General features: G+C 38.1%; 3 protein-coding genes and 1 long non-coding RNA gene across 8 annotated transcripts; 1 reads left to right on the top strand and 3 right to left on the bottom strand.

Annotated features, from left to right (window-relative positions):
• Nucleotides 1–18229: 18229 nt before the first annotated feature.
• On the bottom strand, nt 18230–30112 carry znf326 (zinc finger protein 326). 3 transcript variants are annotated; one of them, XM_079841818.1, is made up of 13 exons: nt 29943–30070; nt 27484–27530; nt 27276–27348; nt 26688–27051; nt 26436–26601; nt 26284–26300; nt 26169–26214; nt 25995–26076; nt 24780–24927; nt 24598–24697; nt 24329–24459; nt 18896–18991; nt 18230–18804 (listed from the first exon to the last, which is right to left on the bottom strand). In XM_079841818.1, the coding sequence occupies exons 1-13, from the start codon at nt 29945–29947 to the stop codon at nt 18703–18705; spliced, it is 1377 nt and encodes a 458-aa protein (XP_079697944.1). In that variant the 5' UTR covers nt 29948–30070; the 3' UTR covers nt 18230–18702. The 3 variants fall into 3 exon arrangements, with proteins under 3 accessions (XP_079697944.1, XP_079697943.1, XP_079697945.1); XM_079841817.1 differs by lacking the exon at nt 26284–26300 and having other exon boundaries at nt 26169–26230; nt 26432–26601; nt 29943–30112; XM_079841819.1 differs by lacking the exon at nt 26284–26300 and having other exon boundaries at nt 26169–26230; nt 26432–26601; nt 26688–26971; nt 29943–30022.
• Nucleotides 30113–30664: 552 nt separating this feature from the next.
• Nucleotides 30665–31248, top strand: LOC307141530. The gene is made up of 3 exons (XR_013818359.1): nt 30665–30784; nt 30967–31009; nt 31130–31248. It is a non-coding gene; the product is annotated as an uncharacterized lncRNA (long non-coding RNA).
• lrrc8db (leucine rich repeat containing 8 VRAC subunit Db) lies at nt 31027–45817 on the bottom strand. Of its 2 annotated transcripts, none has more exons than XM_079841814.1 (2): nt 45710–45817; nt 31027–36975 (listed from the first exon to the last, which is right to left on the bottom strand). In XM_079841814.1, exon 2 carries the CDS (start codon nt 36971–36973, stop codon nt 34457–34459), a length of 2517 nt encoding a protein of 838 aa, XP_079697940.1. In that variant the 5' UTR covers nt 36974–36975; nt 45710–45817; the 3' UTR covers nt 31027–34456. The 2 variants fall into 2 exon arrangements, with proteins under 2 accessions (XP_079697940.1, XP_079697939.1); XM_079841813.1 differs by lacking the exon at nt 45710–45817 and adding an exon at nt 45133–45163.
• Nucleotides 45818–50665: 4848 nt separating this feature from the next.
• On the bottom strand, nt 50666–71505 carry lrrc8c (leucine rich repeat containing 8 VRAC subunit C). Of its 2 annotated transcripts, none has more exons than XM_079841815.1 (3): nt 71417–71505; nt 65882–66023; nt 50666–54723 (listed from the first exon to the last, which is right to left on the bottom strand). In XM_079841815.1, the coding sequence occupies exons 2-3, from the start codon at nt 66017–66019 to the stop codon at nt 52483–52485; spliced, it is 2379 nt and encodes a 792-aa protein (XP_079697941.1). In that variant the 5' UTR covers nt 66020–66023; nt 71417–71505; the 3' UTR covers nt 50666–52482. The 2 variants fall into 2 exon arrangements, with proteins under 2 accessions (XP_079697941.1, XP_079697942.1); XM_079841816.1 differs by having other exon boundaries at nt 65905–66023; nt 71417–71503.
• Nucleotides 71506–72089: the final 584 nt, after the last annotated feature.

The raw sequence follows: 72089 nt of genomic DNA, 5'->3' as shown, positions 1-72089 counted from the left end.
CTTTGGATGGCCATGGGTCTGTTGAAAGCGTCCATTTACCATACCATTTCACAATACCCCATAGATTAAGGTTAAGGTCAGACGAGTTTGCTGGCCAATTAAGAACAGGGATACCATGGTCCTTAAACCAGATACTGGTTGCTTTGGCACTGTGTGCAGTTGCCAAGTCCTGTTGGAAAATGAAATCTGCATCTCCATAAAGTTGGTCAGCAGCAGGAAGCATGAAGTGCTCTGAAACTTCCTGATATACGGCTGCGTTGACCTTGGACCTCAGAAAACACAGTGGACCAACACCAGCAGATGACATGGCACCTCAAACCATCACTGACTGTGGAAACTTTACATTGGACCTCAAGCAACGTGGATTGTGTGCCTCTCCTCTCTTCCTCCAGACTCTGGGACCCTGATTTCCAAAGGAAATGCAAAATTACTTTCATCAGAGAACATAAATTTTGACCACTCAGCAGCAGTCCAGTCCTTTTTGTCTTTAGCCCAGGCGAGACGCTTCTGATGCTGTCTGTTGTTTAAGAGTGGCTTGACACAAGGAATGCGACAGCTGAAACCTATGTCTTGACCTACTGACAACCTACTGACTCCAGCTGCAGTCCACTCTTTGTGAATCTCCCCCACATTTTTGAATGGGTTTTGTTTCACAATCCTCTCCAGGGTGCGGTTATCACTATTGCTTGTACACTTTTTTCTACAACATCTTTTCCTTCCCATCGCCTCTCTATTAATGTGCTTGGACATAGAGCTCTGTGAACAGCCAGCCTCTTTTGCAATTACCTTTTGTGTCTTGCCCTCCTTGTGCAAGGTGTCAATGGTCGTCTTTTGGACAACTGTCAAGTCAGCAGTCTTCCCCATGATTGTGTAGCCTACAGAACTAGACTGAGAGACCATTTAAAGGCCTTTGCAGGTGTTTTGAGTTAATTAGCTGATTAGAGTGTGGCACCAGGTGTCTTCAATATTGAACCTTTTCAGAAAATTCTAATTTTCTGAGATACTGAATTTGGGATTTTCCCTAGTTGTCAGTTATAATCATCAAAATTAAAAGAAATAAACATTTGAAATATATCAGTCTGTGTGTAATGAATGAATATAATATACAAGTTTCACTTTTTGAATAGAATTAGTGAAATAAATCAACTTTTTGATGATATTCTAATTATATGACCAGCACCTGCAAAATCCCTGTATATCAACTCACATAAGTGTGTGTTGCACCATTCCTGTCGGATCCAATATAGGAGGCACAGCATTGTGTTTTAATCTCAATATGTCTGCAAATCCAGTCTCAATCTGTATCTTGTTTACAATCAATTCTGCGATGAAATGAAGCAAACAAACGCGCAATGTCTTACGTGAGCTGGAACAGGTATGTTTATTGCTCGGAAGCAACCCGTTTAGCTCCATGAATTGGTGGGCGGGCTTGAGGCAGTGCTTCTGCATTCTATGACGTCAATGATCGACATATTCTGAGATCTCTCGTTTTCTGGGCCTGGTGTCAATACAAGCTTTTCTATGACTAACAAGGAAGTTTTCAGCTCCGAAACTTACAGGATATTCTTATATCACGATGAACTTTTATATATCCAAGGCTCAAAGGAAGTTGATTTCTCAATTCATCACCCCTTTAATATTTTTTTTAAAGGTAGTAAAACACTAGGGGCCCTATTTTAACGATCTGAAACGCAAGTGTCAAAGCGCGAAGCGCAAGTAACTTTGTGGGCGGGTCTCGGCGCTGTTGCTATTTTCCCGGCGGGATAAATGGCTCTTGCGCCCGGCGCAAATCTAAAATGGGTTGGTCTGAAGTAGCTTCATTATTCATAGGTGTGGTTTGGGCGTAACGTGAATAAACCAATCCGAGCGTCATCCAACATTCCCTTTAAAAGCAGGTGCGCAAGTTCCATTATGGATTGCTATTATTATGGCGTATTTAGGCGCACGCCAGGAGCGGTTCACAGCCGAGGAGACTGATGTTCTTGTAAGAGCAGTGAAAGACAGAGAAGTGAAGTTGTAATGTTGTACATTATGGTAAAGGTGATTTCACAGTCTTTTTTTTTTATTTCAGTCTTTCAGTTTTTTCAGTTTTTCAGTCGATTTTTTTTCCTGGTTCTTGACGGACAAACCAATTTGTCAGATGTCCTTATATACATATATGTCTTGCCACTATTGGTCAAACAGGTCTTATCCTTAATTATTACAATTAGCCTGAATCATTTGTAAGCTAGATTTATGCCTATTTTTTCACATCTTCGTGGCACACCACAATGATTTCCGTCATCTCATGTGTTAATATTTTTTTAGTGTAACAATTTATGATTTGCAAAAATAACTGTTGCATCTGTGTAGATTACATGAGCAAAGTGTATGCGCGTTGTGCACGCTATACATTATGGTCAAGCATGCGCCCTTAAAATAGCATAATGAACAACGCGCAACGCGCCACTGACTTTAGACTAGGTTTTTTCTGGTCAGTGGCGCAATTGTTTAATGGAACAGCAAAATAGCACCAGGGATTGTTTGCGCTGGAACACGCCTCCTTTTTTGCGCTGAACCGCCCAGGGAGCGCAAGTTCATTCACTAGTTTAGCGACGTGCTTCTGTGGAGGGAAAAGCGCGCTTTGCGCGGGTGCAAAATAGGAATGACACATGCGTCGGTGTACAAAGTCAATTGCGCTGGGTGCAAGATAGGGCCCTAGGTTGTGTTTGTTCGGGATTTGAATCCATGTCAATGACATTGTTGGCCAATGCTCTACCACTCGACTATGAAATAACTTTTTCAAGCAGTTGTAACCAGAAGTTCCTTTTTCCAGCAGTACTCAGTGTGTCCGTGCACACAAGAGAGAAGCTCTCTTCATTCATCTAATTCTGCAATAGTAAAAATAATCAGTATCATTGCACCAATTTTTTTTTTCACTGACTGCGATATATGATGGTTTTGTGGTGTATTTTTTTGTTCATGTGGCATACCCCAGTGGTGGGAAACATGAATCTGTTCAATTAATCCGACTACGCCACCCTGGTGGAGGACCAAGGAAATACTCCAAATAAGGGCACAGGTAAGTTTTACCAATTGAAGGCAAAGGAATATGTTGTGAGATGGGGTATCGTTACAAAGATATATTTTATTATAAAAAACAATAAAACTCTCTCTCGTGAGACATGTCCAACATACAATAATGTTTGCGCGTGGCACGTCTTTTTAAAGATGTCCGCCTGTGCACTTCTGGGTGTGGTCGATCTCTGTCGCTGTCTGATGGGCACAATCACATCCACAAACACTGCTTGAGTGTGCTGTAAGCCCAAAAACATCAAGCAGTATTTGTGGATGTGTCATGTTTTGGAACAAGACCATCTCGATTTTGCGGTCGAGACTCAATGACTCCATAATGAAGGTAGAGTCCCCTCTGCCAAACCCCAATCTATCCTCTCCCCGAGAGGTGATACTTTGGCTGGTGGCCAGGGTGACCTGAGGGTTACGGTGTGGAATAAAGCCCCGACGATCATTCATACGGCCACACCCCCCTCTTGTACACCACTACCCACGTGTGTTCGGACTGAAACAGCGGGACCATCTGCAGACGCCCCGTGTGTTTCGTTTGGCGCTCCAGACGAAGACAAGATGTCGATCGCCACATCTCAAGGTGGGCTGAAGTCCTCTGGGGATGAAGATTCGGCTATGGCACGCAAGCATTGCCCGAGCATATTCTGCATATTCTGGCGAGCCAGCATTGTCCGAGTCTGCCTCGGAATTGACGGCCATGTTATCTCGGGCAGCAGCGAGCCTCGGGCTGGAGTGGAACCCTCCGCCCTGTCCAGAGCGCTCACAGCTGAATGACTGGTTTTTGAGGGTGGTGACAGCTGTCAGGCCCCGCCCCCAAAACCTTTCTTTCCCGAGGTGCACGGGGAGGTCATGTGGTCCTGGAAGTCCCCGTTGTCTTCCTGTGATCGGTCTGCGGCCTCTTCCGCCTTCTCTACCCTCGACGGGTCACGGCTAAGGGGTACACTGGGGTCCCCCAGAGTGCTTACATTTGACACGGTGATCCTAAGCACCCCTCCAAGGACTGTAGGTTCTCGTCTACTTTGGTGGCAAAGTCCTACAGAGCTGCGGGGCAGGCCGCCGCCTCACTGCATGCCATGGCCATCCTTCAGGTCTATCGTCCTTCGGATGAGACGTTAAACCGAGGTCCTGACTCTCTGTGGTCAATAAAAATCCCAGGATGTCCTTCGATAAAGAGTAGGGGTGTAACCCCGGCATCCTGGCCAAATTTGCCCATTGGCCCCTCTCCATCATGGCCTCCTAATCATCCCCATATACAGATTGGCTTCATCACTCTGTCTCCTCTCCACCAATCAGCTGGTGTGTGGTGGGCGTTCTGGCGCAATATGGCTGCCGTCGCATCATCCAGGTGGATGCTGCACATTGGTGGTGGTTGAGGAGATTCCCCCTTTAATATGTAAAGCGCTTTGAGTGCCTAGAAAAGCGCTATATAAATGTAACAAATTATTATTAATTATTACCTGGCCAGGATGCTCAGGAACATGCATAAGGGTGGAGCGATCTAGGGCTCATGGATGAGCTGTGTGCCGCCACCGACCTCGCCCTTCAGGAGACAAAGGTGACCGCACACTCCCTGGGTCAGGTGATGTCCACAACTGTGGTCCAGGAGAGGCTCAACCTGGCCGATATGAGAGAAGCTGAGCGAACCCGGTTCCTCAATGCTCCCATATCCCACGGCAGCATGGTCAAGAACTTCGCCCAACAGTTCTCGGCCGCCCAGAAGCAGACTGAGGCCATTAAACATATACTGCCCTGGCGGCCAGCTGCTGCCTCCACCCAGCCGCCGGCTCAGTCGTGTTGGGATAATTCGGATCAAATAACTGTTTTAGGGAATTGATTCACTATTAAAATAACCGAATCACCTATATGAATAATTCAGAATGAATATTTAACACCTTATCAACTATTCGTCCAGTGATACGTCGATATTAGAGTTATCTTATCAATTCTGGTCAGGATATTACTCCCTGGCCAAAGGTAATAACAAGGCTTTATTCAGCTATTCTAAGACATACAAACTAATCTAACAAAACCACACACACATACCCATTCATACAGTTTGCAGGAAAAGATGATATTTGTTAAAAGAGTTGAGTCCCAACCTTCTAGCATTAGCAGCTATTTCTTAAACCACGACCTGAGAGAATCAGTAATTCAACCTTAGTGTGTCTGCTCGACACGATTTTTACCAGCTCAGCCAGAAATGGAAAGTTGTACCTGCGTTTCTGACTGCTCTTTGAAGCGCGGGCTCTTCTTGTGATGAAGGGGCTGCGGCGCTGATTGGCTGGCGGGCGGTTGTTGCGTTTGCGGGACTGGACAGCTCGGGTTGTTGAGGGTTGGCTATGCCGGGAGGAGCCTTGTGCTCTGTTTCTGGTCGCTTGAGTCAGGCGTCGTCGTTGCTATGCAACGGCTTTCTCTGCGTCTAGGTACGCAGCTGCTGGATGCGCTCACTCTAAGTTCGTCGGCGAGGTTCAAAAGGAGTTGTTGAGTGTGGAAAGAGCTCTTGGTAGCTCTTAGTGCGAGTGAAACGTGCAGGCATGAAGATGACAAGGCCAGCATGAGTGAGCTGTAGCGAGGGTCACTGCAAACAATGGCCAAAAGCACGAAGCAAGAAGCCTTAAGCAAAAAGCAAAGTCAACTGTTGATTCTGAGATTTTAAGCATCTCTCTCTGGTCCGTCCCTGGAGGTGTTCCAGCCAATCAGATATTGTTGTGGGCAGGTCTACCGCCCAGTTATCCTGTTCTCGTTTATCATTAGCGTTTTGCCCAATGTGACAAACGTGAGCAGATTCTCTGGTCTCTGGCAAGCATTTCAAACGCATAATTTTCATATTGCAAATATGGTATATCAGAATACAGATATACAGAACTTTACTCTGCACCAAAATATGGGTCATCATTCATCCGTCTCGTGCATACCAAATAACACATATATTTCCCATATATGGAGGGCATGATAATAAGGATTATGATGTGGTAACTGTCTAGTTGTACAGACACTCCACAGATCCTATAAGACACACAAAATACATTGATACACGTTATCAGGAGATTTCTTAGTGATTTCCCCGGTACTTAAACATATATCTAAAAGAGAACATGCAAATCGGCACCAATAGAAGGTTTGACCCTGAAAAACGTCATAGTCCCTCATACATATAATTAATCCAAATCCCAATTTTGGATTAGTTCATGCTATTGATTCAGAGTTTAGTTGTAGTCCTTGTGTTTGTTACAGCGAAGTCTTTGTGTTGGGTACAGAGAGCTTTTAGAATGTGTGGTCGAGAAAGGAGGTGTGTTACTGTCCCCCCCTGTCTTTGGGATCTCATGAATGTTCCTAATGGGCCATTTAGGAAGCGTTTAGCACTCTATTGGGTCCTGGTAATCTCGTTAATTTATGCGGGGATCATAAATTCTGCTGACCACAAGTCTGGTTCTCTCCTGGGTTAAATCAAAAAGGGATCATTGTTTGTGGAACAAAGGAATGTCTGTCTGTTGTTCTTTGTAAATTGGGTTTGAGATGAGCTGGGCAAATGGACGCCCGGACGTGTGTGGACCAGTGTTAATTTTGACAGCAAATTTTGATTTAGTTTTAGTCATAGTCTTTTGACTAAAATGCCATTTAGTTTTAGTCATATTTTAGTCACCTGAATTGTTTTTAGCTTTAGTCGATTAAATATCATAAGATTTTAGTCGACTAAATCTACAGTAGATTTAGCCTCCAAAAATCTAATGAGTTTAGTTAAATTGTAATACATTAAAGGGTTAGTTCACCCAAAACTGAAAATTCGGTCATGAATTACTTACCCTCATGTCGTTCGACACCCGTAAAACCTCTGTTCATCTTCGGAACACAAATGAAGATATTTTAGTTGAAATCCGATGGCTCAGAAAGGCCTCCATTGGCACAATGCACTTTACACTCTCAAGACCCATAAAAAGGTACTAAAGACGTTGTTACAAAGTCCATCTCAATACAGTTGTTCTACAATAACTTTATGAAGCGACGAGAATAGTTTTTGCGCGCAAAAAAAACCTAAATAACGACTTATATAGTGATGACGATTTCAAAAAACTACATCATGAAGCTTCGAAGCGTTATGAATCAGCGAGTCGAATCATGATTCGGATCGCGTGTCAAACCGCCAAACTGCTGAAATCACATGACTTTGGCGATCCAAACCACTGAATTGACTCACTGATTCATAACGCTTCGAAGCTTCATGATGCAGTTTTTTTAAATCGGTCATATATTCTCTTATGTGGCGTTCACACCAGACGCGAATGACGCAAATAAATCGTGCTATTCGCATTTTGAGTTTACTCACTTCATTCGCACGTGAAATTCGCTTCATTCGCGAGTGACATTCACTGCACAACAGAAGCGAATTTCGCGTCATGGGAGGGGCTTCTGCCAGCCGGCTCATCTCGTTGAGAAATGGCTGACATGGGCTGTGTTTACACCGTTTTGTTAAAATCTACTGTTAATGTGTGACAAAACGTACTTTTAAGACTTTTTCAGGCGATAATGTAGTTGTTTAAAGCTCAAATCTGTGGATTATTTATAAAAATAGTGCCTATTTGAACATTTTATCCGGCGTTTTCAGAGTTGTGAGCTCCAGTGGATCAGCGGCGCTCCGCGCTTGTTTACTCCGGCGAGAGTAGCCTTTCCTCGGCTAGTCCTTCTGCCGTCTGCCGCTGGCTCTGATATCTCTGTGGTGTCTCAAGCTATAATTCGTCTTGTGTATATGTAACAGGCGATCTTTGGTCTCATGGATCTATAATTTGTTCCCTGGCAAATCGTTTAGGCTGAGGGCAAAGTGAAGTTTCATTACTTTTTTATTTTTAGGCTATAACTGTACGTTACAGTTGTAGCCGACTAGCACTGACTTTGAATGTTTGACGGAATTGTTTGCTTTATTTCATGTATAGCTTATTATAGCTTTTATTTATACTTTTGTATTATTGATCATACATAAATTTGCATTTAACAAAAAGAGACTGGGTTGTGTTTCATGTCATTTAATGTTATCACAGTGATAATCATATTGTCTGAACCAAATATTAATATACAGATTTTCAGTCCACTCCAGCCCCACAGCCTGCCAAACGGCAGACGAAGCAGCGTTTCTGACGCGGACAACTCAGAGATGGATTCCAGTTCTTTCCAGGAGGTGGTAGCGGGGCCACTCCTTCCCCCGGTGGAGGGCTAGGGGAGAATCTTTTTTTCCGCTGCTGGCAGCAGCACCCTAATGTGGTTAAAGAAAGAAGTCAGAAGTCAACAAATTTGTATTTTTGGGTGAACTAACCTTTAAGAAATATTAACAATTAAAATAAAAATACAATAAAAAGTAAAAAAATCCACTGACCAAATTTTATTTTTGGGTAAACTACTATTTAAATATTATATATGCATTAAAAAAAAGTTAAAATACATTTGATTTTCCATTCAGGCAGATAAACTTGTTAACTTCAAAGTGTTTGAGAATGTGTACGTCCAATGGGAATTAATCAGCTACAGCATTCAGTAATGGACACAGAATTCAGGCTGCTGTCCTACAGCTCGAAATCAGGAGTCATTCAAGGCTTAATGAAGCAAGAGCTTTATACTTCACACACGACCATCAGTCATTCAGAGATAACACTAACCAAAACAGTCCTTCTTTCTTTCTCTTGCTACTCTTCAACTCTTTGCTCTATCTCTCTCTCTCTCTCTCTCATGTTCTGTCTGGCTCTCAATCTTTTCACATCAGCAACACTTAGCTTCCAGGCCTCGCTAAAGCATGAGACTCCTCGTATACTTTACTGATAATAAATTTATGAACCAAACCTTGGAGGGAGGAGTATTAAACGAGCGAACGAATCGCCGCAGTTCACTTTGCCAAGCCGGCATATCCTTTTCATCAACAAAAATAACTCTTCAAAGGCAGTAAAAGCATGCTTAGAAAGTAAAGGGCCATTTGAGCGAGTATAGACAGAATTGTAGAGGTGGGGGTGGGACAGATATGATCCAGTATGAAACACCCCCACTCTCATCTAAAAGCTAAACCCAGCCTTTGAAAAACATACAGGGCCTTTAATAATTCAGTCTTTGGAGAGATTGAGTAGCTTCTTTAGCGTAAAAATCTGCAATCTCCTGACATAAGATCAGTCCCCACAGGGGCTTCTTGCTGAGTCTCATGCAGTCTCCTTGAGTTCTCACATCATAACTGGGCACTGCGTTCCAAGACACAATTCTGCACTTACAGCATTCCCAATATCCCAAGATATTAACTTCCAGATCAATAATTATTGTTTTAAAAATTGACACATTTCACAAATAGGTGAGACAATAAATTAAGTGTAAAAGTTTAATTTATTGACAATTATTGAAGTTGACTGCCGACTTAATTGCTGTGCCCCACCAATACTAGGCTGTAAATATTTTACAAATTTGCACCCTAAACACATTCATATTTTATCAGGTTTTTCAAGCAATTTATTCTCAAAGCAAAGAGTTGGACTGCATAATTATTTCAGTTTAGCATGTTTTTTCTGACCTATTACTTACATAAATACAAGAATTTGAGTTATTGCTCCTTAGAGGGCTAATTTGAGCTAAGGCATGCATTAATTAATACAACCTAGATGGAAAAAGGATATGCCCAAATAAGCTCTTGGTGAACATTCAGGATGATTGCCTTCTTCAAAGGAAATTGGGACAATTATTGCACAGAAAGGTGGTTCATATTTTATGCTCTCAGAATCGCTCCCTTCAAATTGGTAGGTAGCCTGCCTTCACATGAATCTCAGGAGAACATGTTTCACATCTATCAGTAACCACAAATAATTAAATTTCATTGGTGAAAAAGAAGGTCAGAAGATGCATGCAAAACACAGAGGGCCACATTAAGTCAGATATCAATTCAAGGGCACACTACAACCACCCCATGTGTTATTGAAAAAGTCAAACATATGCTGATTAGGACACAAATACATTTGCAAATGAGATACATGAAATCTTAAATACTAACATCGAAATATTCAGTCATTATTTTTAACCCTTTCTTTCCCAGTCTTACATATTTTAGTGCCAACTGCCAGTGAAAGGTTTTCTGCCAGACCTTGTTTTCTCTTTCTTTCTGTTTCTCTTTCTTTCTGTAACAAATGCATTGTCTGCTCATACTAACCCAATCCATCACTCCTATTCTGGCCATGAAAAAAGCACTTTCCTGGGGTGTGTTTTTTATTTTTGCCAGCACTGCTATTCCTACAACACTCGAGAGACCACACTGATGGACACTCTGGTCAACGTAGGCAAGGTGCTGAGGGATGGAGGAATACACTGCCTACGTGCGTCTCCTCCAAACCCCCACACCAACACTCCTACCCCAGCCAACAGTTCTCTCTGTAGACCACTTCCATGTCCCTTGTGTCTCAGTAGATTGACTCATCCTTATGATAACCTGTGCACTATTAAATCCCCCAAAGGACCACAAGTCTGTCAATGTGCTGCTATAACAAACAAGAGGGATGCTTTCAAGAGAACAGAGGTGTTGAGATGTTCATGAGTGAGCAATCAAGAAACGATCAAAAAACACACTCTAACTGACCAGAATTTACAATGACAGCTCAGAATATAACTAAGGTCAATCACGTAAGTGTCCACAATCAAGAAAAAAAATATTGTTCACATGTGTAAGTGCATGTAAATCCCAACAAGGTATTCCTCATGTGATCTTAAAGCTGCACTATGTAACTTTTCCGTCCACTAGAGGTCGCCTATTCAAAAAAAAGGCGTAGTTTGATGACGCCATGTTTGAGCTCAGAATCTTGGGACGTGGTCCTCACCTCACAGCCGGTGGAAAAGAATCGGGATAGGACTCGGACAGAAATCATGTTCATGGACACGATTATTAACGTTACTGTAGTATGAAGCAGAGCAGGATCGAGTGTTGTGGGAGCTGAGCAAGGCCGCTGGAGCGATTGTTAATAAGAAAAGTGGAACACACGCCTCGTGAGTAGTGGGACTGTTGTTATGGCATAGTCGCCTGTGGGACTTTTATAATGCCACAGTCGCTGGTGCCACTTCCTCTTTTACGGTCATGAGTATGAGGTAACGTACCTCTGTTTATCATATCAGATACATCTGAGTGTGTTGTGTATGTTATGTTATGTATGTTACTCTGTGCGTTCGCTTGGTGGCTGCTATGACACTTGTTGCACACTGCAGTAAGAGTAAAGCGTTTCTGCAAAATAAAACCAGAAACCGAGGGTAACGCAGATATGACGCAATTCACAAGCAACTTCCTCACACGTCCCGGTTCCTTGGTTAAAATATAATAATTTTCTCACGATTTACAAATAGTTGGAAATATTTTGGGTATTGTAAGTACTCAACTGAAGAAAATATATAACACTGGCCTAGTGGTTTTTGGATATTTTACTAAACATTTTTTACATAGTGCACCTTTAATGGTTATTTAAAAAAATAATTAAATTATTATTATTTTTAATTAATAATAAATATTAACTTTTTGGGGGAGTCACACCACCTTACATTTTACAATCTGATTCTGAACAAACCTTAAAGGGTAACTAAACCCTAAACCAACTTTTTTTAGTTAATGATCTGTAATACTGGGGCTTTATTAATGCTGTTCATTGATTCGAGTAAATGTTTTGACATTTGAGTATAAAGTGTTTTAATTCTATAAAATATGGTGTAAAACCGCCAAAGTGCTGCCCTCTTAAGGTTGAACGGTGGCTACTGCAGTTGAATTTTCCTATTGGACGTTGTGGTTCATCGTGACGTAGGATGGTACTTCCAACGGCTCACTATCCGCGCCCCTGGCACGAGCTCACCACGCCCTCAGAAATGTTTCCCCCAATCACATGATGAGAACGGCTTCACTCCAGTATGAACTGTCATGTTACATGAAGTAGAAACATATGAATGAAACTCACTTGACACTTGCTTTAACATTGTAATGAAGAAAATACGGTTAAATAATGCAGTTGTCAGTACACGTCAGGCTTTTCTTGCGATATTATTGCCGCCCGTCATGTGTACAGATAATTTTCATACATGAGACGCGCTTTCAAACCCTGACACGCAAGTGGTTGCCTTGGTAACGAACAACAATACCGTTACGTGCTGGCGTATATAGTCTAACTTATTTGAGGAAATCCGTTTATAATAGGCTTTTAGGTCTGAACTTATTGATTCAGTTAATTTGAATGAAAATACATTGTATGTATATCAGATATAGACTATTTTTAGTGGCATTCAGTGTAAGGATTTGACTGTTCATAGATTAGGTCAGTTCTCTTGTGCTGCTGCTTCACTAGCATCGTCTGCATCGGGAGTTAACGCAGTTTGAGCCAGCGGCTCGCATTGATAAGGCTCCGGGTTTGTGTCTACAGACCTTTCACCCTCCTCCACTTTAGGTGAAGGTAGGAGAATGACCGCTCTGTTGCAAAGCTGGCGTAATTCCAGTCATTCTCCATCTTTGCGACTTGCGAGTCAGACAGCTGTCAATCAACCCGTCACTGCGGGTCTCAGGTGCACGCCCTCCGCTCAGCCCCACCCTCGGTTCGTCCCCTCTGTCTCCGCTGGGCTCTGCCCACTTTTCCAGCATTTTTCAAAAATTGCCAGTGGGTGGAGTTAAGCTCTGAGCAGGGGTTTAGTTACCCTTTAACTTGTAATAAGATGGTCAAATTATCTGATATCTTAAGAGACCTTTTTTCCGTGTTAGACCACGACTATGCTTTGTAAGCAGTGAAGTTGTTTCTGTAAAATATTGTTTTTCCAAATAATATTAATGAAAAACTAACGTTATTAATTAATACCGTTTTTTTTCCAGATTAATGACCCCTCCCCCTTCATTATCATATCATTGGTGTGACACTCGCATTCTAATTAAAATACTCAATTGTATTAGTCACTGTATATATAAATTGCATTTTGCATAGTCATATCATTCAATGACCGCTTGGAATATGACTAGATTAAATGGAGGCGTGATCATAGGAGTCTACAAATCAATTCTATGATTTCTTCACATTTATAAATTATTGCTCATAATTTTACAAAACACTAATCCATTGGTATTGTTTTATACATATGTCATTTAGACGTTTTAAAGTTTGCTTTTGTGTAAGCTTTCAGTGATGTGGAGAGATGTGTGACTATGTATTTGCAGCAATTATGCTCAATTAAATCTATTCAAATTAGAGTCTGTTCCAGGTTCCCCCTGACAAAGTGAAATTTGATTTCTAAAACGTTCTCTCATCTTTGCTGCACAAAGATGCCGTTGGGGATAGAGGGAGTGATCGCTGGAGAGGGAAGTGGGCTGCAAGGCAAATCTAGGTGATGTGTATGTTCTTAGAGTGCCCCTGGGTCTATCTTGGGTAGGCAGGATCTGACAAAAAGATCTGTAAGGAGGAAAAAAATCCTCCACTCTGCTCAAGCATGGGAAATTAAGCCCAGATAAAGATTCTAACTTAAAAAGCACCCTTAACTCTTTCTCTCCTCTCTTTTTCTACATCTTTTCTCCCAACAGTCGCAAGAGAAATTACCAATTGTTTCATTAGATAAACTCCCAGAAGTACCTGCCGTTAAGACCTGTAGGTTCTGGCACTGTCCCAGGCTGGTCTCCCTCGGGTATTTGTTCAAAGGGAAACTCCATTGAGCCTCCCGGGGATGTTTAACTGATTGCAACAATGAGTATTTAGAGTATTAACTTCTGTGGGAATTCAACAAGTTTGGTTCTGTCAGAAGCTGAATTTAACTGTCAGGTAGCTTTACTTTCAAAGGGTCCTGACAGGAAGTAATGACTATTGGCAGGTGTTTTTTTTTCTTCTTCTTCTAACAAACATGCAATTGCCATTGGTGCAGTGAGACACAGAATTTTAAGTCAGGAATTCTCAGTTTATCTCAATAAGTTTAGATGATAAAGCATTGATTGTCAAGCAATGAAAATTGAATGCCTTGTTTGACTCTTCATATCAAAACCTAGATTGGAAGAAGGATTTTTTTAAGAGATGGAGGATGAATTATTAAATGTTTAAAGGTGTGAAATATTAAGTTGAAGTATAATATCATTTAGGGTTTCACATACAGATGCAATTTGCATTGTTTAGGTTCAGCATCTTTAAAAATGGCAATTTAAAATGAAATTGAATTGAATAAAAACAAACATTGTGCTAGTTTGATGATTAGATTTAGTAATTATGTGGGGAAATGGATATAATTCCCTCCTGCAATGAAATTGACACATGATGGACTATAACAAGAGCTTTACAAAAGAGAATAGTTATATGTCAGTTGACATCAAATGACAAAAAACCTGACTAACACTGAAATAAATCTTTGAATATGTTCAAAAAACTCTTCTGCTGAATACTGCAAAGCTATACTATAGCGCCCTCTGTCTTTTGCAACTAGTACACAATATTTATCTAATAGAGACCCAAGTATATTACAAGTCACATTTTGAGACCAATAAAAATATTCTCTTTATAGCTAGCTTTATAGCTATCTTTCTGACCTCACACAATCATCAAAGGATAGCAAACTCACCACTTTGTATCCTTGAGAGTTGAGCACTGCATGCATGAAAACTGTTATTAGTTTGGAAGTTCCATAACTCAATAAGTTTACATTTTGAATAATTCATGATGAAAAATGTAAAAGTTTAAGAAGCCATACTGCACAAATAAAAGTTATTGCTGGGGGGAAAAGGCATGTCTGCATGGTGCCCTGCTGGTGTGTAATTTGTGGTGAGCTGTTCTGGCCTTTTCCAGCCCTGTTTGGGCCAATGATTTTCTCTTGTCTCTGTGCAGCGCTGACCTTCTGAAAGGCAGCTGTGTGGTTAAAGCAGTCAATTTTCAAGGCCCTTGTAGCTTGAATCAAAACTCCATTATAGATTTTACCTCCGGGGGAACCGGAGGCCTTGCAAGGTTTTTCACAATTTTACCTGTGGAAAAAACCTAAAAGGACGGGCCACTCTCCAGAGGGCTGCTTAGGGTTGATGGGGGATTGTGAGGGACTGAGAGTGCCAGGTGTGTACCCCAGGACACCAGCCTTATCTTCATGTGACAAGAAGGGGAGCAGCGCAGAGCGAAAATGGAGCTTTAAAAACATTCGGATGGCACTGAACCCTTGACATGACAAGGCCAGCACCTGAGGGATCGAACAGAGCTCAGAATCTGAGAGAGAAAGAGAGAGAGGCAAAGAGACGGAAATGAATATACAGCGAAGAATGAGCAAGTAACAGAGGGTGGGAAAGATGGAGGCCTCCGAAGAATACAAGTAACAGTTATTAAAAAAACCAACAGTTCTCTTCCCTTGAACCATGTGTACTAACAAGCCAGGCGGGGGCCAAAGACTCAGCCAGATCCTATCAGGACATCTGTCACTTTGTGGTGACAACCTCCTTTAATAAGTGACAGGGCCTTAGTGCTCGTGGGTGCATGCTGGGGGAGGGTTCCTTCACTCTGAGCAATAGCGAGGCCACTGCATCCATCAAAGTCATGCAGAGGATGCCCTTTTTAAAACAACTTGTCCCAATTACAGCCAATAAGCACCAAATGTACTCGGAACACCCAGGCAGGGGCATCTGACATCAAAGATGCCCAGTGAAAATGCCCGTGTGAGGTTCGTGTGGCAATTAGAGGACGTAAGCTGCATTTCATCACCAAATGTTTTCAAAATAAGTCTTAATTTAGAGGTAGTGAGTAAGAAGAAAGACACTGAGAGAGAGTTAGTAAGGGAGGGAGGGGGAGATGCCCTAAAGAAATCATTAAAGCATAATTACTGCTCATCATCTGTGCAAGTGCTTACAAAGTGCCAGTTCTGGATTTGTGCTCTTTTCCCTTGGGCAACACACACACACACACACACACATAATAAACACACACAGAGACACAAATAAATTCAAGGCCATACCCTAGATAAAAGTTTTACAATCAATCTCTCTCTGGGTTTAATGCCCAATTAAAATTGGAACTTCAGCATCTAGAACAGACTTGCCCTCATCTCAAAAGCAACACTTAACATCTTTATATACCAGAAGTAGTTCTTTTTGGTATTTTCTAATGGAATATCAACATGCATTTATTGCAGTCTGTCTGTATACAGTTAAAGCGTCATGATAGTTATATGATTTTATAGAAGGTTTTTTTCTTCTGTAAAGCAAATGTTTTTCAGACCTCATAATGAGTCATGATGCTTCAGTGTGAATCATTAAAGTAATGAAGTTTTGTCGTTTTTGGGTATTGCCCCCACCTGACATCTCCTTACAGGAAAAGCCAAGATGGTCTCATTAGAGGGAAAGCAATGTCAAAAACAGACACTTTGTGCCTTTTCTATCTCAAGCAGACATACTCCATTTTAAACAGAGTATTGCAGCATGATGCAGAGAAACAAATTATTATTAATTATATTACAGGGCTGTTGGAATGCTTGAATCTGATTGCTTGACGAACGTTCTAAGGTGTGAAATTATTTTCAGGGAAACGCACGGCTAAATTACAGTTCCATATCACCTCGCCAAATGATTTCAGTTATTTCCTATTTCTTTACAGCCTACAACAGCAAAAGAACCAAAACCCACAAAGACACTGAGCAAACAAATAAAATATTCAACAACAGGATAAAACAAAAACAAAAATCACAGAATTACGTTTTATGATGAATGAAAAGCACATATTTGTTCAAGTCATGTCGTAAAAAGATTGTTATTTACGAGTTGAACGCACATGAACGTCACCACGAAGTCGTAAATACCAGTGGGACACTCTGGAAATTAGTTAGGGGCGTGTCAATAAGAAACATGGCGGAAAACCACAATACTTATAGTTTTTTACGATCGCTATGACAATTTTTTCAATACTTCTAAACACACCAACAACACACAACTGGCAAAAAGGTTAATTTCATGCTCAAAATCACACATTGTAAACTAAACTCCAACACTAATTTTCAATACACTGTCTACCAAAACACTGCAAACATGTCTCAAAATCAATAATTATTTTATTTTATTATTCCAAAACACTAACTCATATTCTATTCCAACAATATGAACAGCAGTTGACTTAAGCCTATAAATTAGGTTTAGAACATGATGTTATCTGTTCTGACATACAGTGTGAAAGTAAATGTGGCAGTAAAAATACATTGTTTTGGTCTTGATTGAGTAGTATTGAATTTTTTTTCCATAATGATCGTAAAAAAACTTAAAGGTATTTAGCTGTGATATTGTCATGCTTTTCTATTTACAGCGAAGTAAGCTAATTGCCTGCACAAAATATGATAGCATTATAATATAACAATATAATATGTAACGATAAAGTTTACAGTTGCTTCACAAATTAATGAAAAATATATAAAAAAAAAAACACCTGATGCACATTCCTTGTTAATTTTCTGGAGAAAATTTTAAGAACCTTGCTGCATTTTTTGTGTAATTTATTAAGAGAAATTACTCTGATGAAAGTGACTTGACTTGAATGCACATGACGTCGTAAACACAACTTCCCACCTAGTAAATACGAACTTCCCACACCAATACTCCTTTCCTCCCGATCTCTTTGCTCTCCCAGAGTACAGACACACACTCTCACAGAAAAACGTGTTGTTAGCTCTGCTCTGATGATTTTATCAGCAGAATAGTTTAGCAACTTAAAAGCTACATGACATTTCTCAGTAGCGAGGCAATAACGGCGCTGTTCTTACAGTTTCGTATTAGTAGATGCTGCTGCCGAACTCTGCTGAGCTCAAAAAAGAGCTTGTCTGAGACTAAAATAAACTTTATCTACAAAATGTGGATATTGTTTGCAATATTTTGTGCATTTATGTAGAAAAGTATTATATAGACTATAAGAAAACAAACTTTCAATCAAACTGTATCAACCAGTCTCTCATTGGTCCTATATATCTTCGCCAATTTGATTTCATACCATAACCCAGATTTCTGGTCAAGTTGCTAGAGCTGACATTACTGGTTTCCTCCAGTAGAGGGACCTTTTTTTTTTACAGTCTATAAGCAGTTGTAATGCTCCACTAAATCTAGTATTTGTAGCTGGTGCTAATATTCTTCCTATAGAACGATCATACATACCATTCTAATGGGTAAGTGAATAATTACAGCTGTTAAATATATCTTACAGCAAGCACAGCTGGTGTATAGTGAAACTTTAATGGTCAACAGATCTCATCTCAGAACAAACAGTGAAAAGGCAAATTTCCAATCCCAAATATTATAGGGGAGTAACAAAATGTAAAACCTGCATTCAAATATAATACTGTAAAGTTTAATGGCATTCAGAACAGTGTCAAAATATTTTTACTACAAACATGCACAATAGCCAACTACAGACATAGTACAACTTGACTCAAGTAGACAATCTCAGACTGCGATGTGAAGAGCACAATTTTTTTTTTTAAGGAAAAAATGCCCTCACTTTGAAAGGAAAACTAGCCTACACTTATACATGTGGATCAATGTGGACTGAATTATGAACATTTTATCTCAGGCCTTTTACATTATCAGGTCATCTGCACATGTGAAGTTCTAGAACAAGAAACTACAGTAGAAAGAGCCTTTGCCTCTTTTCTCTTTTTCTCAATTCAATACTCCTTGTTGAATTCTTATCAGTCACTGTTCTCTTCGTCTTCATCCGCCTCATCAGATCTCTCGGGGTCCTGAGAATCAGAACTTGTGTCTTTGGCATCCGTTGCAAATGGGTCTTCTCCCTGTCAAATTAAAAGAGAAATACCTTTAAATATTCTTTAAAAATTTTTAAACCTTATTATGTGTGTCTCAACATGCCACAAATGTTGTTACCTTCATGTACTTCTCATAGCGCACTTTCACATGGTCATTATTTATTATGGCTTTGGCTGTGACCACGCTGTCTCTTTTTAACTGCTCCTTGTAAGCCTTTAAAAGGGAAAAAAATTAAAACATGACATACAAGTGCTTAAAGGTGCAGTAAGTGATTTCTGAGAAACACTGTTGACGATTTTTAGCCAAAAAGCTCACTAAAACCCACCCAATCCAAGAAAAAAACGCCCAAAATTTGAACTGCCAAAATAATGTGATATAACTTTATTGCCGTGTCAATCAAGGTTGATTAGAACAATTGTATCTCCTTAAAACAAAATAATGATGACAAAATAAAATAAATAAACTTCCCAGGAAAACAGATCAAAACATTCAAAATACAGTCATGCAGGACTAAAATGTCCATTTACAACAAGAATATGTTTATCTTTGTGTTGTGCTTTAACTTCAGACAGAACTACTTTCGTGAAGTACATATTTGTAGAACAAAATGCAGAACTTAACACAGTCAAAATGGATTAATCGTTGATTCAAACCTCTTTCAGCAGTTTAACGGTTTAAAAGGTTCAGTTGTCGTGACCAGGCCATTGCGCTCACGATGATGGACAGGAGTCATATATTCGATTTCAATTCAAGTCATTCAACTGTGCTCTTAGTTATATTTATAAAGGGTATTTGAGTCACAGGTTTTGCGAGTTGGTTCCCTCTCCCACTCATTACTGTAGATAACTTAATGTATATTTGTGCCACTTTGGCATAGCGAGCACTTGATATCCAGCTACAATTTCGTGCTGAAAACCTGTCATGAATGAGCGTGTCTCCCTGTTGATCGCTGGTTGGCTGAAAATGCATGCTCGTCAGCGACGTCAACACCAACGCCAGCTGAATCTACACTGAACGCTGGGCCAGTGTGTGTCATGATGACTGATTTTATGGAGTACATGCACACTTGGGTTTGTTATTAACCAATTAGACTATAAAATTGAGATGTTTGAAAACCGCCAAACTGACCCCACACCAGCCCAAATTTTGTCCACCCGCCCAAGCCCGTTTTTACCCGCACAATCAAATTCAAAACCGCCCAATCTCGCAACACTGACTGACTTCAACACTAACTGACTTTAAAATCAACCCAAACAAATACACCCCTCACTTCATTGCTCCACCCCAAAATCCACGAACATGCATTGCAAGAGTAGATGTCTCTTTATCATGGCTGAAGCAAAATAATTATTCCTAAAACAAAGCAAAGATGACAAACCAACGACAAGGAGAACAAAAAAGAACATACAGTACACAAGAGTACATACACAAGCAATAGTTCATTGTTAGCCCCCAATAGCACACCAGCTCCAGACAAAAAATGACACTCAAAACTGCCCTGTTACTAATACTATAGCTAACACTACAACAACAGCATATCTTAGTTCTGTGAAACATAGCAAAAACCAATGTTACTCGTGAATGGAGCAGAAACAATGCAAGCACTGTGTCCGTTTTCAGGCCTTCATGATTAGGTCTCTCAAGCGCTGGAAATCCTTTCTAATATTAACGCTGGCCCTAGAGCGCTTGCCTGATCATAAGCCGGATATTCCTCTGACATTTTCTCTTTTGTAATGTTTCTAAGCCATCTCTCTTTCCACAGTCTTTCTTCAAATCTCCCTCTTGCCCACTCTCTCTCCTCTCCCATCATTAGTGTATACTGCTGATAGGCTACAAGTGTTTTGAGGTGCTCGGTCCAATCCACAAGTAATCGAATAAAAGTTTATGGTTTGGGTATAAACACTGATGTCTACGGTAGCGATCAAAATAGATCACCTTAACTTGTAGAGTAACTTGACACTTCAAATAAAGACGTGTATCAATTACATCATTACACCAGTAGGTGGCGACAAGTGACTGAAAAAAAAAAAAAGTGTGTCATTGAACCATTTATTCAAAAGATTGGTCCAAAAACGCTGACTCATCCAGTAATGAAACAAGTGAAGTTATGAGTGAGTCTTTAGCCGCGTTTCCATTACAGATTTGCGCAAAACTTTTGCGATATTTTCTAAAAGTCGACAAAAAAATATTGCGAAATGACAGCGTTTCCATTAACTGATGTTATGCGACTAAAACATTTTTTTTCCTCTCGTGATAAATCATTCCAAAAATCATGCTACGTATATTGTTAGGTTTATGTATATCCCAGCCACCGCATGCCATTATTATTAATGGAAAGAGACGTGCGTGTTATAGCACTGATGGCAAGGAAAGCACCTTTTTTATGAGTTTAATAAAGAACTCGTCTTCTGTCCAAACATACCATCATCTGTAAAGAATGATCGACTTTTAAATAAGTCAGTTTATTGTGACGCATTGCCACATACAGAGACGAGCGAAAAGTTTGAATCTTCATGGTGGTGGTAACTTATTTTGGCTCGGAATTTCGTTTTTTGGAAATATAAACTGAATTTAGAAATGCTTTTGAAATGAAAAACTTTGCGTTTAATAAACAAAATATATTTTTGAAATGAAGACAGCGTTTGGAGTGGAGTGCAAAATAATCTGTTCCCTGAGTCCACGGCCTTTGCTGTTTTCGTGAGTGTACACAAATAAAAGTAGACAGTTTATAGTTTATAATTATGTCTTGCACTTATCTGTAGTAGGCCCATGGCTAAAAATGACGGAGTATTTTAAGTTTGAATTGTGTTTTCTAGAAAGTCTTTCTTTAAAATTAATTTTGTTTTGTATAAATTGTATTTTAATTTTGATCAATGTTTAATCAACTATTTGGCTGTAGGCTATATTTAATAAATAAGAAGCAAACCAAGATCGTCGGGAATGGATTGACGTAACTGGCCTGTTTCCTCAGTCTTTGAGCAAGGCTGAAACTATAGCGCATTTCTGTTTTAATACATTTCTTGAATATACGTCATAATTACAGTAGGCCTATAGATAGTTATGATATTTGTGGTTGCACCGGGGTCCGTCATTATAAAGTTACGCCACTTTCCTTATTAGGAGAAAATATATGTCCTTTTAACGACATAAGATCTTGTATATACTTGAGTGGAAAAAAATTTATAAGTAGGCCCTATGTGAGAGCAATGCGTGACCGTACCAGCTGACCTGTAAATGCGAAAAAACTGTTTCCATTGCAGTTTTGCAAAAATTTCCTTTTACGAATTGCCTGAAAAACCACCTCATGCGAGCGTAAAAAGTTTTGCGATATATGTGAGTTTTTGCGAAATTGACGCATTTCCATTGGGCGTATTTTCAATTCGCAATTTCAATTTGCGCAATTTGAAGGGTAATGGAAACGCGGCTTTTGAATCACTTATAAAACCATAGTTTGAATGAATGATTCAAATTAAATATATTTTTTACCATTTTGTCAGAACCTCTAGTAAATTACATGTTTTGTTTAGTCGTCTGTTCAGAATTGTGATTTTTTTTTTAACACACACACACAAAAAAAAATATGATTCTTAATTTAACCAGAATCGTGCAGTTCTAAAATAAATAAAATATACATAAATAGAAATAATAATAATATAAATATATAATATACATGCACTCCTGGGCAAAAAAGGGGTCAAGCCAAAAATGGCAAAATATTTAGTGATCTTTTAATGGTCTTAAGCATTTTAATCAGGAAATTAGCAAGAACTGCACAAATACTGTAGATAAAGTAACTTAGCCCAAAATTGCCTTCCCCAACTTGCAGGAAGAGGAGTCAGTGATGTTGTTTAACTCAATGCTAATGGCTTCAAACAGTTCATGAGTAGTTGAAAAATGTCTCCCGGTTCGTTTGAGTTTAATGTGAGACAAAATAATCACAATAGGGTTCAAATCTGGGGCCCGTTCTTCGTACCTCGCTAACTCAGTTAGCTGGATTTGATTGTTGACGATTTGGCATGATCTTGGATTGTTTGGTTCTTCGAAGCTCATCCTGGACTTGCTGTCATAGTAACAGGTCCGTGAGCTTAAACCTGCTCATGAGCGGCTTATTTCATGTAAACAGGATTAGATTGCATATTGAGGTGATACTTAAAATCTGTCCCAGCCACTGCTACTTTAATACGAGTTCATTACTGAACCAGTAATAATAATAGCAATAATAATAATTTTAAAAAATAATATAAAAATTGTATATTGTATATGTATATGTATAATGTTGTGTATAATACTATAGCCAGACACTTGATTGAACGATTTATTTGGGATGGAATAATTACTTTATATAATTTTATTTTTATTGGTTTAGACACATGTTGTGCAGTTAATCTGAGCCGTGCATTAATTTAAGTGATGACTGATATTATGGGAGTGGCTTGATGCAGCGCAAGAGAGGATAATTTGATCTTGACCCATAAGAAACTTGAATACTGTCACGTTACAAATCTGCTTCAAATTGAATTAAGAATTAAATTACAACATTGAAATAAAAATGTAAAGGATGTACAAATACTGTATAAAATCGTGAATATAAATAATTGGTAATCATGTTAAAAAAAAAAACATTTATCATTTATCAATTATAACTTTTATGTTGGTTTGGTCGTTTGGCTGTTTCCTTATAAAGGTTCAGAAATTCGTGGGGGTTTTTTGTGTAATTTGTCAAGTTTTTTTTGCCAGGTGGCTTTTTTAATTAGATGATGTCATTACGTTGCTGTCTTGACGCCAGCCAATCGCTGCATTGCTGATCGTGGTTTCGAGTATCGATGCATCTGCCCTCTTCAGGGAAAACAAGAACGCGCAGTGATCTTAGATCATTTAATCCAGATATTTTAATCCAATCCGCAAATTCGTCTGAAGAACCAAATTAGCCAGAGATCAGTTATCACGATTAAAAGATCTGGGATCTGTCAAATCATCTTAGATGTATTAAGCGAGGTACGAAGAACGGGCCCCTGGAATCTGACCAAGGCCAAAACATGAGCCTGATGGACTTTGCAATTTGAGCTGGAGCTTTGTCTTCTTGAAAAATAACATCTGATCATTCCTCTTTAGATAACAACTTTTCATTTGTGGTAAGCAAGCCATTCTGCAATATTATCCTGTACTCCAAAGGTTTTAATGACTTCACAGTGAAAATAGCTCACCAATAACAGCAGCTAAAAAGGATCCCCACACAATGACACCTCTTGCCCTATGTTTCACTGGAGCATCACCATGCTGTTGTGTTTCATTGTGAGTCATCACTCCACACACAACTTCCCATATTCTGCCAAAAACATAATTCTGTCTTTGATGCTCTTTGATGACAACAATAGCTTTTTAAGTAGTGGGTTTGCTTAAATGTGACTATTTCCTGACCAATAATTAAAAGCTTAGTGTTTAGCCATTTTGGGTTTAGCCCATTTTTTTTTTTGCTCAGGAGTGTGTGAGTATATGAATGAACATAAAGGTTCTGGATATTTAGAAGAGACAGAACAGAGACACCTTTACCATTTTGCTCTTGAGGTGAGTGAGTGAATGAAGATGTTGCTGTACAGAGCTGAAAACCACAGGAATGTGACTGTCACAAGCAGCACAGTAAACCACCTCCATCCTTCTCATGTAATCATCTTCTGTCACCCCTGTAAGATTAAGACGTTTGAATAAAGTGTTAATAATCATCTTTGTAGTTATATAGACTGATAAAGCCCATTTCCATCAAGTGGGGAAAAATCCTTGTATGCTTTACATCAATTTATTTATTGATTTCATATGCGTACCTTCCAATATTTTCGCCCACTCATCTTTGCTTCGTCCACAGGAAAACTTTAGTTTGTGTAGAGTGGAGACTGTTTTATGAAATTTGTGAACCATGCAGTCCTGTGCAATATTAGATCAGGGTAAATGTACATCAACATCTATAATACAAATCCATACAAAAACATCAAACAAACAGTCTTACATGCAAAAAACTGATGACCTTGTCATCAAATTTGGCTTGCCGTCTTATATAGTCAAGAGTCTCTCTGTGATACGTGCTTCCAAAGTGTTTCTCAATGTCTTTGTCTTCAAACGTGTGGAATTTACAAAAAGCACATGTAAAAGCCCACCTAAAAAACAACAAAAAAACATGACACATTGTGAAAACTAAGCTGACATAAATTTGCATTTACCTTGACATATAAATGTTCAAATGTATTTGTATAACGAATGTAAATGTATCATTTGAAATATTTTGTATTAGCAAGTGCATTTAAATTATTTAGCCTTAAATTCTTCAACATTTCATTGCATTTCAAGAAATACAGTAGTTCTACCTCAAATAATATATTTTTACACGCACATGAACTGTAATGACGTCCTATTCTTAATCCGTAGGGTTTAATATGGAGTTAGCCCACCCTTTGCAGCTATAACAGCTTCAACTCTTCTGGGAAGGCTTTCTACAAGGTTTAGGAATGTGTTTATGGGAATTTTTGACTATTCTTCTAGAAGAGCATTTGCATTTGTGAGGTCAGGCACTGACCTGTTGGACGAGAAGGCCTGGCTCACAGTCTCCGCTATAATTCATCCCAAATGTGTGACTCGTCCATTGGATTGCCAGACATAGAAGCGTGATTCCTCACTCCAGAGAACAGCTCTAGAGTTCAGTGGCGCCGTGCTTTACACCACTGCATCCGACGCTTTGCTCTCTCTGCACTGTTCTTGAGCTGAAGGCGAGTTTGGAGGTCTGTAGCTATTGAAAGTTGGCGACTTCTGTGCACTCTGCACCTCACAGAGACCCCGCTCTGATTTTACGTGGTCTACTTCATGGCTGAGTTCCTGTTGTTCCCAATTGCTTCCACTGTGTTATAATACCACTAACAGATGACCATGGAATATTTTGTATTGAGGAAATTTCACGAATTGACTTATCTCGGTACCACGCTTGAATTCACTGAGCTCCTGAGAACGACCCATTCTTTCACAAATGTTTGTAGAAGCAGTCTGCAAGCCTATGTGCTTTATTTTATACACCTGTGGCCATGGAAGTGATTGGAACACCTGAATTCAATGATTTGGAGGGGTGTCCCAATACTTTTGGCCATATAGTGTATTTGAATAATTAATTATTATCCAGCCAATGAATGTAGATGCGGTTTAAAAACACGTGCGATGTTGAAATGTCAGTGTTCACCTGTGTTTATCTCCATATTTTTCATGACTCTTCTCTCGTCGTCTTCTGCGCTTCTCTCTGGCTCTAACTTTTTTACCAAGCTCTGCAATAAAATATTAAACCATACTTGCCTTGAATTAATTTTTTCCCCCCCAATATAATAAACAATAAAAAAATATAAAAGTAGTTACATACCATGCTCTCCATTTGTTTCTTTGCTATTGGAAGATAAGCAACTGTCCTGTGGAAAATAAACACTGTAGTATCACAGGACTGATTCTATAAGGCAGCTTTGATTGTAGATTCTTACCTTTGAAATGTGTGGTCCTAAGAAAAGTAAACAAAGTAAAGCATCATAAGCATCAATGCAAAGCATCATTTTTGAAAATACAGTAAAGAACTTGCAACAATTGAGCCGTAGTATTGCTTTTGTTTGGTCTATCGAAGCAGCACATCACATACCCACAATGCTGCTTGTGCTGGGAGCTGCTTTGACAATCCTCTTTTTTTTAACCAACTTGCAAGGAGGCACTGGTTCCCTCATCTTCCTCTTGGTCCCTCGAAACACTAGAGAAGCTGATGCTGAGTGGCATCTCTCTATGCAAATAGATGGGTTCTGACTTGAGCACTGCAGAATAGAAGAGACTGAGAAAATTCAACACTAAAAAAAAGTTATTGGTTTTGTTCAAAAGATCAAGTAGACACCAGACGTACCCTTACACCTTGTGCTTCGGCCTCAGGTACGACAGCACTTCTTCCCCGGTAGTTTCTGTGCACGTATGAGTGCATGTCTCTGCCCCGTGAGCCAATCGGTGTAGGCCGAGAGTGTGAGGGAGAGTACAGGCTGGAGGAATCAGAGAGATTGGAAGTTGAGTACTGACTCTCTCTGCCGCTGTCTGAAAATGGAGACCTGGACCTCTGGGAAGACATGCCATAGGGCCTCTCCCAGTTTGACAGGTTGTCTGCAGTCAAGGTGGATGAACAGGAGTCACTGTACCCTGCATTAGAATGATCAAAAACACTATCTACATCTTCAGTGCTCAAGGCCCCATGTCCAAAAGATTCATAGGCACCATATCTGAGGACAAAATAAATGGTAGCACTTTACAATAAGTCTCCATATATAAAATAATATTTTAAATAATTTAATACATTTAAAAATGTTTTATTTTATTTTAAATGTTTGTATTGTTTTCAAACCTTATTGTAAATAAAATAAAAATTCAACAGTTTATATAGGAAAGAGATTTCTATTGCCTTCTAAAAAAAAAAGCACAAGGAAGATCTTCGAACAGTTCTTACCTGTCAGAGCCATTGGTCTCAAAGGACTCAGAGGATGCAAACGATCCAAATAATGGCTGACTGTAGCATTTCCCTGGACATTTGACAAGTGAAAGTGATTATTCGGGAGTGCTGTGGGAATTTACCTCATTCATAAACAATAACTACAAGACAGCTACTGTATATATAACATTATGGCAACATAGGAGTGAGAGATTTATGTAATTACCCGAATTTTCAGCTGATGATGGGAACATTTCTTCTTTATTGTAAGTCCTTTAAAACAGATTGTATAATGTAATAATTAAAGCCCTTAATATAGATTACTACCAGTAGAAAAACACACCATAGGTTAGCTGACTGCTAATGTCAATTAATATGGGAGTGTGTTACCTCCAAAAATGTAAGTTTTTCATTCAGTTTCTTTTTTTTTAATGGGCCACACATAATGATTGAGCAGGGTAAACTTCTATAAAGGTGCCACCATAACACAAAACAAATAGATAAAGAAAAGAAAAAACTTTGCAAGATTTCCAATGTTAACTGTTCCTGAAAAAGTTGTTTGTGGTCACAAAGCAATGGAAATCTGTTTATTATGATACAGTTTATGTATATATACGTACAAGCAGAAAACAAAAAGGTGCAATAAAAAGGTTCATTTTCAAAGTAAAATTCTTAATCAAATAGTTTGGCATGATTTTACATTAAATCCCTTATAAATGAGGGAAAATAGTGTATCCAAATGTCAGGGAGAGCGACCGACATAAAAATGCCATTGTATGCAATATTACTTTAAGAAAACCATGTGACAGCATATGACATCACACCACACAGAAGACCCCAGAGGACCCCTTTGATGCAGTAACTTCTTGCTGCGTCCCAATTCGCATACTATCCGTACTAAATAGTATTCGAAAAAAGAATTAGTATGTCCCAAATCTTAGTATGTTGAAAAAAGTATTCCAAAGATTCCCGGGTGGTTTACTATTTCCGGGCAGAATCCGAAGTGCAGATCGATGCGCACTCTAACGGCTGATATTGCCCACAACCCATTGCGAGATGGACGAGGATTCGATTAGAACTACAAACGCGGATATAAAGTGTTTAAAAAACTACAAACATGACGGTTACGCGAGTCTGACGGTTAAGTGGAGAGGATTAGATAAAGTGGTTTGAGTGAGCAATTATCAGTATTTAACCTGACGAAAAGATATTTATTCAATATTATCCACATTATATTTCTCCTTCAGCAGCATTGAGAACTTTTGTAATGATACATTTGGCCATTAACTTTGCAAACACATGAGGAGTCTCTGCATTAAAGACCCACGAAAGGCAGATCAAAGAGCGACTACATTTCTCTCCGATACGGTAGGAAATTAAATTGAAAGTGGGGGATTTGAACTGTGACGATGATTGACAGGGCAGTTTAAACGGTGACGGGCGCACGTAACAGAGTCCGTTAAAGATGACGAAGTAGTATGTCCCAAAGCTTGCATACTCTTCTGCTACACACTCAAAAGCATGTACTTTTTCTTAAAAAAAAAGAGTAGGCCTACATACTTTTAGGACGTAGTATAAGTAGGCGAATTGGGACGCAGCCAATGTTAGTCACCCTCCCATACATATTAGATAATTTGACATGTTTTAAGTAATGATGAGGTTGATTCAACTTATGTCAGGTGGTATGACCCCTGGAAAACTTTGAAAATGTGAAAAACGTGTATTTGGTTTAAAAAAGAAAATTATGTATAACCTTGAGCATATGGTCAAACATTTGTATAGGTGTCCAAGTTAATGCCTGTTAGATTTAAATTGAGATTGAAATGTCAGGTGGTGCGACCAATGTCAGGTGGTGCAACCAGGAAATGTACATTTAAAAGTATCAATTCCCACTGCAATTGCAAAATGAAGTAAGAAATATAACTGTAAACCATTATGTAATGTATACAAATAATTTTTACAGTTAAAAAAACAACAACATAAAAACGCCTTAAGGAAAATTGGGTGTTTGAACACAGAAAAGTGTCCGCTTATATGAATAGGACTAAAAGGGAAATACATAAACAAATGGAAAGGGAATTTAAGTATATGTATATTATTTTTAATGAATATATAGTTGCACCACCTGACATTTTCTGGGTGGTAAAATCAGAAATATTGTTTAATAATGAATTAACGCTGTCCTAAAAGCTGTAAAACCAATATGAATCAACAGCATAAATTTTTTTGGACATACAAATGCATTTTAAAACTGTTTTGCTTAAAATTATTATTTTTTTATCTTAAAAAAACTTATTTGATTGACCCACATACAAGCCACTCTGATTCAGATTTTGAATGGGCCTTGTGTGTGAATTTTGCCCTTGTGTGTTTTGTAATTGTGTTTCTTGGCAAACTCCAGGCATGCTGTCATTTGAAACGTTTTGAATAGTGGCTTCATTTGCAAACATTTCTTAAACATGTAAGTACTCGTGCATATTTATGGAAACCAAAAGCATCACATTTGGTAATTAACAATACAAATACCCTACCTAAAGTTCTGAATACCCGTGCAAGGCACCGTCAATACTGAACCCGGCCGTACTTTAAAACGTACGAATCATTTCGTTTCAATTATTTATTTATTTATCTTTGTAACAAAAGCAACGTTATTTCCAAACGCAGTACAAAGGCCGCGTCACTTACCACATTAACGAAGGTCAATCAGTCCTACTGCGCTACATTAAAGCAGGTGTCACTGAAATCATTTCCCCCTGGAAACAAGCTGAACAACAGTGTCAGGCAGTTTATCAGGCTGTTTTTCCAGCAGCCTCTCTGGTTTTTGCAACAACGCTAGTACTTCATAACAATGTTCTATTGGAAGTTGTCTTCCTCTAGAGGGCGCTTTGTCGTTCACAAACCGCTAAGACTGGCTCCATTCATTCAAATCGTTGATGCTTTTGGTCTCACTAAGACATCTGTATTATAGAACATATTATTTAATCTAATGAATGTCCGGATTGATAAATACTTACAATGTAATAAATTAAAAATAAAATGTATAAACGTAAAACCCCAAAGAAATCTCTATATAATGATTAAATCCACGACTTTTCAAGTTATCACACCTGAACATCGCTGTGAAAGGTTACAGGTAACATGTGACAAGACCGTAACTTTTTAGAGCATCAGCACCTTCAGCTGGACAATAATTTACACATATCACAGAGTAACAAAAAAGTTATTAGATAATTACTGTTAATATAGCCTAATAACCATTTGAGACAACTTCAGGCCCACCAATTTCTGCCCACTTAGTGATATTAGCCCTTGCTTCATTAGATAGGCTATCATTATAAAATAGTATGCATCTTGTTATAAAATTGTTTATTTCTTTAAAAGAGCAACAAAATAAGATTTGTAACAAAGACGTTTTTGTTCTTCGCCTCTAGAGGGAGCTAAACGACTGTGCAAGGATTCCATTGTTTAACTTACACTGTGAGGACCAAATGTCGCCAAAAGGATTGTAAACAGAGATCACCAACGAGGTAAATGGATTATTAAACATACTAAATGATGCTTATTTGAAAATATAAAAATGCAAAAACGTTTCTGTGATGGGTTTATGGGTAGGGTTAGTGTAAGGGGACAGCAAAGTTTCTGTATGTTTTGATGGTGAGGTCCTGTATTTAATAGAACATATTAATATATGGGTTTTACTTTCCTTTAGATGTCATTTAAATTTAAACGATTCAAACAGCACAGACACCAAGGTATTTATTTTCAACGCATTTATTATATTAAAAATTGCAAGTTGCAAATTCCTTTCAAACAAAACATCTGTAATTGGGAGCAAAGCGGACTAACTTCATTCTCCTTTCCATCAAAAACAGAAAGGCTAAACCATGAAGGGATGCAGTATCATCAGGCTACATTCAAGGCTGAAGAGCAATACACCTTAAAGTATTTTGTTGAAAAATAAAACACAAAATTGCCTTCATTCTGAAAATAAGTACTCAGTTGGAATGAACAATATAGTGTTTTGTGTACCTGAATGGACACAATGTATATTTTTGATGGAATCATTTGAAATCAGGCATTTCAAAGTCAAACTTTTAGTTGACTATAGAAATGGAGCACAATTATAAATCTCTACTTAAAATGAAAACAAGCTTTCATTCAAAACATCAAACAGAACCAACCAACAATTAACAGTGCAACGTAGTTACATTTTACAAAACCTACATAGTAATCTAATTTCAACTCACGCAGAACATTGAAACTCATCTTTAGATTCACATGTGGTTATGATTATTGTTAGTCACACATGTATCAAAAATGATTTTCAAGCCACATCTGGCAAGACATCAACAAGTCCGATGATTCTTGAGGGGTCACAAAGATACCAATTACAGATCAGACCCTGCAGCATTTCAGAGGGACAAATATAACACAGTGTGGGAAGAATCATTCCACAAAATTAGACCAGTCTTCTTTGAAATGTGAACAGGACAAAAAAAAAGTGCAGGTTGTGTCCTCTTGAACTCCTTTTGGTTTGGTTTGAAATGTTATTGGTTTAAAAATAATGAAAATACAATGGACTTTATTCCAAATTATTCAATTACTATTAAATCAGTCTGTGTATATTAAAGTTAAAATCAATTGAAATCTTTCATTAACAACTGAATAGCTTGAATCAAACACCACTTAATCTGTTATGTCAACATTTTGTACTTCAATAAATCAGCTAAATATTGTGTATACCCTTTGTTTCAACAGATTAAGCATGCAACTCTATGGCCTAAAAATAGAAAATGGTCAAGAGTTTGGGTGCAACAGTGGAATTTTAGTTATTATAGCTTGTTTACTTAAAGGGATAGTTTACCCAAAAAAAACTAAAATGATATCATTATTTACTCACCCTCATGTTGGTTCATGGCTCAACTCAAAGGGTCCAAACAAACTTCCGACTACTTTTGTGTTCTACAGAACAAATAAAGTCATATATATGTTGTCTGGAATGACATTAAGAGTAAATGATGACCGTATTTATTTTTGATGGAACTATCCCTTTATATCTTGACCATGTTTCAATCATTTCTATATGACTTTGTTACTTTATCAAGAAAAATATAACAAAACAACAAAAATTCAGGTTAGGATTATCTAACACACAGTCCAGTCATCGGAGTGAATATCGGAACCTAACATCTGGCAAGAAACCTTTTTGTGCATTTGCCTTAAAAGCTGGCATGGGCATGCACAGAGCAGAGTATGTCAATAGCACGGTAACTTAAAACACTGATTCACACAATGCAAGCATTTCCATTACTTTTACTAGCCAGTAAGGGCTAACAGTTAAGCAGATGGTAGTCATACACATTTACAGACTAAGATATGACAGAGTATATATCAGGGCAAGTTTACTATACATACATGTCTATTGGAGTTTTTGAGCAGCAAGGACCATGCAGTGTAAACACATTACAGGTCTGTCCCATCATAATATGGTGTTATATACAAAACATGCACAAGTCAACTGAGGTCACCGTAACTTATGCATTACTTCCGTAAGCCACATAAAAAGATGATGTTAGAAGGAAAAGACTATTTTGTTGCCAAGACTTGCAGTGCAGTGCACATTATTACCTTTAGTTTGAACATCATCAAATCCAAACATGTTGCTGCAAAAGCATCAGTACATTTTCAATGCAGAACATTGTTATTACAGTTCAAAATATTTTGTTTTAATAGAAATTGAATAGGTGGACACAATCTCATTATAGAAAGATGGAACAGACTGTAACTGAAGTATAAAATATGCTGTTTGATTGAGCCAGATGGATATGGTAAGTTTGTATCGACACAAACATTCAGTTTGTAGTGCACTCTTCACTAAACTCAAATGAGAATTTCTTTTTGAGGAATTCCAGGTAGACTCTTTTACCACTTATAGTCAAATACAGTAGTTGTGATTAACTTTGTAATGTCAGTTGTTCTGGGTTCTTCCAAACAATGAATACAATCGTTATTGGCACCACAATGTACAATGCATGTGAGACTGTGCGGACAACAGCTACTGAAAACAATGAACAAAAGTGCTACTGGAACGTAATAGAAAAAAGTGATCTGAATTATATCTACACTGTACCATGGGCAAATAAAAAAAAAAAACATAATTAAAAGAACAAAAACCCATGCAGACAGGCATAATAATCTCAAAGATTTGAAAATTCTTAAGAATTCTATGCACTAAGCATAGTTAGGGCCCTATTATACACCCAGTGTAATGCGGCGCCAGAGTGTTTTTTGCTAGTTCCAGCCTGACACATTTATCATTTTCACCTCCTGCACCACGTTGTTTGAATAGCAAATGCATTTGCGGCCATTATGCTGGTCAGAAAACGAGGTGTGTTCAGGCGCATTGTTGGCGCGTTGCTATTTTGAGGCAACTGAAATGGACTGCGTCCTTGACCAACTGTAAGCTGGTCTTAAGTCAATGGCACAATATTTTTTTGTTAGTTAAAGAACGCGTTAGTAATATGCGCCTATAAGCGGGTCCACAATGCGCGCACTCTCTGCTTATTGCACACACAGGGACATGCAGCAGCACACAAACATTTTTAAATATTAAAAATAAAAGGATTCCTCTCTGGCGAAGTGTTCAGTCTTTCCGCTCACAAATTCCGCCATGTAAATAGCGAATCCGTCATGGTGCAAGCGCAACTAGCTTTTAAAGGGAATGGGAGATGAGACTCTGATTGGTTTATTGCACATTATGCCCAAAACACCCATTACTTATTAAGAGAAAAGGGACAGCCCTTTTAGACCATGCGCAGGGCGCGACAACTATTTTTCCTGTCGTTGAACTAGCAAAAGTGGATTCGGACATGCCCTAAGTGCACTTGCGCTGTGCACTTTAGACCATGCGCTTAGATCATTAAAATAGGGCCCTTAATGTCCACAAAGTTTTATATTGGCTTACTGGCAATTTGTTTTGGCCTGTGCAGAAAATGATAATAAATGTTAACATAAGCTTTGATACTGGGCACTGGACTCATTCTTTACACCTGGAACATCCATTCATGCCAGCAGTCCTGGATAAAATTTATATAATAAAAAAAAGAAAAGAAAGAAAGAAAGAAAAAGCAGCCTCTCTAATTCTGTTCCACTTAGAAAACCATGACTGGGTTTTAGATAAATTTTTTCCTGATTCACAATCACACTCCATTAGCAGTGATTTCCTGACTTATGCTCTCTTTGACCTCTAGGGGCAGTGAATCAAAAAGGTGGTCCTCCACAATGAGACCATTTCGGCGCAAGAGTCGGCACTGGCCAAGCTGTGCGGGTAGGCGATCCAGGCAATTCCCCTTCAGCTCAAGATGAGTCAGCTGCAGCAGCTGCCCGATTTTCTCTGGCAGCAACAAGATGCAGTTGTGTCCAAGGGATAAGGTACGCAACTTTGTGCATTTGAACAGCTGCTTGGGCACCACTTCCACCTTGTTTCCTGTGATGGCAAAGTGCTGTAGATTTTGGAGAAACCCCACCTCTGGAGGAATCACTACAATGGAGTTGTTGCTAACATCCAGGTATCTCAGTTTAAGAAGATTGAATAGAGTGGTAGGCAAGGTCTCGAGTTTGTTATGTGACAAATAGAGGAACTCTAGGTTTTTTACGTGACTTATGGACAATGGAATGGAAATGATTTTATTGTGCCAAAGTTTGAGGCAATTAAGCCTTTTGAGGTGCTGGAAGCTGATGACCTCTTCAATAGTACGGATATTGTTCGATTTCAAGTCCAACTCCTGCAGGTTGGTCAAACTAAAAATTGCATGCGGTATCCTCTCCAGCTCACAATTGTGCAGCTCCAGCTCAGCAAGGTTCATCATCTTTTTCAAGCTATTTAACACCAAGAGTTTAGTACCATCATTGTGAACCACAAGTTTGATCAGGTGGGGTGATAAGTCTGTAATGTTAGTTGGGACCTTGGTAAGGTTGCTCTTCAGATGTAGGATCTTTAGATGCCTCAAGTCCCTGAGGGACTCTAATCCTATCATTTTGTTATTTTCGGAGTTCAAGTTTCCCACCAAGTAGAGCTCTCTCAGGTTCTTCAGCATGTAAACCCAAGTGGGAATCTCTGCTACATCCGTAAACTTGACGTGAAGGCACCGGAGGTGATCGCGGAGGAAACTGAATGCAGTCTGTTCGACTTTGGCGGGACAGTGGTAAAAGTGCAACTCGTGGAGGTTGATCATCTGGGAAATTTTTGCTGTGATACGTGCCTCTGGGATGAGTTCTAGTTTCAGGACCTCTAAATCAGTGAGGTCAAAGACAGCATCAGGAACACCTGAGAGCATGAAAAGATGCAGCTCAAGTTTATCCTGTGCATTACGAGTCACGTGTTGCCGTAGTTTCTCAAAGGTCCACTCGTGGTTTAAGCTTATTTCCCGCAGTTTGTTCTCGCTTACCTCTGAGAGAAAGACACCAAAACGTTTCGAGTACAACTGATCATACTGGTCCACCATGTGAAGGAGAAAAGCAAAGTCATTTTTCACATCTGGGATATCACTGAAACTGCTTTCTTCTCGAACTTTTTCAAAGGAATACTCCTTAAGAGGCCGCCTAAACAGCCAAAAAAGAGTGTAAATGCAAACCAAACCATAAACAAAAATGAGGACAATGTAGCTAACGAGAAGCTTTTTCAGCATGAAAGCCATGTTGTGGGTGCACTTAAATTTGGAGTATCCAGTTAAATGCTTGATTTCTGGCTCACAATCATGGTCGAATTTTATGGAGGTGACAAAGGTCATGGTGTAACACAGAATCAGAATAAACTTGACAGTTTTTATTATAGTCTGAGCTACATAAAGTTTGTAGATCAAGTCGCTGTCTTCGACATGTGTACGGAACTTCCTCACTTTCTCAAAAAGAGCTTTAGCTTGCTCTCCATCTTTCTTATCAAGAATAGTCATGCTTGGAACTTCAATCACCGGCTTCTCTGCAGAAAACTTAATGTTAGATTTTGCAAGCATGGGTGTGGACTGATTTGGACTTCCCTCTTCACTGCTGGTTGAAAAATGCTTTGGTAAAGTAGAGGCTCCAGTCAATCTCTGCTTATTCTCTTCCGAGTCTTCACAGGCTGTCTCAGACAATGCCTTGGTTGTCCAAGGGGACTCAAAACACTTGCCCAAAATAGACACAAAATGCTCAATTTTGGAACTGGTCTTTGGATACTTGAACCAAAAGTTACTGCTTACCATAAGAACAATAGTGTGAATGAGAGCTAGATATGGAAAGTACTTTGAATACCACGGGAGGGCAACATGGTAGCACATCTGATTAACAAAGACATACTGCTGAAAATCCAGATTTGTTCGTAAACCCGTAGGCTGAGGTTGCCTGACAGCAGACGACTGTGGGAAGTGTTGGACAACACTGTCGGTTTGTTCTTTGCTTGCCAAAGGTGCAGCTGCCAATGTCACATGGCCTCCTCCTGACCCTGAGCCAAGAGCTTTTTCTGGTGGCCTTTCCGTGGGCACAGGGTTTCGGTCCTCCAACGACTCCAGAACAGGAAGGCAAACCACCTGATCTTTGGTTAACTGCATGGTCCCGGCGAATATGGCCAGCATAAGCATGACCACACCCAGGTAATCCATAAAGACGTCCCACCATGGTTTCAGTATCCGATAAGTTGGCTGGATGTCATTTAGAGAGGCAACTTCTGTGAGGGTAAACATTCCTACATGAAAACATAAAAAAAGTATTTAGCAAATAATATTATCAATGATAAATAAGTGTGAGATAAGTCCATAAAAAAGACAAATCTTTTAAAAATCTCGTTAAAAACACATTTACACCAATTACATACAAATACATATAGTGTACGTATATATATATATATATATATATATATATATATATATATATATATATATATATATATATATATATATATATATATATATGGTTTTTCCAGCATTGAAAATTTTTTGGCGGCCGCCAAAACTAAATTTGTCCCGCCAAAGCCGAATTTGATGAGTTATTGTGATTTATGAGTGATGTAGAATAGATGACTCCTGCGCTTGTGACAGGGCGCATATAACTGAGTGACTGAGAGAACGTTCAGAGAGCTCCGATCCCCCGCACGCACTCTCTGGGTCTTCAAAATAATCACTGTGTTAGCTCTCTCATATTTCACATATTAATCTAAATCAAAAGGTCGGACGACCGAATGTGTTTGATAACTTTATTCAATTTCTGTGTAAACTGTCAAACATGGAAGGCCATGGGTAAATACAACCCCAAATCAGAAAAAGTTGGGACAGTATGGAAAATGCAAATAAATAAAAAAAGAAGTGATTTCTAAATTTACTTTGACTTGTATTTCATTGCAGACAATATGAACACAAAATATTTCATGTTTTGTCTGGTCAACTTCATGTCATTTGTAAATATGCATCCTTTCCTGTCATTCAGACCTGCAACACATTTCAAAAAAAGTTGGGACAGTAAAGCATTTACCACTTTGTAATGTTGCCATTCCTTTTCACAACACTTAAAAGACGTTTAGGGACTGAAGACACCAAGTGATGAAGTGTTTCAGGTGTAATTTTGTCCCATTCTTCCTGCAAACAAGTCTTAAGGTGGGCAACAGTACGGGGTCTTCGTTGTCGCATTTTGCGCTTCAAAATGCGCCACACATTCTCTATTGGAGACAGGTCGGGACTGCAGGCAGGCCAGTCAAGTACCCGTACCCTCTTCCTCCGCAGCCAGGACTTTGTAATGTGTGCAGAATGTGGTTTTGCATTGTCTTGTTGAAATATGCATGGACGTACCTGGAAAAGATGTCTTCTTGAAGGCAGCATATTATGCTCCAAAATCTCTATGTACTTTTCAGCATTAATGGTGCCTTCACAGAAGTGCAAGTTACCTGACACAACCCCATACCATGACAGACCCTGGCTTTTGGACTTGTTGCTGGTAACAGTCTGGATGATCCTTTTCTTCTTTGGTCCGGAGCACACTGCGTCCATTCCTCCCAAAAAAGACCTCAAATACTGATTCATCTGACCACAGTACACGTTTCCACTGTGTGATGGTCCATCCCAGATGCCTCCGAGCCCAGAGAAGTCGACGGCGCTTCTGGACACTGTTAACATAGGGCTTCCTTTTGGCACAGTACAGTTTTAACTGGCATTTGTGGATGTAACTACGTATTGTGGTACTTGACAAAGGTTTACCAAAGTAGTCCTGAGCCCATGTGGTGATATCGCTTATAGATGAATGACGATTATTGATGCAGTGCCGCCTGAGGGATCGGAGATCACGATTGTTAAGCTTAGGCTTGCGCCCTTGTCCTTTACGCACTGAAATTCCTCCAGATTCCTTGAATCTTTTAATTATGTTATGCACTGTTGAATGTGAAATATCCAAATCTCTTCCTATCTTCCTTGAGGAACATTGTTTTTGAACATTTCAATAATTTTCTCACGTATTTGTTGGGAAACTGGCGATCCTCGGCCCATCTTTGCTCCTAAAGGATTAGACCTTTCTTGGATGCTGCTTTTGTACCAAATCATAATTACAATCACCTGTTGACATCACCTGTTTCAAATCACATCATTATTTAACCATTTTACCTCATTACTAGCCCTAAATTGCTCCTGTCCCAACTTTTTTTGAAATGTGTTGCAGGTCTGAATGACAGGAAAGGATGCATATTTACAAATGACATGAAGTTGACCAGACAAAACATGAAATATTTTGTGTTCATATTGTCTGCAATGAAATACAAGTCAAAGTAAATTTAGAAATCACTTCTTTTTTTCTTTTTTTTTGCGTTTTCCATACTGTCCCAACTTTTTCTGATTTGGGGTTGTATAACATTTATTATAATGGGTTTATGTAAAGATTGTTTTAGATTCAATTAAATCAAAAGTTGTTATTTTTTAAAGCCTAATACATGATGAAATTGGTAGCTTTCAGTTATACTGTAATGTAATGTCATTGATGTTTCCTAGAGACATTAGTATCAGTGATACTGGCTGTCATTCATAAAAAGTGTACACACTAGGGCTGTCAAATAAAAATTTGAATGTTGAATTTACAACAAAAAAAAAAAGCACATTCGGATGCAAAAACCGTGCATTAAAATTTTTGGTAGAGGCGCGCGAGACACGACGGTAACGGAATTGACACGGTTTGTTTATCCAGAACAGCGCGGTGCGGCTGTGTTGTTAATTTGAAAAAGGCGGAAAAAAACAGTGAGGACTCGGAGTCAGAGAGAAAATGGGCATGGCAACCTGTTCTATGGCGTATACAGTCAGAGACAGAGCAGTGCAGAAGAAGGCAATCAGGGCTTTGGAGCATGAGATGGATATAAATAAAAGGGATGATACGCTACCGGCTGACGAAAAACCTCTCAGTTGGTTGCAAAATCATGCGGTATAACATTATATGTATCCACATATTGCACAGCTGGCAAATACATAGATACTTGATCATACCTCACCAAAAAACGCTCAGCCCTTGCTGCAGGTCAAGTTGACTATTTGGTATTTTTGACGAACAATATGTAGATGTTTAATGAGTGGAAATGGATTGTTTCTGAATGTTAGTTTGCTATTTTCTGTTCACGTTATGTTCTGTTGAAGCTCAGGTTACTGATGCACTTGCAGTTTTATTGCATTATGCACTTTTGTTACCTAATTTTCCTTACAGGCTCATTAATTAAATTATATTTTATTTAATAACAGTTGTTTGAAAAGTTAATGCACTGTAAAAAAGTGAATGTCCGAAAGACACGATGCTTGATTTGGTTTACATTTGCTTGTTGCGCTCGCTTGCGCCCTCTTGTGGGCATAGGAGATAATAGAGTACTTTTCCCCTCTAAAATTAAGTATTGCCTTAAGAATTCGAATATAATTCGAATTTTGATAATATTTAAGAAAGAATTTCGAATTTAGCTTTTCGGCCATTTTGACAGCTCCAATACACACACACACACACACACACACACACACACACGTGTCGGAACCATTGTACCCACCCGCTTTTTAAGACTAATGATATTTGACCCACTCACTTTTATCGTCTCTAATTGAGTACATCTGTTTACCTTCCCCTTACTGATAAACACTTATTAAACACGTTAGATGCTTTATTTTCACTTTTCTAATATTTTCTTAATTTTTATTGAAAATAAATGCCTTTCCGATCTGATATGTGATGGGAAAAGGGAGTAGAGCGAGTTCGGCAAAAGGCAGATTCAAAACCTTGGGTCAATTTGCGTCAAAACTCGATTGCCATGAGTCATACCCCTACACTATTGCTGCTGCGTTTTCCGTAATTTTGTCTGACACAACCAGACATTTAGTAAACAAGGCAATATATTTGTTGCTGACTTGATATGGCTTAATTTGGCTTTAAATACATTGAATGCGAGTATACACACAGTCTGTTAAAAAAAATGTTTAAAGTCCCTGTAAAGTCAAAACTAAACATGTGTTCTGAGTTCCTCACACCACAGATAAATGTGTTATTAACCACCCAGCCAAATTTGAATCATAAAAAAATCCGGGAAGTACATAAAATAGCTTATCAAAAACATGAAAAAATGAGCAGCATTCTCTGCTCTCAAACGCTGGGGGTGTGTCCGCTGTCGGCGCCGAAACCACGCCCACTCGCGGGAAAGAGGCAGTAGCACACAAGACAACATTCACGTACTGATCACGAGCGTCTATGATCACGACGCACCAGATGTCGGCGGGACGGGAGGATGAAGGCCTGGGCGGGGGATAGTCGGTTCTGCAGCGGATTATCAGTGAATCCCAGTTGTCTCCGGTGAAAGTTTGTAAATCGATCCGGTGTAAAGTCACTGCAGAGGTAGGTGTCGGTGATGATCCTCAGCTCTCCATCAAGGTTGCTGTTCACAAAATGAATCCACCTCTTCATCGTTTTTGTTTTGTAAGCTGTTATGTAAGTTGTTGACTATAGTAACTAACAGTACTAACAGTAACTCGCGATCGAACTGATGCGAATGTGCTCTAGTTATGATCGTGTTAGGGGAGGAGCCAGGCTTGGTGGCTCCAGTGCGTCATCGAGCCACCGTTTTAGCCCCGCCCAGAAAATCCTGAACACAGCAACGGTGAAAAACTGTTTAACGGTCTAACTTCTGAATTCAGTACTTCATAGTTCACAGTCTTTGTAATGTGTTTCAGCAATACATTTCTAACATTTATAATGTGTTTAGAAACAAATCTCAGAATTGCCTTTACAGGGACTTTAATATAGTTATAGATAATTTATGAAAAATATGAACTTAACAAATATCATGAATTAATAAATTAATAACAAAGAGGTCAAATGCTTTGATATTTTAAGCCTACAATGACTACACATCAAGTGTAAAAAAGTTTGTTTCATATTTGCTCAGTCTTATAGCTAATAAACAAATCAAGTGCCTCAATGTTACGCTCATTGCTATGTGAAATACAGGCTTGATACAACATAAGTCTCACTCTCAAATGACATTAAATCAGTGTACAAATGCAAGGAGTGGCCTAATACACCACTAAAGATAACAAATGGTTCCATCGCTTGGGGAGACACCCTAGTGTATCTGCCCTGTATCACTTTCCACAGCACCGAGCTTCATCAGTGCTGAGGCACTAAAGCACTGCATTAGACATCCTTATTAGATTATCAGCCTTAGTGGGTCCATACTGTACCGAATGAAGACAATAGTACTGCATTGGTGAGCCTGGCCAAAGACAATGTTGTCTTTAATATCAAGTTGCAAGACTGCTCTAATATACATGCATTTTTCAGGGGTAATATTGATGTGTGGAGCTCGACTTTCACATTGCTGAGACTTAACCATAAACATCCAATAGGCAAAACTGAATGACCTTCTCACTGTCAAGGAACAATTGACTGAATGTCACAATGATTAATTAACTTGTACTTCACTTGGCTAATAAAGCTGTTATTTATATAAATCATAAATGTCAATGTTTTGAGCAAGATGAAATCATTGCCGGATTATTTAGTTATTCTCCTTGAAACGTTGTAATCAGATTACATGTAGTATTACTTAATACATTTAAGTTTTCTACCATGAGGCCTTGAGCACATCATTTGCAGCCTCTATGGTCTACTAATAAAACAAAGTCTAGACTTGCTTCACAAGACAATCACATTCCTTCCATTCATCACACCAACTATTCAAGTCACAAGCACTTTGTTCTTGTGCTTTGCCTGTCCAACAGATCTTTCGCTCAAGCCTTACACTGGCTTTGATGTTAACATGTCAACTGTAAGGAAGATGGTAGAATCTAACAAGGATACGAAAACTGTTTTAAGTTTAAAATACATTATTTCAATAAACAATAAACATACAAATACAGTGTACGTGTCACAGATTAACAGGGGTGCAATCCTATCCAAGATTCAGTTACTGTAGTAGCTGTAATTGCAGAAGTCCTCACCATGCATTTTCCTGCATTAATTAGTCTCTAATTTAGTGCAATTACACAATAGCTTATTTAGTCAAGTCAGATTGCCGTAAACAACAATTATCACTTTCTTTTGTGTGTTGCCAAACTTGCCATGGGTTAAAGCGCACTCATGATTTCTCGAAATGCACAAAATAATTATGTACTGATGCATATTACATGACAGCATAGACAGTGCATTCGAATCAAAAACCCAAATTCCAACATGTTGATCTATTTTGGCAGATTTAGAAGTGTGAACATCTGTAGAGTCAATTCTTATAAGCCTATCAAATGCAGCCACCAGCAAGACTGTGAAAAATATTAAGACACCAAATAAATGTAATGCTCAAAGGCTGGCAAAGTAGGGCTCAACAAGACTTCAGAGAACATCTGAGAATTGCTTTTCCTACTGCTTGCTTACCCAAAATAATGTGCTATACATCAGTTCCCAAGATCTACAGCTGAAAGATTACACACACTAACCCTATGAGCTGGGACGTTAAGCAGGCTTGTTTTCTACAATAGGCCTATTCTGTTCCACAGCAGAGATGCAGTAATATATTATATATAATTCAGACTCTCAGAGTAGTGTAGCCATCACTATAGCATTCAGACAGGAAACACATGAAAAAAAATCTCCTTGTAATATAGCGTTATCACTGGTACAGATCCAACAAGCATTTGTCAATTTCCTTAACTACTCATCATTCAACATGATCCGCAAACCAGTACGCTTACCCACATATGCTAACCCTTACCCCTACATTACTTATTATAAGTTGACTTCCCGAAAACGTAAGGTTAAAGGCTCTGTGGCACTTACAAAACATAGCTGTGATTATATATTAACCAATATTCTGAGTTCAGGACGAGACCTGTTTGTCCAAATATGTTGGTGTTTAGAAAAACCAGTTTGGAATGATTTGCCATTTTATTTGGTTCCGATAGTGGCATTTTTTTAAAGACAATTTGAGGTAAACAAATGTTTTGATTTGAAAATGAATTATTTGTTTCCTAAAACAAAATATGCAAAAAATAATTAATTTGCTTTTTTGAAAATAGGTCTTAATAATAATTCCTTATTTCAGAAGATATAACATTACTCTTTAATCTAATCAGTATGGATCAGTTTGGATGAGCGAATAGATTCGGACTAATACATCATAAATGCATAATTAACTGTGGGCTTTCACAAATTTTTACCGACCTATGGTGATAAGAAGCCTCACCTGGGTAGCACAAATCGACCAAAAACACAAGTACCGTCACGGCTAGTCTTATTTAACCTCAGTCTGAGCTTTTACCCCGAAACTAGGTCATGGCTACAGCTGTTATTCTCATTTGATGTGTCTCAAACAGAAATTTGAAAGGACAATGGTACTAACCAATCATGTCTCTTCATGTTATCCTGCAGATTTCAATGTTGGGGTAACCATTTGTGACCTATATATAGCCTATATTTACAGGAAGTTGCTGTAGGCCAGTGAGTTAAAATAAAGTGTTGTGCAATCTAATGCTAAATATTAACCACACCTTAAAGGTTTATCTGGCAATTAAATAGAAGCAAACATAGTTTATATGTATATATGTAGGAAAATGGATGGAAAGCTGAAACTTAAATTGACCATTTGTTCATATCTGCCAAGTCAAGTGTAAGAAATCTAAATCAATGAATCTAGAATAGTATTTAGGTCAGCCAAAATGTTGAATATCTTCTGCTCATAAATATGGCAATCTGATATAAACAAATGTCTCAAAATTATGGCAAAAGAAACTGGTCAATCTAAACCCTACTGGATAAATTCACTTTTTTAAATAACACTTTGAGTTTTACATTTGCTGCTGGATAAACTTCTGGCAACAATCCGCTTGTTAAATCGAAACGTAAGAAATGCTGCTTCCGGTCCAAGACTACTCGTTTCACCTGAGAATGCTATCTCAACAGCAGTTTATGAGAATTTATTCATATTACACAATTATAGCTAAACATTAAACAAATTGAGGTGTACACTACAATCTCCGTGCTCACGGCGTCCCTTGTAACGATTTATAAAAGATGAATCACTGTATGGCCATCTGGGATTGCGTGACGTCAGACTTAACACGCGGATAAGTGTAACATAATAAAACAAATTCTGTAATATGTATTCAGTAGAATTTGTACATGGTAACTTCTTATAAGAGACATGTCATTCATATAATTGGTTATACAGTAGCCTGTGTAAGTAAGTAACTGTTTGAATAGTTAATAATATGTCCAGTCTCATTCAAAAAGTGGCCAAAACATCTTGCTTTAAGAACTCAGACTGAAAAACCTTCATTAACACAATCTTAAGACAAAATACTCGACTAATTGTAATATTTCAGTATTGTATGCTTAACATAACGTATATACTTACTGTCTCATATAAACGTCATCAAACGTCATCCATGTACCACTTAAATGAGAATCTGAAACACATTTCATCCGCTTGTCCTTGCGGTAATGGGGACACTGTAGTAGACAATTATACTGTCCGTTCCTGTGGGAGACGTCATTTTGAGCACATTCACGCGATTGTGTTTCTATACCGGGTCACGATATGTAAACGACAAAGGTTTACTTTCCAATGACACGTAAACTGCGAGCAGAACGCGCCTTACAGGGACGGACTGAAATATTCCCTATGAACGCAATCCGGTGTCTTGTCTCCGTGGTTCTGTGCAGATTAAAGCCGCTCTGGTAGGAAACCATTGGAGGTCTGTTGAGACTGTTGTGTTAAAGCGGAAAAAGTATCGGTACAAAAGGACAACTTACTAATCATTTACCCGAGAGGGCTTAATGCACATGTAAGGGTCCCCGCTCATCTCATTATTATGGTACATTCAGTGCCGCGCGCACAGCAGCAGAGTCAACCAGTCTGCACCAGTTCTCTACACTGCATATCCGCCACATTTAAACCCCACACAAACACACATCCACAGGCTGATACATACCTCAAACCAAAGCTGTCATTTTAAAAACGTCAAAGCTTCCACTATGTCCACTATGCGATATGAATAATGAGAAATGTCTAATAAACATAAATGTACTGTCATAGAGGAAGTGTATGGGGGCGGAGCTAAAGTTTAGGAGGATTTACGCGCGAAACACCTGACCGGTATTCCTGAAGTTACTAAGCAACCAAGCCCCGTTTGTTACAGTTGAACTATTTCGAGGTTGAAGATGAACTTTCCATGAATAGTGTATCATTATATATTATTTATATAATTATGTAAATCTGACATACACTTGTATTTTTCATGTATTTTCTACATATATAATTATGTAAATGTATATTAAATATAATATTCTACTAAAGATAATACGATTATTCTCTTTTCTACCTTAATAATTTTGTATATTATTAAGGGAAATGTATCCTTTTTGTATACGTTCATGTTTTAATTATTATTAAAATTAGCATCAGAAACTATGTTACAGATTAAGCATAATTCTAAAATAAATGTGGCTGAACCTAATGTTTATGATATATCAGCTAAATGTTAAACTGTTGTTGAGTTTGTCACCTTAGATGCATAGAACTCTTAGGCGAGCAATATTTAAAATATACAATTATATTATTATAAAAATGTAAACAAGAAGCGAATAAAAAGCATAGTTATTACCAAACACCATGAATAGCATGATAGGGGGGAAACCCACCATATGCAGGTAAATACATGCCTTTGCATGCATGCTGTCTTGTTTATATGTAAATTAAATCCTTTATGTTTTATAAGCGAACCATATGGTTGCAAATAAGATTAAAGAGACTTTGCCTTCCCCACCCCACCGGGGGGAACCATTTGGTGTGGGTCATATTTAACGTTAAAGTGCAGGTGGTTGTGGATGTGGATGTTTTGTTTGACTAGCACCTGCGCACACACAGAGACAAAAGATATCAGAAAACCTCACAGATCTAAGTCTCAGAGTTTGATTGAAACAGAGGGTGACAAGGTGAATCCCACATTCCAATTTGTGCTGCAGGCAGATTCTGGGTCCATGAGGACGTTTCTTGGCACTTAAGCTCTTTGCCTCTTCAATATATAATAGGTCGGTCTAAAGAAGATTCTGTGAAAGAGCTTTAACTTTGATGGCTCGTGTTTAAAATGACAATTTAATGCCCAGTTTCACAGACAATGAGCTGTTTTAACTCAAAGCAACTTGCACTGACATATCTTAAAATATGTCAGTGCCATTGTTTTGTCTCAAGATGCACACCAGCCATTTCTTTAAGAGGCACAATATGTAGTTTTTACGCCGCCAGAGGTTGCCTATTCAACACAAAGGCGTAGCTTGATGACGCCAAGATTGAGCACGGAATCTTGGGAGTTGTCGTCTTCACCTCACAGCCGGTGGAAAAGAATCGGGATAGGACTCGGGCAGAAATCATGTTCATGGATGGGATTATTAACGTTACTGTAGTATGAAGAAGAAGCAGGAGCGATTGTTAATAAGAAGAGCGCAACACAAGCCTCGCGAACAGCGGGACCTTTATTATGGCATAGTTGCCGGCTGGACTTTTATTATGCCACAGTCGCCGGCACCATTTTCGCTTTTCCGGCCTTGAGTATGAGGTAACGCAGCTCAGTTTATCATATTAGATACATTTGAGTGTGTTGAAAATGATGTTATGACGTTACTCTGTGTGTTCGCTCGGCAGCTGCTATGACACTTGTTTACACTGCAGTGAGAGTAAAGCGTTTCTGCAGAATAAAGCCGAAAACCGAGGGGAACGCAGATATGACGCCATTGACAGGCGACTCCCTCACATGTCCCGGTTCCTTGGTTAAAATAGCAATTTTCTCACGATTTACAAATAGTTGGAAACATTTGGGATATTGTAAGTACTCAACTGAACAAAGTGGTTTTGGGATATTTTACTGAAAATGTTTACATTGTGCACCTTTAAAGAGTCTTTGAAATCGAGGGTAAGGCAGGTACGACGTTACTGATGGGCGACACACGGACACGGTCCGTTACCAGGTTAAAATTGCTTATTTCTCTGGATTTAAACATTCTTGGAAACATCTGGGATAATGTAAGTACACAAGTCAACAACATATATAACACTGTTCTAGTGTTTTTTGGATATTTTGTATAATTCAAATATCTAACATATTGTGCCTTTAAATGTCCTATTTTAACCAAGACTTCATCCTGGCTTAGTCTAAGCCCTGTCTGTGAAACCAGGCCTAAATGTTTATAAAGATTAAATGAGAAAGACTGAAAAACAGCAATACAATTTAGTTATGCTTATAGATTTTGAATCTACCCATTATTTTTGCATTCAAATCCGTTTTCCTCTAATCACAACCTTGCAAGTGTCCTTTTGCTTCAGCTCCGCCTTGACAGCTGCTGCACCTTGGCTTTTCATGGTTGAACAGAGAGCCATCTTCTCCTCAGGGTCATTTTTCAAGATCACATTGTCCAGGGTCAAAGGCTTGAGGTCCACAGCATAACTTTCTCACTCATAGACCTGCAAAAATTCTCCACAGAAAACAGATTAATGAACTTAACTCCACTATCGCAACATGCTGTATTTTGCACTAAATAATTGAAATATTGTTAATTATAATAATAATTAATTCACTTCCTGTAGTACCGATGTGGCCTACATTTGGGCTGCATCCAAAATCACATACTTCCCTGCGGCGAAAACCAGTGTGTTACAAAATTCACAGTACTCATAAAAGAGTAGGCAGAAAGTACCCGGATGACCTACTACTTCCAGCGAGATTCTGAAGTGTCATTTTACTATCCCATGAGGCCACAGGAGAGGATTTGTTAATGTGATGCAACTGATGCTGGTAAGTCACATCATAAGGGAAACATGGCAAATGTAGTATACATCCAGATTACATTCATACTACAAACAGTCATAGAATGTACTTTTTTAGCGGTTGTGGCGCAGCCTTGGTCCATGAATCCTGCATACTAATTTTAGGGTGCGTGCAAGTACCTGCCTTAGATCATGGTGTTGTGTTTCAGGATGGTAATGAAACAAGAGATGTTCTAAATGAAGGTATCACTGTCCACCAGTGTTAGGGAGTAACATGTAACGGCATTGCGTAATTTAATTATAAAATAAATGTAACTAATTTGTTACGGTTACTGAGAATTTTTTTTTAATTAAATTACAGTTGCTTATGAAAATGTTAACGATTTCAAAGGGGGTTACGTCTGAATATATTCTGTAAAATGCTGAATGTTGAATAATATGAATTTGTTGCGTTGCATGTTTTTGATGTGCACAATGTCTCTGTTTAGTAAAGCAATGCTATTCTTATGATTGGTTCTCTTTTTGCAGCGCACCGCGTCTGCCAATTACATAAATCCATATGGACACTAAAAGCTTTAGGCTACAACCTGCCTAAGAGTTGCCACCGTTGTAAGTGAAAAAAATGCATTCCAGTGCTGGAAATTGAAAAACGACTTTATCTGTCGCTCTATTGTACAGTTTGATTTTTGGAAGATAAAGAGCACAACACACACACACATCCATATTTAATTGATTTCTTTCCCAAATCTTATCAACCGCTCTAAAATAGGAGACACCAATGTTTTATTTTTTAAGATTAACTGTTTTTTTCCAAGACATTGTTAGATGCCAGTGTTTCCTGTCATAGCTATGCAAAGATTTGATTTCAAAAACAGTATCATAGCTATTAAACTATTTCTTGTTATGATTTAAAATCTGTATTTAACCTCAGGTTGATCTCAGATTAAAAAGAGGTGCTGATTTTCACAAAGTCTAATTTTGTGGTGGCTGTGCTTTAAAATTAAATTATTATAATCTTAATTCAAGTGATGAATAATTTTAAAAGTCTGTGAGTCTTCAGTTTTGAATATACTGTATGGTTAACCCTGCCTGGTTTAAATGTTTGAAAATGATTAACAGCTGAAAATATTTGTTACAAACTTAGAAAAGTAATCAAATGTAACCAGTTACATTACTTTAATAAAGTAATTGATATAGTTACACTACTTATTACATTTTAAATAGGGTAACTTGTAACCTGTAGCCTATTATATTTCCAAAGTAACCTTCCTGAAACTAATGGCCACTTTAGTCAAAGTTATAAGACATGCCACAAATCATTGTTTTTACACTCTAAAAAAATGCTGTGTTGTTTAACCCAAATTTGGGTCAAATATTGGACAAACCCAGCCGTTGGGTTAAAATAATCAGTAAAATGGCAATAATCAAATATAATTTAAATAATTTAACCCAGTGGTTGGGTTTGTCCATATTTGATTCTAATTTGGGTTGAAACAGCTCTGCATGTTTTAAAGCTGCCCTCTGCTTATGCATAAGGAAATTTGGAGAACATACTGTACAGAAAATATTATAGATTTCTTAATCTTCAAATTCATAATTTGTATCAAATAACCACTGCAATGCAGAGATAATGTCTTTGAAAGTGGCTGAAGCTATAGCCTCTTGGCTTTTCACTGTATACCAGGCCATGATTCAGCTATCAATAGCCCTTTCCATCACAGCTGATCATGTGACTGAAACATGAGATATGATGGGAGACAACACCCACATACAAATTATTTTGAAAGCATGTAATTCAAGTGGTTATTTAAATTATGTACTTGCATGTGAATTTGTGTGTCCATTTGACATTTAATCTTCAGTGTTTTAACACACATGACCCAGACATATTCAAATAATGTCCTCTCTCCAAAAATCTAAAATATGAAATTGCTATCTTGTTTGCAATTGCATTTTCAATGCCAGCAATGTGTCAGACTTTCTGGTGTGGGCACGCATTTAGGAGGTCAGCAAATTATCCTTAAACATTTCACAGACTCTCCTGTCGCATTTAGTGCACAATACTGCCACCTGGGTGACAACTCTCCCTTGAGAATGACAAAACATTAACTGAACTCAACGCAAGGGACAAAAGTAAGGCATTTTATTTATGCTGTTTTACAAATTAAAAACACTTTGGTAGAATGCAAATGATACAAAACCGAAAAATAAGGCATATGGTAGCACTACATTCAGCATTTATATCCAATGTCAAGAATCAACATCCTTCATTTTATGCACAGATTTGCACTTTGGCATCTTCATTATTATAACCTTTAACATGCAGACACAAGAGCAGAACAGCAAATGACCTTCCTAACCCCAGACAGGTCTGCTGTATGTATATATATATATAAAAAGCTATTCATGTAGATAATATTGCTAAAATACATCATGAAAAAAAACAAAAAAACACAAAAGGCCTGGTGATCTACATAGCTCAAGTATTCAGTCTTAACTTCTTAAAGCGCCTAAAGATGTACGAATTCCAAGACATTGGTAACACACCGATTCAATACCTCTTCATTATGGCAATGTAACTGGCAGTCTATAGAAAAAGGCCACATGCTTATCTCAGTACATCAGATGAGTAACCTTTCTCAAGGCAAGATCCAATCAGATCAGATAAGTGTAAATACCATGTACATGACCTAAAGACACTTGTAATCAATCTCCTTGGAGTAGCTGAGAGAAAATACTAAGGAATACTAAAAACTAAGGAAACCAAGTCTACCTGATTGGTCTTGGTGCACCTTGAGAGATCTTTTACTTTTTTCTCTTTTTTTGCATAAAAGGACATTATAAAAGATTACATTTCATAAAATGCATTTGCATATAATCTTAGAGATTCGTTTCTGGCAAATGTTTTCCTTAAGTTTGCATGAAATGGAAACAATTACAGCGTACAATACAAGATTGACATAAACTGACTAATATGATGATTAAAATGTCTATCAGAGTACATTGTTGGTTTATGAGTAAAATGTTTGTACAATAAAAGGCTAAAGAAAGAGAAATCTCTACATCTGGATTCTGTCTTGCACTGGAGAAGTCAAATAAGAGTAAACGACAACAGGAAACAAAAAGCTATATGACAGTTGAAGCTGGTACCACTAGTTCATAAGATGTATACTACAATGCAGTTATCTTTATCTGCCCAGGATCCACTAACAACAGCTATAAAACTTGTTTAACCTCAAAACAGTGATGCAAAGAAAAACATGTGATGTCTACCTGAGAAGCAAATGCACAAGGATCCTGATCTCCAAAAGCTTTTTAATTAGAGTAAATATGCACGAAAAAACAAAACAAACACTACTAGATATAAATGATTATGATAACTGTATATTTTCCTATCATATATATACTTCAAATCAAACTTCAAAGTCCTATATACACATAAAAAAATAAAAATGAAAAGGAATGTTAAAGTTTCCAGTGCAAATTCTAATATTGCTATTTCCAGTGCAAAACATGTTGTACAGTACTTGACCTGTAAAAGCTTAATGGGTCATGAAATCAATGTCAGTCATATGAAGCGAAAGCATACAATGGAATAGCATCCCACTGTCTGCAAATTAATCCCTGTCGCAAGTTGTCTATTTGTATGACTTACAGATTAAAAAAAACCAACAAAAAAAAACATTATCTTAGAAAATTAAGATAAACGTTTTTAAAATTTGTTTTACATGACTTCTTTTTTTATAATATACAATATAAGGCATTCAAAGGTGTTCATCACTCGTTTTTTTTTGCATTAAAATGCCATTAAGCACAAGTCCAGCTTTAAACATGAAATTGCAGGTACTCACCCATATAGATCGCAATACATACTACAGGACGTAACACCTGGAGTCTCGTCTCTTAAGGAGTCAGATTACAAGACTTGGCATTCAAGCAAAGCAGTCACTCTTCTTGCATTTGATCCCTGATGTCTGAAGGCAGCGTCTCAAACAGCACGTCTTCTACAACAAGTCCACTGCGCTTTAAGGCGCGACAAGAGCCAAGTTCAGCTGGTAAAGACTCAAAGTGATTACCCTTTAACTCCAAGAGAGTCAGCACACCTAGGAAAGAAATCTTTGGTGAAAGGACAGACAGCATGTTTCTGCCCAGCTTCAGAGTCTTGAGTTTCTTACAGAAGAAGAGCTCATCAGGAATATTTTCGATTTTGTTACAGCTAACAGAGAAGTATTGAAGGCTCTGGAGAACGCCAATCTCCGGTGGGATAAAACGGATGTCGTTGTTGGAAAGATCGAGGTAGCGCAGTTTGTTGCAGAGGAACAAGTGTGAAGGTAGGATCTCAATCTTGTTATTGCTAAAGTAGAGGCGCTCCAAGCTCCCAAGTTTTTTTATGTGTTCAGGTATAAAAGTGATGGCATTGTGCCAAAGCTTCAGAACAGTCAGCTTACGGAGGTGCTGGAAGCTGAGGATCTCTTCAATGGAGCGTAGATTGTTCTCCTTCAGATCTAACCTCTGCAGATTAGTCAGGCTGAAAATGGCATGTGGTATGCGTTCGAGGTCACAGTGCACCAACTCAAGTTCTACTAGATTCACCATCTTCTTCAGGTTGTTAAGCATGACCAGCTTGGTGCCATCATTGCAAATGCAGAGGCGTTGTAGATGGCTGGCCACATCCACGATGGACTGGGGGATCTTGGTGAAGTTGCTCTTGAGTGCCAGGGTCTTCAGTGCTTTGAGCTCTCGTAAAGAGTCCAGGGTTACGTTCTTTGCAGCATCAGAACTCAAAGAGCCAATCAGATGGAGCTCTTCCAAGTTCCGCAACACATACAGCCACTGTGGAAGTTCCCGGCCATCATCAAACTTCACTCGCAGCACCTTCAAGTTCTCCTTAAGGAATGAGGTGGCTGCACTGTGGATCTTGAGCGAGCACTGGTAAAGCGAAAGCTCCTGGAGATCCTCTAGTTGGGCAATGGCTGCAGGTATGGTAACATTATTAATGATTTCAAGCTTCAAAGACTGCAGCTCTGTCACCTCAAAGATGGTATCTGGGAGACCAGACAGCATGAAGAGTTGAAGTTCTAGCCTGTTATTGCTGTTGGTTTGCAGCTTCTGCCGAAGCTTGTCAGCTGTCCACTCGTGGTTAAGGTTGAGCTGTTTCAGCTTGTTTTCGCTCACCTCTGACAGAAACACTGCAAATCTCTTGGAATATAGGGGATCATACTGATCGATCATGTGCAACATGAAAGCAAAGTCGTTCTTTACATCTGGGATGTCATCAATTCCAGTCTCTTGTCTAACATATTCAAAGGAGTACTCCTTGAGAGAAATATAGAACAGCCAGTAGGATGTATAAAGGCATGTGAGTCCGTAAACACCAACAAAACACAAATAACAGTAGGAGAGCTTGGAGAACAAGTGGGCCATAGTATGATTGCAACAGAAGTACCGGTAACCCGTCATGTCCTGCATGTTCTCAGTACAGGTAACATTAAACTTAACCTTTGACACCAGAGCACTGTTGTACGCAATTATAAGGATAAATTTGAGCACTTTTACAACAGTCTGACGGACATACATCATATATAATATATCCCCCTCCTCCACATGCAGGCGGAATTTTTTGACCTTCTCAAACAAGGCCTTGGCTTGCTCTCCTTCCTTCTTGTCAAGGACACTTGCTGCTGGCTTGTCAACAACAATCTTTTCAGGAATTGATCTTAAAGACTGAGTCTTCTCCAGGTTGCCCTCTCCAATGGGAGTATCAAGGTTTGACCTACTGGCACTGTTCTTCTTGTTGTCCTTCTCTTCAGGATTCTCCCCAGACACTTCTGACAGTGCTCTCGTAGTCCATGGAGAGTCAAAACACTTTCCCAGGATGGATATAAAGTGCTCAATTTTAGAGCTGGAGCCAGGAAACTTGAACCAGAAATTGCTGCACACCATGAAAATTAGGGTATGTATGAGAACCAGGTAAGGGAAGTATTTGGCATACCAATGCAGTGCCTTTTCGTAGCACATTTGGTTTATGTAGTTATACTGCTGAATATCCAAGTTTGTCTTCAGTCCTTTCAACTCATGAACAGGCACTATGGCTACATGATTTGAGGAAGGAGGTGGGCACATCAGCTCTGTCTGGTTTGGTGAGAATGTCCTTTGAGGAAGGCATATGATTTTGTCCTGCATCACCTAAAAGGATAAGAGTGTAGATATCAGAATCAACACAATAAATTCAAGACATACTGAGACTATTGCTGAGTTTCCATCCAAATGTTTTGCATTTTGTATAGCACATTTCTGAAATCTGACTAGAGAGAATGCAAACATTACCACCAAATGCATTATGAACATTATCTTGAGGGAACCCGCCTTTATTATTTTTCATGGAGCTGCTGAGTGAACATGCATCAGGGAGTTACATTTGCCATTCTGGAGCAATAATACATAGTGCTATTAAATGCCAGAATCATACGAGTGCATTAGTTCATGCATTATGAACGCCATCAGAATTTATGTCGATACTAGGGATGCAATGTAGGGGTGGGCAATATAGCCTCAAAATTATAACACGATATTTCAAGAATATTTGCGATAATGATATTTATGACGATACAGAAAAAAATATATGGAACAAAGTTTTATTAGTAATGGCAGCTGGCAGGCAGCAGCACTTATTAGTGCAAACAAAATGAAGGCCTTTTCCAATGAGCTACTGTCATTGATGAGAGAATACTTCATTCGAAGTGTAAATCTATTGTCATTAGGTGGCAGCAGCAGCATTATAGTGCAATAGTAGTGACACAGTCACACAGTATTAGTCAAACGTAAGCAAACAAAAAACAAACAAAAAAAGTTGTCTTGGTACAAGTTGGTAGTGTTTTCACTGGAAATCTTAAGCAAAAGTATAACATGACTCCTTAACATTTTAATTTAACAATAACTGAGTAATATATCCCATGGTCTGTCTGAATATTGGATTCTGATACAATACATGTAGTTCCAAGTCAGATGATTCACCGTTCTATATCAATGTGTTGTTTTCATTGACGCGTGCACACACACACAGGCCTACGTCACTCCCATACAAAGAGCGGGGAGCGGAGATCGCACTGTGCATTCAGGAGCACAGAAACTTATCAACGCTGCCCCATGACTTTTAGCAATTAAATAGCTAATCTACTGGATCGCTACATTATATTTATCAGCAAAGATGGGGTTACATCGCTATTTTTAACTAATACATGCACATCTTCATTGTTAAGAGAGACGCTGAACAAGCTCTCTCTCTCTATTAGTTCAAATAAATTATATGATTCATTCATTCAAATAAATGTAATCTTACAGACTACTTTATCTCTGTGTCTGATTCAAAGCAGGCAGAATGCTGGATCTAACAACCCGTAACGGACAAAAATAACCATCAATATTACCCTTCTGGTCAAATATTGTGCTGCAAACATCAATAACAGCTTTAAAGGGTAACTTCAGTGATTTAGCATTAAGCTTTGTATTTAAACTGGGTCATTTATGCAGTAGAAATGTGAAATTATTTTTGAATTTGGTGCCTTCTAGACTGAGAAAAGACAGAAAATGTATTTTTGTCTCATGTGGATGAAAGACAACAACTCCCAGAATGCACTTGCTTTGCTGCCCTACGAGGCCACTCCGTACACCGTCGTTTTGATCTTCATAGTAATACAATCATTTCGTTCGGTTAGAGAATAAACACTACAATTAAAAACTGAACGTGTCTTTTCAATAAAGTGTGAGTGAGCCGAACGAAAGTCACGTCATAGATGCAGCAGTGTCAGATTGAGGTAACGTTAAGCGCCAGTCTGGCACGTTTTCTGATCGCATATGGAAGCTGGAAGCTAAACTATATTTATATAATTCATTGAAGAGTTCAAACACTCACTTTGGTCTGCATCGCACCGTTATGATTGTCCGTTCGGCCGTCTGTGTCTTACATGTGAGATCTCTCCCCTATGGGCGGGTTGATAATATGCGGAACAGCTCCATCTAGTGGCTGTAGTTTTAGCCTCTGGCCAAAAAATCCTCCGATGACGCAAAATGACGATATTTGCGTCATCGGAGGAATTTTTCCAGAAATTAAATGCATAATTCTCTCGTTTCAGGGGGATATGAGGGGGGAATGTACCATAATTTGAATATACTATCGGGTTTCTACTGATACAAAGCCTAATGCTAAATCACTGAAGTTACCCTTTAAGTTGTCAATGCTGTGTCAGTTGTTCAATCGCTCCCGTGTTTTCCTGCTTGCCCCCCTCAGCGTCACTCGGAGTCTGTGCGCAGAAATCTGGAAAGCGGAGACGACAGTTCCAGAATGTCGTCGCATTAACAGTATGCATTACAATCCGCGGAATTAGTAATTTGGTAGTTTGTTCTTGTATTTCTGTCAGTATTATTTTGCTCCTGATCTTCTACAAGTGCTAACAACTTGTACAAAATACACGTTCTTGGAAGATAATTATAATTCTTGTCTAATCAAGTTTTTGTACCCGAAGTGACACCAACTTTTTTTTTTTTTTTTTTTTTTTTTTTTTTTTTTGTGACACCAACTTTGCTGTTGTTGATGGCACACTTTGTAGAAATTATATATATATATATATATATATATAGGCCTAATTTCATGTAATAACCCATAAACTGTTACAGAATGTATAAATTACTATTTAGGCTATATCTTCCTTGTCATAATGTAAAATACAAAAAATATTCTACTTAATTTTATTTTGACAATTTAGTAGAATAATTGAATAACTGATAACAGAAAAATCTGAATCCCAGTAAAAGATAATCATCTGAAAGGTAACTTTTTATGACTTATGTACAAGCATATCAATATTTACTTATTTAATTGCCCATATTTTAATTGAAGATTTGTCATAATAATAAAAAAAAAACCTAGGCCTAATATATTTTGTCATAATAGAAATCACTCACTTAACCTATAGGTTTTAATGAAAGTGAAGATGCCTGAAATGTACAACTAATTCATGAAAATATTAAATAACAGACCCGTTAATTACAATAAGTATTACATTTAAAAACAATAACACCAGTAACAACATGCCACTTGGGGCCTTCTGTGCCAAATATGGCTGGGTCATCTTACCCCAAGAGTCTAATTTTATCTTTTTTCTTCAAAATAAAAGCTATAACATTTACTCCACAAAGCCAAAAACATTTGTGTCCACAAATCCTTCATTAACAAATAGACACAAAAACTTTGATATTCAACATAATACAATGTCATATATCACTATTTTCAATAGACACAAAATTAGATCAACACTGTTTTGACTAAGACTGACTGACTAAGATGGATAATTTGTATGGACAAGCACCCAATCCTCGCCCCCAATGCCACCCCACCCCAGTGCCCCTTTTTTTGGTTTCGGCCACTGCCCCTCAAAATGTCTGTGCACGGCCCTGATGAGACGTGCTTTATATTAAGCACTTCAAACTAAATCATAAACCTACATGGCTTGCCCTACAGCAGTGTTTTTTGTTGTTTGTTTTGTTTGTTTTGGTCACCCTCCACCCCCATTTACTTTTCTATGGCGAGGAACTTGTATGTCTGGCTTGTTCAAACAGTGAAAAGTCAATGGTCTGAATAAAAACAATTCAGTGGAATTGGCATTTGTTTCTGCTTTATAAAGGCAGAGCGGCATCCACTATTCACGCACTTGAACACTGTTGCCACATCTGTTTTCTGTTTGTTTTTCTGCTGGTCTCCCATGCCCCCTCTCAATATTTACAGACTTTTTTTTAATTAAATAGACATAGTTTGTGTTAGTTAGACATAGTCTAACTAACACAAGTTAGTTGTGTAACCCCCCCCCCCCCCCAATGCTGTACTAATAACATACTGAACCATGACTTCAAAAGGTACATACACAATTATTGTGTTTATTGTCGTTACTGTGTACACCCCTAGTTCATACCCACTTCTAATCAATGGGTTTTGTTATTCCAGTATTTTCTGTGTGGACAAATCTTAATGCTATGTCATACAATATCATTCTGGTGAACTGTGTGCTATTTAACTTTGCTACAGCTTGGAAAAAGGCAAGCCAGTTTTACTTTTATTCATTCACAGGCTATGAATTCTTCATACCAACAATTAATTTTCAACTAGTAAAAACTCTAATTCTTGATATCAGTAATTATATTTTCACTATTGAAATGTCACCACAGGCTAGCCTGGTCCTACCAGACTCTTGTACATTTCATCTGGCCACTCTCCATTGACAAGCGTTGAGGTCCTTGAAGGTGGGTACTCTGTTGAAGTTTAAAACTATTGGATCTGCGATAACCAAACGCTAACGTTTGGTCGTGACACATGTCATCTCAAACTAGCGCACGACATCAACGTCATTGTTCTCAGCCACTCCCTCTGTTCGCTGATTGGACCGGTTACAATTTGTAATTTTATACCGCAATCCCAGACAGAGTACTGAAGGAAAATGAAAATTGAGCGGAAGTACGTAGGAGGGCGGAGCCAGGCTAACCATAGGCTGCCATTCAAATTCAATTCCTGATATCAACATAATTTCAGATATCTAAAATGGCTCTTACTAGCAACAAATAAAATTCATGATATCAGAAATTAACATTGCCACTAGTGGCAATTGAATTGTTGATATCAAAAATGAACATTTTCACTAGTAGCAATTCAATTCCTGATATCAACAATTGAATTTGAATGGCAGCCTATGTTGAAAAAATGTCACAAGTGAAATTACAATTACTGATATCAAGAATTAGAGTTTGTACTAGTTGAAATTCAATTGTTGATATCAAGAATTAAAATCCTGTGAATGAATAAAAGTCAAACAGCTTGCCATACAGGTCAGGTTTTTGTGCAGGCCAGTCAAGTTGCTCCAGTCAAGTCAGCCATGTTTACGGACAATACTTTGGGTAATCCAGAAAATCTACTTTTGAGAGTTTACACACAGATTAAGTTCTTGCTTCACATAAAAGTAGCGTTCATCCATGTACAGTCATTCTAATTATACTAATATGCCCAAGTCATTTCTCTGAATATAAAGCAATAAAGATGAAAGCTAATGAACCTCAAACACATCAGAGAGCAAATAGATAAACCTTAAGTCTGTAAAACAGTAGATGAGGCTCATTTTATCCAATCCCACTCCACCTTTAGATTGCCGGGAACAGTGTAACAGTATCTGATGAGGAGCATCTCTTTAAAGATAACTATTTTTGTGCTCTGACATCAGTGTAGTGACTCAGACAGGAAATGAGAAATCATTGCACTGGCCACTTGAATTCTAGAGGGAGGTGAAATACCTCTGGGTTAGCAGGAAAAGGTGCTCAACAACTACTCAAATTTGCATTAAATATTTTTAAAGGACACACCAGGCAGAAGAAAAAAAAACACTTTTCCCAGAAGTAAAAAGCAGTAAACAAAAGCATTCTGTATTCGTTTCAAGATGTGTGCCCCTCCCCCCTTTTTCCTGCAAAACAGTTTAATTTGCCTGGTAATTGCCATGTGGTTTCTGCCTACAAACTAAAAAAATCTGCTAAAAAGAGAGGGAAAGAGAATTGCGAGAGCTCTATACAGCACTATAATGTGGTACAAGCAGCAGACTGCGGAGTAAAGCCTGCTAATGAAGCATCAGCAGCTCTGAATGGCTTCTCTGCAGTAAAATGGATGTGAGGCGCAGCAGCCCCAAGTGGCTAATAAAATGTCCATTATGCACTACAAGCCACTCAAAGTGCCCCCAGTCAAACATGGTCATTTAGCAAAAAAGGATGTTGTTTATTCCCCCTTCAAAACCATGGGATTATGCAATGGCATTAGTAAAAGAATTAATTAGGGCAATTATCACTGCCTTCCCTGGGATCATCGTGAACATCCAGATGCAATTTACAAATTGCACTACATTACCCAGCTGTGCCATTCTTTGATGCACACCTCCAGGGACAGTGGTGGGATATCCACACCCTAACAATGGGTTCCTGTTGTTTGTTAAAACTAAAAATAATTTGGGATCATGTAGAGGAATTGAAACTGAAGGGCAAACTTGCAGCTTGAAGCTCCACCCACTAGTTTATGAGGCCGAGTAGCTAGACTACAGGAGTCATTTTGTGTTTATAGAGGGGCCACCGTGAGGGAAAGGAGGGGTAATCTTTTCGTGTGGGGTGACAGGAATTTAGCTATTTTCCGTTAGCAAACAACTCCCACTTCTTTATGCAGTATGCACTGCCCAACAGTGGGCTGTTCATGCACAGAGGAAATCCATCTATGGCGTGAAGTCATTTATTATTCCATTGCCGTTGATCAAGGAAGACTGCCCCCCGGTTTCACACTAAAATGCATATTTGAGCCGTTTTAACTGAAAGCAACTTGCACTTACATTTCTTAAAATGTCAGTGCAATTGTTTTGTCTCAAAATGCACATCCGTAATGTTTTTTTTTTCTTCTGAGGCACGTTTATATAAAACTACTTAATGTCCTAAATTAACTAAATGAGATGAGATTAAGCAGTCAGTCAAGTTACCATTATTTAGTAAACGGATTTCCACTCTAATCAAAAATTATATTTAACAAACATAATATATAACCGTTTAAAAGAAAAAAAAGATGTTTTGTTATAGCTTTTGTAGCAAGGGCGCCACCATTTTGCAGTACTAGAACCTGTGACGTCACAAGGTTGGTCGGCTCTGTTGGATTAATGAAGATTATTATAGTTTCGATTCTGGTCTTTGATTTTTTTTTTTTTGCTTAGTTTGCTGTAATCGATACAAGTAATAGATCAACTCATAATATCTGCTTTAGGGCTGAAACAATTCCACGAGTAGCTCGAGTTACTCGAATTCAAAAAATCATAAAATCATAGAGGCAAAATCAGTTGCCTCGAAACTTCGCGTAGTCCATTTAACTACACATGGTCATGTATGTTGCAGAAATATATTTTTTGTGTAAGAACTTGTGCATACTGCGTGGATTGTGGTTATATCCGCGGGTCAGGTGGGTAAAGTAATAAAAAGTAACATTCCAAAAATTGCGGGTGGATGAGAGATAAATCATTAATGTGCTGATTTTAATAATGACGCAGAACTCTCATTTCACTGTAAAACACAATGAATGTGGGTCATTCTTTAACTTTCGGTTTCAGCTCATCTCAAGATCCGAGACTGCAATGCTAGAGAGAGGGGCATCAGATTCAGCACTGCTCATATCATTTAGTCTCGCTATTTTTAAATGAAGAAAGCTGTGTGTTAAGCTTCAGGATGCGACGCTGAGCATTTAAGCTTCATTTGCGGCAGTTCGCGTGCAGTGTTGGGCACGTTACTTTAAAAAAGTAATGAATTATAGTTACTAGTTACTTCTTACAAATAGTAACTGAGTTACATCATTATAAAAGTAACTAATTACCAGGGAAAGTAACTACTTTTTTTCAAATGTTCAAATATATCAAATAACTTGGATGCCCCCGATATTAAATATGTTAAATGAATGAATTGGATACTAAATAGAATAAATTATTATTATGAAACATTGTACATTAATGTACACTATTGTAATGTTGCTGTGGGACAATGTGAGACACCTATCAAATTCAAAACATTATTGTAAATATTATCAGTAGACCTACTATAGTGTAAATATTATCAGTACTATACTACTCCTTTGGTAGTGGAGCTCACGTTATCACATGGGTTTTTAGCCACTAATTTTGTGGCGGCATGTGATGATTTGAGGTGCTTCATTAGATTAGAATTACTTGCCACCGACGTGGAGAGACTCTTTCTTCCTGTTGCACGTTACATAAACATTCTTACCTTTCACCTCAACGAGGGAAAAGTAGCGCTTATACTTCCAGTTTGCGAAAGCTATCTTTGAAGTCGTTGGACTTGCCATCGCTCTGACACCTCCTGGTCGTTGGTGTGTGTGACTGTGCATATGCGTGTGTGTGTGTGTGTGTGTCAAAGGTGTGTGTGTGTGAACTCAACCTATCAACCTCAACCTTGTCTCCTACCCACCAATCATCATCAGTTATGTGTACCACCCCACCCACCCCCCAACACGCAGCGCACGCACACACACACACACACACACACACACACACACACACACACACACACCAACCAGAAGAAAAAAAGACGTTGCCGGTCCGACTGACAGAGAGCCTAATTGGATGAAAACCGCTTCAGTGAGCTCAATTGACCTATCGGTAAGCACCGCCCCCCTTAGTTACTGTTGCAAAGTCGGACAAACAAACGGAGTTGCTATATCTTACAATGACAGCTGTCAGTGTGAAAACATTATCTCACAATGTTTTTGGACACAGAATGTAGCTATACCCCATCCGAATGATGGCCAAACTTTACTGATGGTTTATCAAGTTTAGATGTCCTTTTTCACTCCAAAAAATCATCGTAAGAGCTGAACAAACAAAGCATAAGAAGTGCGCATTCACGTCTCATTCACAAACTCTCTCTCTCCGTTGCATTACTATTAACATACACAGCAAATTACACAAAAACACTTATACAACTAACAGTAAACAAACATATACACAGAGCTTATGACTTTTCGGGGGTGCAGTTAATAACTGGTAAACTTTGTATCTGCAAAACAACTCCGATAAACTGCGTGCAAGCTCTCCCTTTCACAACCCGTAGACTATAATACCCATCAAAATAGGAGTCCTCCTTAGTAGGACAGATAATGTAGACCTTAAACATAACAAAAATTAAATTAATTTACATATAACCAGCTTAATATGGAGAGGCACTGAAATGTAGACCTTCGTGTTTTTGACCTACAGTGTAACATTACATGACGTGAGAACAGTTAGTTATTTTGGTTTGTATGTTAGCAGGGACTTTAATCGTAACTTAACGAGGGAAAATCCTCTCAGGATCCCTGGAATCAGTGTTACAGTACCTCAGGCACGACATTTTAGCATTTTTGTAGCATAAACACCATCAAACCGATGAGAGCTTCGGATTTTCCAATGTTTCTCTATGGCGCTGACACCTAAAGATGTTCCGGTCCCAGCGCGACTGATACTCAACTACTATTGGCTCATCTGCGTTCGAGGGGAGGGGCTTACCGATAGGTCAATTATAGTAATGGCGCATTTTATTCTCAGTAACGCTAACGGCGTTGTAACGGGAGAAACAGTAATTAGTTTGATTACTCATTACTGAAAAAAATAATTCCGTTAGTAACGCCGTTTATCTATAACTCCGTTATTCCCATCACTGTTCGCGCGGCAGCTGAAGAGATACGAGCACTCGAAACACATGAACAGCATGAATGGATTTTGCACACGCATCACCGTCATTGTGATGTGTAAGTGAAATGTTTAATGGGACTTTATATATACTTGATATCTCTGAAATACACCATTAAAATGTTCTCAAAGCTAAGCGCAACAAATAGCAGAACAAACTGTTGTGTGCGCACGATTCGCAGAGCTCGTGCTTTCAGACCTGCGTGCTTTCATTGATTTGCGTAATTTAAATCTCACTTTAATCATATTTATAGTTCCTAACTTAATAAAACAAGCTGTGTTACTATGATGGATGATTAACTCAAAATGTAGATCTGTATGTGCGATGTAGGCTACTTTATCTGAATTAAATACAAACACATCTCTCTCTTTTGCTCATGTTTCAGCGGTTGCTGTATAGGTTGTCGACCCTGGTTTAGGTTATTTAAGAAATGTAATGTAAATGTAAAGATTTTTTTAAAGCAACCTACTTCAGTGTAGTTAATATGTTACGATAGCATCCCGCTTAACACTGAGAATTTGAATAATTGTAATGTGACGATTGGGTGCGGATATATCTAAATCAGAGAAAATCATGTGCAGGTGGATGGTTTGTTTTTAACAGCGGATTAGGGGACGTAAGAGCGGATCCACGCATCTCTACTCGTTCTTGTTACAAGTTTCCTTCCTGTCCAATATTTTTTGCTTCTTACAAAAGCCACAAAGCCTTCCAAGAAGACAGTAAAGGCTTATGTCATGCCTGAGCTGAAGCTGAAACTTGAAAGTTAAGTTGCACAACATAAATGCAATGTTTAGGCATTATTATTATTATTTATATTACTATGATTTTGATTTATAGATTGTAGGATTAGTTTTAGGTTTTACTATGTTTACCTTTCTAAAGTAATTTGAAATTGAATTTTATATTTTTATTGATGATTTTTTTTTATTGTTGTATATATTTGTATTTTGAATATAATATGGCAATTGAATGCACTAAATTGGTTTAGTTTTCATAGATATTAATGTCTGCAATTTCAGCAGTAAAACTTTTTTTTTTTCTAAAAAGGAAACATTAGTTGTTCATTTTAAGATACCTGACTTATTTTCTCTTGTATATTTAGTATTGCTCTTTAATAAAGAAAAAATACTTTTTTCCGATTACTCGATGGGATAATTGGTAGAATACTCGATTACTAAAATAATCGATAGCTGCAGCCCTAATCAGATTGACCAGATATTAAGTTGTCCAATAGAGGGCTCCAATGCCATTTGCAAGGCAATTCCCGGCTGATTAAAAAAAGGACTCCAGCAGTGAAGGAAAAGTTGATTTAAAAATGTATTGCACAGAATGCAAAATATTTAAAAAAGATGATGGCAAGGAAGATGATGGGATTAGGGATAACGTTTGGAAACTATCCAAAGTATAGGGTCTTGATTGGTAAACATGGAGTTACAGTAAAAAAATATTTATTTTGAAGTTTGCATCAGCCTTGATCTCTGCATGTTGTGGAATGACAGATGGGTGTTTATTATGGTTGTATTTCATTTTCATTTCTGACAGTCATTTTATCAACATACAGTATTTCCAAGTACAACTATTGAAATCAGGAGGTGGTGGGACTTTGTTTCTGAATGTGTATCATCAAGCAAAGCAACGGTTTTCCCTTTGAGCATCAATTTTTAAGATAATGGAAATGCAAAAAAGCAATGCATTAATGTTCCAGTTTCTATCTTTCATGGTCTCTGTCTTTATCTTTCACTATCTGACCTCCACTGTCTGTCTTTAACTATCTCTCTACCGTTGTATCTGATTCTGATGAACTAAGGCAAGAAAACCAACCCTGTGACGTCACAGCAAATGTAGTACTGCAAGCAAATGCCTTTATTTCTTTTAAATGGTTATATTTATTGTGTTTATTATATAATGTGATTAGAGTGCAATCTATTTAATAAATAATGTTAACTTGACTGACTGCTTCATTTCCACTTTAAGACTCTAAGCTTTTCAGCAGTAAATAAAATAGTCGTTTTCTTTTGGTATTTGGTTTAAAGAGAAGAATTGTAATATTTACCTGCAAAGTGCATCCAAACACACCTATCATGAGCATGACCACAGAAAGGTAGTCTGTGAACACATCCCACCATGGCTTCAGAACCCGGAAAGCCGGCTGCTGTTCCGTAAACTGCCGGAATTCGGTTACAGGAATCATGCTCCTGTAAAGGCAATGAAGAATTATGAATATGTTGAATAACATGATATACTGTATATTCTGTATTTTTTTTAGCAACTTCAATTACCAGCCGAAATTGATCAAATTACAGCACAATACATCCTCAATAAAGAGAGCTGATATGCTAGACTAGAGTTGTAACCATACAAAAATATGAGTAGTTGTAGTAAAAAAAATAAAAATAATAATTGTTAATTAAATATTAGTTCCAATAGTGTTTGCTATGGTACTGACATTTTTACGAATTAGTTACACTAATAATTATTAAGAGTAAATAATAGGCTAAAAATTTAGCCTTCAATTACAATATTTTCCAACTAAGTAAACATTTCTTTAAAAAGGTATGACAGTCTATCAGAATTATAGCATGAAGCAGGTTGAAAGGCCTGTATTTATTATTATTCTTTTATTCTTTACAAAAAGAATAAAAGTTAGTTCTAGTAGCTCAACTGGTAGAGCATGATAGAAAAGACATGGGTTTAATTTGCAGGAAAAGCGTATATCCCAATTGCACTGAAATAAAAGTCACTGCCAATCCATAAAAATAAACATATTGTTCTACTAAATTTTTACAATAGCCAAATAACTCTCAGCCCAATAATGAACATGTTTACACAGGAGCTGCCCATTTGTTTTTCAATAATAATTTAACTTTGTGATTATCACACCATGATCCAACCATCACTAAAATGCAACCATGTCTTGAACATTGGGGCACATTTTATTTGTAGTTTTTGGGCATGTGTGAAATATGAATATGAATGAATATGCACACATTCCTTATCATTTGTATGTCTAATATGTCAAAAAACCAAAACATTTCTAGTCTCGCACCCTATCACTGTTTAAACTTAAGTGTCACGTTGGATTTCCCATTCGTCTTCTATGAACAGTAATGCCCGCCTTCTGTGATTTGATTGGCCATCTCAATAATTTCGACATTGACAAGCGTTGTAAGACAGCTCAGGCAGACCAGCCCAAAATGTAACTTTTAAGATGTTTTGTCATCCTAACAACAAACAGAGCAATGCGTAATGGAGTGCAGCAGAGCTGCAGCAAGAATGCTAGTATGCTTCATCTAGTAATTATTTGTTATTGCATGGCTCTCTGGTTGATTCTTTATTCAATTGGTACATTCAGAAATCAAATAGTTCGGACTTTATGTCCTTTCCCTTCATGGTCTCTACAAGTAAATTAATTTAAATTCAAATCCATTCATTTATTTATTTGGCTAATTTCCAGGTAATAAGCAAAAATATATCAAATGTATTAAGGATTAAATGTACATAACTGGAATATTAATACCTAGATGTTTTACTGAAGAAGAAAAAAATCTCTTGAATGTCCTATGAATCCTGAAAGACACCGGATAAGGACTTAGGTCTAGGGCTGAACGATACATCGAATTTTCATCGTCATCGCGATATGAACTCGCGCGATGAACACATCGCAACCGACAGCCTGACACGATGAATATAAGGATTCATGCCGAACGAGAGAGGAAGCTTTGTGTGGTGAGACAAATTTAAGATTGCTTGCGTTTTGATATCTGGTCACACGATTTTCCTCGAATTTAACAATAGGCTTAGGTTTACTCCATTTTATTCTACTGGACATGGAATCTCTTATTTGTTTCCCCACATCCTCATTTATGTCTCTCACAGGGGATTAAACGTGTCTTCCTTGTTTGATTAATTTAGGAGTAGCCTAGGCTATATTCGCATCATTTACTGTGGTGAAGTAGAAAACGGAGTAGGACAGATACATTTACTTCAAACTTTACTTTATTTAACACAGTTTATGCTTGCTATTAGACTTGGTCAAGATTTTGTAGCGTATTTCATACACGCCGGAGATTTTTAGTTTCGCTTTCTCTCAAAGCGCATAATCAAACAAAGCCTCAGTTCTTGACCCTGCGGAAGATAATTTCGTTCTTCACATTTTACTACAAGTAGCCTATCAGTTTTGGAACATCAGGAGAAAACATTAAGATATTAGAAAACGATGCTTCTTTCCTGCTCGTGTCTTCCCTTTCAGCGCAAAGAGGCATGACGCACGACGCACGTCTGTGAGGAAATATAAACAATTTTTTTCTTTAACTAATATTTAACTTATACTATTTATATTTCGATTATTTACAGATATTTATTTAAATGTTTTACAGACTGTAGTTTGTTGTTTCACTGACGGAAGTAGGCCCAACTAAAATAAACACGCATATATATATATATTTTTTTATTTTATTTTATTTTATTTTTTTGTTTGTTTTTTTATGTAGGCTATTTAATTGAGGTAGACTATATACACGTCAATCTCAATTAAATAGCCTAAATTTTGAAAATAAAAAATATAAACGAATAATATATTTAACGAATATATAACGAATTTATATATATAATATAGGCTATATAAAAAAAAAATAAAGGCGTGCGTGCGTGTATAGCCGCCATCCCAACCACCGCGGCACTGCACAGTTGCACTGCCGTGTTATATTTCGTTCTCCCTTCTCTTTCTTTAATATGAAATGCAGTTTGAATTTCCAAGATAGAAAAGATTTCTTGCCCTGGCTCTGTTGTTCTGGCTCCATCTCTACCTCTAGCTCCCGCTGCTCCTCTTCCGACTCCATTGTGACTGATCACGCAAACCGTGCATTTTTTCGTTTTCATATTGGGGCGTTCTGAGAAATGCATTGAGGTGCCTTAATTTATTTAGAGAGTAAATAAACTCATGAAACAGAGAAGTATGGTTAATGTTATCCATTGATTTCAACAATGTAACTGTATTCTAAATATCAACTATTTAAATTGTAACTGCAACGGAATACAGTTACTCATAATATGTATTCTGAATACGTAATGCCGGTACATGTATTCCGTTACTGCCCAACACTGAACACGACCTATTAAAGCACTGAGACATGGGAACAGTATAGCTAAAATTCACATTTGAATATTTATCGCAAGTCATATCGTCATCGCAATATTAAACAATGTTATCGCACATCGCAGCTTTTCCTCATATCGTGCAGCCCTACTTAGGTCACCTTAAGCATTCAAGACACTGTCATGAAGACTAGCATAATATGCCCTTACATTCTAGGCAGTCCAGCAGGCTCCCTCTAATCTCTTTTGAGCTGCCTTTCTTACATCATAGCATACACAATGCATATTCCACTTATTAATTATTGAGATTAATGCTGCATTGGCTTCACTTTGCAGCAGTCAAAAAAAAAAAATACATTCATGTAGGCTACCTATAAAAGGCCTACACAGACAGAGAGCATTGACAACAAAGTAGTGGAACAGAATGCAATGAGGAAAGTGGGTAGTACTAGTACTAGAACTAGAACTAGTGTACATCCTTTTAACCACCATTAATGAGTAAACTTACTAAAGGCACCTTTTCACATGATGCAACACACCTGAAATCCATTTTAAATCAGGCATCCTAAATTATGCTTTCTGATCAAAATGTCAAAACTAAAACATGCCTCATATAATGTATATGCAAGACCAAACTAAAGAAACAACAGTTCACAGTCTGTAAAAGGCCTCAGAGACTAAATGTGATTGCACCAAAATCAAATGAACACTAAAAAAAACACTATTGTTTAATTAATTTAATACACTCTTAGGCACTACAGATGAGGATATTTGCTAAACCCTGATCCGCTTACAAACCTATTGATATTCAAATTTAACATTTAAGCCTATATGATTTGACTGACTTATGAGTCTATTTAAATAGTGCCATCACAAGCCAGTTGTCAGCATGCTTCACTATATTTGTAAGGAAATTCTCTCTCTCTCTCTCTCACCACACACACACAAATGTCCTTCACAAGTTTAGTCAAACGTGTGCACACACAATAACAGTAAAGTGTACAACACTAGTAAACTAATCTTCACAAAAGTTAGCAAATTAATTAGACAAACCCAAACTCAGCTGACCATAAATCGCTGAGTTGTGTACTTGCAGAAAACGTTAACCATTCAACGGTGCTTACATCAGAGTAAACACTTCTACAGGTTAAAACATAAGTGTCCACATACTGTTTGTATTTTTATAAATATTTCTCAAGAAAAAGACCACGTCAAAGCTTGCATATTTAGATGCAATCTGCTTGTGTACTGTGCACAGAATGAGTAACCGAAACCATTATAAAAAAAAGAAACACAGGGGTACAAGAACTTTGCTGTATATGCAACATGCTTCAACAGGCAGCCTTCTTCAGGCACGGAAAATATTTGGACATTTGTGAACAGCTGCAGCAGTTCAAGTATCTGGAGCTCCTGATTCCTGTAGTTGTAGTTGTAGTTTGTTACAAGATATTTTCCTCACAAGGGTTTGAATCTTGTGTCAAACGCACAAACACACGATCCTTACACTCAAATAATGATCAATAATATGAATAAATGTTAAAAGATAAAATGACATGATTTTTATTATAGATTATGCTTAACTGCAATGTTCACACCCTACATGATGGAAAATAATAAGATGTTGGCAGACTGAATGGAAAAATCAGACGTTCTAATAGACAAGAAATAAGCAGAGCAGAAATGGACTATGCATGTTCCTGCAGACCTGCTTATTTAATCTAATAGCTTTCCTACTAAACTCCGATCTGTACCATCTCCTGGAACAGCTCTTCCTGTCAGGAAATGGGGTGCTTCTCAAATACAGTAGTGGAAAAACACAGTAGGCTGCACGACTGAATCACATCCAGTCAGCAGGACGAAGAGCTCACTTTCAGATAGCTCAGTAAAAGCATGAGCACGGACGAAAGATGTTTTGTTGATAGGCTACGTGGAGCTGATTTCCGTTACTGCTAATTACGGAAAGCGAAATAAACAACATTAAGTCACTATCACAGGACAAGACAAAACAATAACAATGCACTCTCACTCATGCGATTTTAAATGTAATATTAAATCCACATATTTGATTTTAATCCCTCAAGAGACATTAAGTTATTTTTAGTATTTTAAACGCAGGCCTGTAGGCCTATATAATGACTAATGAATAATTAAAAATAAATATAAACTAAACAAAGAATCATTCAAGAACTTCACTGACGCAAAATCTTGAATTCATATTCTCGTGGCACTTTCCTCGCGGTCCTCGATTTTCTTTTGTATCTGCTTTAGTCATTTCCAACAAATTCGCTCTACCAACACGTATTTGGAACAACAACTGTACCACGTTTCCTCACCGAGGGGGTTTGAAAAGTTAAACGCTGTCCCGAGCGCGTTTCACTGTCTATCCCACAATTACGTCATAAAGATAGAATAGTTCAGCATAAACATTTGCAAACCTAATGTTTGGTCACAAAACACCTATAATGCGAAGCAAACGGTGCCGGTTTTTACTCACCTTTAAATGGGTTGAAGGTCTACAGCTGAAGATTCTAGCGGGGTCTGTGGCATGTCCTTGTGGCTGCGGTTCTCAGTCTCTTCTTCTGTCCTCCAAACTGCAATAGGCTGAGCTGCCTGGGCGGGACTTCAGTAGGCTACATGTGTAAATGAGAGACACAATAGCGTTCCCAGAACAGCCTTTCTCACTTTCCGTTTAGATTTTGCTTGTGTTATGTCGTGCTACATCTGTCCATGACCAATTCCCACCTCATTGTTACACGAATTCTCAAGGCCATATCCTCAACATCCCCACCATTTTAACTAACTAAATAAGACCATTTCCTATGCGTCACGCTAAAGTTAATTATGGTTTTAAGATGTTATGGTCTTTGTTTAACCAAAAGGCTGTGAGAACGAACGGGCTGGAGAGATAATAAGTGGTGGTAGTGGTTTATTGTAAAACACTGTATTTAACACAGGGTTTCTGACCATATTATCACTGAATGACACATAGCCTACAATAGAGAGTTGAACTGCTGAGCATTAACTGCCCATTCAAATAATTAATAATTTGATAAAAGTGTACTATTTGAATACATATCTAAAAGTATTTTTTAGGCCTATAACAAATTTCATTTTATTATTTTTGACAAAATTAACCTTATAATGATGTATACAATATGAACCAATCT

The sequence above is a fragment of the Gobio gobio genome (assembly GCF_949357685.1).
Source record: "Gobio gobio genome assembly, chromosome: 17".
Classification (NCBI taxonomy): domain Eukaryota; kingdom Metazoa; phylum Chordata; class Actinopteri; order Cypriniformes; family Gobionidae; genus Gobio; species Gobio gobio.
Note: the sequence above shows the minus strand (reverse complement) of the source record. Positions and strands in the feature narration are given on the sequence as shown.

Bases quoted from the DNA above. Each gene is read 5' to 3' on its own strand.
- znf326 (XM_079841817.1), bottom strand. The intron at 26,231-26,431 runs GTGATGTGCTGC...GTGATACTACAG, and splicing joins ACAAGCAGCATTGTGGGTAT to TGTTTATTTTCCACAGGACA. The intron at 18,805-18,895 runs GTAACAACATTT...TTAATTTGACAG, and splicing joins GCTATGAGAAGTACATGAAG to GGAGAAGACCCATTTGCAAC.
- lrrc8db (XM_079841814.1), bottom strand. From the start codon at position 36,973: ATGTTTACCCTCACAGAAGTTGCCTCTCTAAATGACATCCAGCCAACT.
- lrrc8c (XM_079841815.1), bottom strand. From the start codon at position 66,019: ATGATTCCTGTAACCGAATTCCGGCAGTTTACGGAACAGCAGCCGGCT. The intron at 54,724-65,881 runs GTAAATATTACA...TTATCCTTTTAG, and splicing joins TGTTTGGATGCACTTTGCAG to GTGATGCAGGACAAAATCAT.